At 40.5% G+C, this 72089-nt stretch overlaps 1 long non-coding RNA gene and 2 pseudogenes across 1 annotated transcript; 1 reads left to right on the forward strand and 2 right to left on the reverse strand.

Moving 5' to 3' along the window:
• Positions 1 to 1657: 1657 nt before the first annotated feature.
• LOC128573123 (uncharacterized) lies at positions 1658 to 27874 on the reverse strand. Its single transcript, XR_008376318.1, has 4 exons — positions 27760 to 27874; positions 3537 to 3619; positions 3171 to 3285; positions 1658 to 1744 (listed from the first exon to the last, which is right to left on the reverse strand). It is a non-coding gene; the product is annotated as an uncharacterized LOC128573123 (long non-coding RNA).
• Positions 6645 to 6743, reverse strand: LOC128573186 (uncharacterized; annotated as a pseudogene).
• On the forward strand, positions 20893 to 22474 carry LOC128573109 (actin-related protein 2/3 complex subunit 1A-like; annotated as a pseudogene).
• Positions 27875 to 72089: the final 44215 nt, after the last annotated feature.

A 72089-nucleotide genomic window follows, 5' to 3' on the forward strand; every position in this document is an offset into this window, starting at 1 on the left:
AATCTAAAAATAGATCTGCCATTCAATCTATTATTCCTCTACTAGGTATATTCTCAGAAAAATCACATTATATCAAAGATATTTGTATCAGAATGTTTATTGCAGCCAATTCATAATTGCTAAGTCATGGAAAAAGCCCAAGTGCCCATCGATCCACGAATGGATTAATAAATTGTGGTATATGTACACCATGGAATACTATGCAGCCTTAAAGAAAAATGGAGACTTTACCTCTTTCATGTTTACATGGATGGAGCTGGCACATATTTTTCTTAGTAAAGTATCTCAAGAATGGAAGAAAAATTACCCAATGTACTCAGCCCTACTATGAAACTAGCTCATTATGAGCTAGGGCTCAATACAAAAATTCCCACGCTGGGGAGACTCTGTCTCAAAAAAACGTTCTACTTGACATGTTGTATTATAATTTTATAAGAGACATGTTGCACAAGACAAAAAAAAAAAAAAAACAGAAAGTAGTTCTATTTTCAGAAATGCATCCAAACCTCAAAGTAGTTTGAAAATGCAAAAATAATCTGCATAATTATTTCCTCCTAATGATTTAACTTTATTTAAATACATTTTTGTAAATTTTTCTGGAGTGGCTCTCATTTATACATGTACACAAACGTGTGTAATCTGTAATGGTCACACCGGTACAGACTTCATTTCATTTTATATTATAAGTAATAAAGATGGAGATTGGGACATAGTTCTAAATTTTCATTCATATTAATATTTTCCTTTCATTACAGCAACACACCTATTCCTGGCATCACAGGGATTTAAGTGGTGATTCAATGTTCTAATGATCATTCTTTCATTCCAATATTTATGGAACACTTATGAAGTGACAGTGCTGTACTAAGTGATGAAGACCCAGTAGTAACAAAAAAATTGGATCTCACCCTCATACAATTTACAATCTTGTAGAATAGCTGAACAAGTACAGGGTGGTATAGGGCTATCTATCAAAGAGTGTAACCATAGAGAAAAATGTATTCCCAGATCTAAGAAAGGACTCTTTCAGGAACTGTTGCTTCAAACTAAAACCTGACTAGAAAGACATTTTATAAGAAAAGGAAGAAGATGCAAGAGAAACAGGAATGAGTGAGACATAACTAAGATCTATAATAAGATATGTTTACTGAGTGGCGGTTCCATGAAACAGAATTTTTTTTTAAGGTCATCAGCTGCCTTTATGTTCCAGGAATTGTTTAGATTTCATGATCTACACAGAGGGAACCCAGCAGGCTGTGGCAGGAGCTGCTTCCCAGGATCAAGGACTCACCACTGCCCACTGCCAGATGGAGCCTTCTTAATAGTGGTCCCCCTGGTGACCTCCATAGCCTGAACCCCACACAGGTCAGAAGCATCCAACTCTTAAGGGAGACAAGCAGGAGGGCAGGGGCAAGCAGGGACATAGAGAGAAGGGACCAGAATCAGGACAAAAAAGTAGCTGAGTGCAATATTCCCACCGACCCTTGGGATCTGCTGCCCTGGGTTCCCCCAGCCCCATCTCCCTGGCTGGTTTCTTACAGATTTTTGCCAGGTCTCCTAAGAGGTCTCCGTCTTCTCACCACCAGTCCTTATTTGTAACTGTGCCCCATACACCCCAAGATGTCCTTCATCTGTATGTGCACATCTCTCAGCTCCTCCAAAACCAGAAGCCCCAGCTCTCTGATCAGGCTTCCAACAAAGTATAAATCTGTGGAGTTTGTGGGAACTATTAGGTTGCTGTTATCTAGAGTAAATAAAATTTGATGAATAAAATTACAAAAAAGTGATTTTAAGAAAAATCACAAAAAAAGATCACAAAAAGATCAATTAAAACACCTGTACCATATTCTACCTGCAGTACTAACTTGTTGACAATCATATAAAATCACCAAACAATTTTCAAATATTTTTGTAATGAAAATTAGCAAATTCTTATTATGGTTTCCATGGAAATGGTCCTTCAGACTAAAAAACTCTACTATCCTAAGAAGGCAGTGCTGGATAATAGCAAAGTTTTCTGAGTAGATATGTTATTCATAAGTAACAGTATCCCACATGCATAGTTGTTCTTTACAGAGTTGTTGCAAATTCAGTCCCTGACACAATGACAAATAATTCCTATAACTTCCTATAAAATGTGTATTTCAAGACCTTTACAAAATTTAACTCAGTTTTTTTAATATTACATAATTTAGAATTCTTTCTTCTTTTTTTTTTTTTTTTTTTTTGTAGAGACAGAGTCTCACTTTACCGCCCTCGGTAGAGTGCTGTGGCATCTCACAGCTCACAGCAACCTCCAGCTCTTGGGCTTATGTGATTCTCTTGCCTCAGCCTCCCGAGCAGCTGGGACTACAGGTGCCCGCCACAACGCCCGGCTATTTTTTGTTGCACTTTGGCCGGGGCTGGGTTTGAACCCACCACCCTCGGCATATGGGGATGGCACCCCACTCGCTGAGCCACAGGCGCCACCAAGAATTCTTTCTATAAAGTTAGGATAATTTAAATTTCAGCTTAAGTTAAGTATTTTTTGTTAGACCTAGGCTATAATGGAAAAATACCAGCCAGTTAACTCCTGGAAAGTTTTAGGACTGCAAACTTTCAAAAAAGTAATGAAGTCTAGTTCACCCCCACGATAAATGAGAAAGTAATAATTGATTTCTTGCTTGTAGTTCATTCCCAGTTTCTTCCTTGGCTAACTCCCTGAGAAACAGACCAAGAAGTACCAACTGTCCCCAGACTGATTTTTAAACAATACCAGGCAGAGAAATTACTGAAACGAAGATACATGGAAGGAAAAGTACTGAAAACAAAAATGTATGATGTACGACTAACTACCGCAAAATTCTGCTACTGTACAATGCTTGCTCGCTACTGAACCCAAATGCACCTGGACAGCCTCTGTGCAAACCGGGATGCAGACCTGGCCTTAAAAACTGGACCCCTTAAGTACTCCGGGCTGCTCTCAGAAACCCCATGTTCAGGCACTGAGGCAGTAGCCAGCCGGTTCTTCAGTAAAAGGACTCCGCTATAAATTTGACTTGTTTGGCAGTGTGGTCTTTGTGGAACTCCTGGGCACAATTATTTCATCAGGGCTTGTCTGGGTATACTTCAGTATACTTTAGGATCACCCCATTTGCACAGGCACCACAGCTGGAGAAACAGAGACTCACCAGACACAGACTATTTCTTGCCTCTTTTCCTCATTAAGGCATCAGTTCATCAGTCAACCCAGTCACGTGAGAGTTTTTGGTAATTTTTGAGATCAGACCCAGGACAGATGTGTTCCTGAATATTTAAAAATTCATCAGCAAGGTAGTATGATGTAAGGGACACAACACTCAAATAAAATATTTTAGGAACTCTTGATGATGGATAGAAAAAATAGAAGGGGAATAAAAAGAAGCAGCACCAGGCATGGACGCTCACACCTGTAATCCCAAAACATGGGAGACCAAAGTGGGTAGTCTGAGCCCAGAGCAAGACCCCATCTCTAAAAATAGCCTGGTGTTGTGGCAGGTGTCTGTAGTTCCAGCTACCTGGGAGGCCTGTGGCTCAAAGGAGTACGGTGCCAGCCCTATATGCAGGAGGTGGAGGGTTGAAACCCAGGCCCGGTCAAAAACTGCAAAAAAAAAAAAAAAGAGAGAGAACGTCTCAGTATTCATTCACTTCTGTATATTATAAGCAGCAGTGTGAACACATGCTATCAACCTTGTTCTTTAACTCAGAAAATAATGGAGATATTCACTCTTCTGGTCTCAGTGCATGGAGGACCATTATCCACTAACCTTTGATAGTACTTTCTAGGGAAAAATGTTTACATTTTTTTTTCTATCTTACGAAGCCATGGTGAAATCATGTTGTTATTGTCATTTACTTTACATTTTCTTTACATAAAACCTCAGTTCGGGGCTCTGCACCTGTGGCTCAAGCAGCTACGCGCCAGCAACATACTCCTGAGCTGGTGGGTTTGAATCCAGCCTAAGCCCTCCAAACAACAATGACGGCTGCAAACAAAAAAATAACTGAGCGTTGTGGCGTGCTCCTGTATTTCCAGCTACTTGGGAGGTGGAGGCAGGAGACTCGCTCGAGATCAGGAGTTGGAGGTTGCTGTGAGCTGTGATGCTGGAACACTCTACGCAGGGCAACAGCTTGAGGCTCTGTCTCAAAAAAAATAAATAAAATAAAAAAATGAAATAAATTTGAAAACCATCAAATCAGGCTCAGCACCCATAGCCTAGTGGGTAGGGCACAGGCCACATGCACCAGGGCTCGAGGGTTCAAACCCAGCCCAGGCCCGCTAAAACAAAAAATGGCCAAGCATTGTGGTGGGTGGCTGTAGTCCCAGCTACAGAGAAGCAAGAGAATTGCTTAAGCCCAGGAGCTGGATGTTCCTGTGCTCTACCAACGGCGACATAGTGATACTCCGTTTCGGAAAAAAAAAAAAAAAAAAAAATGGTAGTTACCATTTATAACTTTCATCTGTATTTGTAGCATTCATTATTTCACAGCACAAACTTTTGAAACCCAGTAGAAAAATTTAACACAAAAAAATCACTGCTGCAAAACGTGAGATGATTATAGGTTAAGTAACATTCTTGGTGAAAACTAGTCAGAACCCACCACTGCTCAACTTCACTTGGGACACCAGAAGACAGAGAAAGCCAACTATTACTTTTCTCCTCCACCACCCTCTTATGGGGCCAAGTTTCCAATCATCTATTAGAAAATGGACTTAAGGGCGGCGCCTGTGGCTCAGTGAGTAGGGCGCCAGCCCCATATGCCGAGGGTGGCGGGTTCGAACCCAGCCCCGGCCAAACTGCAACAAAAAATAGCCGGGCATTGTGGTGGGCGCCTGTAGTCCCAGCTGCTCGGGAGGCTGAGGCAAGAGAATCGCATAAGCCCAAGAGTTAGAGGTTGCTGTGAGCCGTGTGACGCCACGGCTCTCTACCTGAGGGCGGTACAGTGAGACTCTGTCTCTACAAAAAAAAAAAAAAAAAGAAAAGAAAATGGACTTAAAATGGAACATGTACCCCTGGGGATACAGGCAGAGAGACACAGAGGAAAACACAAATTAATTGCCCATTAATGGTACAATAATCAATGGTACAGAACTTGTTGGCCTGTATCTCATAAAATTGTCAATCAAAGGGGCTATGTCTATTAAGGCCTCATGTTTAAAAGTATACATGTGTTGGTTGACCTGATTCTAAGTGGACCTCCATATGGGTTGGTCCTGAGGGCTTTCCTAGAAGTATGCTCTTCCCAGATAGAGTTCACCTGGACGTCGATTTTTTTTTGCCATTTGACGTCACCCTCCAGATGCTGGAGTGACACCTATTAGTCATGTTCTTCCTGTACCTTCATTGGAAGGCTATTGTTTTCTGGAGAAAAGGTAATATGAGTATATAATTTAGACAAGTGTCTCACCAGCAAGAGAATGAGGAAATCAGGCATCTAAAGAAGCCAATGAGCCATCTCTTTTTCTCTAATCCAGCATGTAAGAGGTTTAAGAAAGTGTGCTCCAGCTGTCCTGGCACTCCTACTACAGAGTCGGATTGTTTAGTCAGAGGGGAGAGTGGAGTATTAAGCACTGAATATGTAGCCCTAGCATTTGTTAGAAAGTCTTAGCCCACAGCTTACCATAGGTAGAGAAGAAAAGACACACTACCCATTGGACAGGGCATTCTACAGACATTGGACCAAATTATTGCTGTCCGGAAAGGCAATATTGTCATGGACCAAGTAATACCTGTGGACAATGCTGTGCCCATCTCAGGTGGCCAGAGTTCTCTGGGCCTTGCACTTTTCTACCAAGAATCACATCATCAGATTCCAGTGGAAAAAGGCATCCCTTACAAAGCATTCCCCTTTCTACGTTCAATTCCCGGGTTTCATACTTAACTGTGTTTGGGTACCTCTTTTTAGCCTTTGCCTCATCAAGTCCTCTTGCTCAGATGACCTCCCTGTCTGCCCTGATTTTTTCCAGTGACCAGAGTGAAAGAGCTGCACATTGATCCAGCCTGACAGGAGTCTGGATCAGCCTGAGTCTTCCTGGATCTTTTTCAGGGAGTCTGTGAAGCATTTTAAGACAGATCATTTGCCTCCAGTTCAGTGGTGGCTAATGAGAGCTTTCTTTTTTTCTTTTCTTTTCTTTCTTTCTTTTTTTTTTTTTTTGAGACAGGAGTGTCACTATGTCACCCTTGGTAGAGTGCTGTGGCATCAAAGCTAACAGCAACCTTGAACTCTTGTGCTGGGAGTACAGGTGCCACAAAGCCCGGCTATTTTCTTTGTTATAATTGCCATTATTGTTAGCAAGCCCAGGCCCGGTTCAAACTCGCCAGCCCCAGTGTATGTGACCTGCACCTTAACCACTGAGCTAGGGAAGCTGAGCCTTTTTTGTGATACAAAATCTCACTATGTTACCCTCGGTAGAGTGCTGTAGCATCACAGCTCACAGCAGCTTCAAACTCTTCAGCTTAAGTGATTCTCTTGCCTCGGTATCCCAAGTAGCTAAGACAATAGGAGCCCGCCACAATGCCCAGCTATATATATATATATATATTTTTTATATATATATAAATATATATATTTTTTATAAATATAAATAAATATATGTATATATTTTTTTTTGACAAGACATGCAAAAATTTATGGAAGGTTTCACGAATTTGTGTGTCATCCTTGAGCAGGGTCCATGCTAATCTTCTCTGTATTGTTTATTTTTAAATATTTTTTGGTTGTAATTGGCACTGTTGTTTAGAAGGCCCGAGCTGGGTTCGAAACCAGCTCCTGGCACTCTGCCCGGCTGAGGTGAGTGAGCTCAGGAGTTCCAGACCAGCCTGAGAAACAGTGAGACCTTGTCTCTTAAAAAAATAGCTGGGTTGGGCGGCGCCTGTGGCTCAGTCGGTAAGGCGCCGGCCCCATATACCGAGGGTGGCGGGTTCAAACCCGGCCCCGGCCAAACTGCAACCAAAAAATAGCCGGGCGTTGTGGCGAGCGCCTGTAGTCCCAGCTACTCGGGAGGCTGAGGCAAGAGAATCGCTTAAGCCCAGGAGTTGGAGGTTGCTGTGAGCTGTGTGAGGCCACGGCACTCTACCGAGGGCCATAAAGTGAGACTCTGTCTCTACAAAAAAAAAAATAGCTGGGTGCTGTGGTGGGCACCTGTAGTCCTACCTACTTGAGAGGCTGAAGCAAAAGGACCACTGAGCCCAATACTTTGAGGTTGCTGTGGCTATGACACAACAACATACTACCAAGGGTGACAAAGTGACATTTCTATCTCAAAAAAAAAGGAGGGACCACAAGAAGGGCATGGAGTACCCAGTTTGTTTCACAACCAGAAATGGTCCCGTGTGGCCAGAGTCCACACTTGTGAAAGAAAATACAAGTTGTTCAAGTGTAACAGTAGTTACACATACAAGTTCTGTTATCTAATCTTAGGAGCAGAAAGCCAAGAGGTGTGAAGAGTGAATTAAAGACACAGAGCAAGGGGTGAAAATGTCAGGCAATTGAGAAAAAGAGTCTGGTGTTTTAAAGGATAAAGATGGTTCCTTCTCATATGCCAGAGGTGGCAGGTTCAAACCTAGCCCCGGCCAAAATAAAAAAAAAAAAAAAAAAATGGTTCCTTCTCTTCTTTACTTTGGGTTCAAAGGAGTAATGATGACCTTGAGTAGTGATATCAGTTTCATAATCTTGATCTCAATACTTACAACTAATCAAATACAGCTTAAGACAGCAGAGGAAAATATAGATAGGCAGATTTATTTTAACTCCATAGTGGCAGACTGAGGATGAATAAATGACTTAATTGTTTTTATCAGTTTCAACATATACACAAGCAATCCGAAGAGGTTTTAAACAAAGTCTGATAACAAAAAGAACACTTTGTTGTTTTAATTAGCGATTCCTTTCAGGTAGGTTAACTTGTTCACAAACAAAATAAATTCACCTTTCCAAATATTATGCCTTACATAGACCATTTTTCACATGCCTAAGTTCTATCTTTGGCACAAAGTTTTCTTCTTAAACCGTGACTTATTTTAGGACAAACATTGGCATATTAGTTTTTTTTTTCTACATGAAATGATTCCCTTTCCTTTTAATTTTCTTTACCATCTACATTTCTTGATATTCATGACTTTCTTCACATCTCTCTCATGGAGAGAATACATACTGAATCCTTCTGGGGTTTTTTGTTTTACTGAGATAGAGTATCAAGCTTTAGCCCTGGGTAAAATCCGTGGCATCACCACTTAAAGCAACCTAAAACTCTTGGGCTTAAGCAATTCTCTTGCCTCAACCTCCCAAGTAACAGAGACTACAAGCAACCACCATAATGCCAGCTACTTGTTGCTGTTTTTTAGCTGGCCAGGGCCAGGTTAGAACCTGCCAGCCTTAGTGTCATGTGGCCGGCGCCCTACCCACTGAGCTATGGGCGCCACCCTACTGGATCCTTCTTGCTTTAATGATTTTTCTATTGTGAAAGAAAATTGCATCCCAGTTAAGTCTTTTCTTTATAAAGGCCTGAGAAAGGAGGCCTGTGGATGCAAAGGATTTAGGTCTCTAACCTAAAGTTAGGACTTCATCCAAACAAGAGAGTAGGGCAGTTGGAAAGTGCTAAAAGGGATAAACCAAAACATCATCAACCAGGGAGCACAGGGACTTTAATTTTACCTTCCATTTTTAAGAGAGATATAGGAGAGGAAAACAGAGGTCCTGAATTTCCAGGGAGAGCAGAGGAGTGTCTCTAGTTATATGAATATCAGTTTTTTTACCATGACAGAAAAAGACAACTTCCCAGTTGAGCTTATTCTGAAGCTGGAATTTGTCCATCAGACTGAGAGAGTTCCAGAGGGTCAGGGCTAGTTCAGGGATTTCACAGGGCCTAGAAGGTGAATGTGATCCTGTCTCCAGGAGAGGGCAATGTCACTTCCAGTGCATCTCTCTACTAGTGAGGGCATGGTCCCAGCAGAGGCCCCTTCCCAAGCCATTTCTTACTCCAGGAACCCACGTCATAGTAGGGAAGAGCTCAGGCTGGGTGTCTTCTTGTTAAGCCTAGAGAGAACTCAGTGTCTGACAACCTTCTTCCCCTAGTGTAACAAACATTTCAAAAGCTTCCTTCTGCTCTTAAGACCTGCTGCTGGCCTGCCTGGCTTTTTCTGTTTCCTCACCCCCATTCTGGTTAAGACCTGAAAAATTTGGTTCAACGTTCTGCTTGTAGAGCCTGAAGCCCCCTTTTAAGCTTTTGAACATTAGTGCTAACTGGGAGATGAAGTGGATTGTCCAGGTGAAGAAGAAAAAAGCAGATGAAGCAAGTGTTGGTTATGAGCTACATTACCTACAAGTGAAGACAGTGAAAGAGATGTAGGAGTAGTAAGTAATATGCAGCAGGCAGAATGAACTCACAATGTCTATTGTTCCATTAGTTTATCTCAATGAAAGTATGTATTTTCCTCCGAGATTTTGGCACTAAAATGTCACATATGGGGATGAGATGTCAGGTATATACTCCCTGTTTCTTTTGTTCCAGGTGCCAAAGAATGGTTACTTCTGGTGAAACAAATGAGCAGAACAGTAGATACAAGTTTGCAAAAGGGCAAAGTTTATTAAAATGATGGTCACTCCAGAAAAGGAACACATCTACCTTTTCAAGTGGAGAAGACCCTGGGATTAGTAAACTGTTTCCCCTTACATGGATTTTCCAATTCTATGTTAAGTGATGTGGGGGTAAAATACTCATGATTTTTCTTGGAAACAGGGAAATCTTCCAGAATGGAAAGTCCTGCCATTTCTATCCCTGCAATCAATGAATACCATTTGTCATTGTAATTGTAGAGTATGATAGAACTGGTATACATGTATTATGTTAATGAAAATAGGTCACTTGAGCCTACTGCCATCTTACTTGTATGCCCGCTCCAAAGACCACTTTTTGTGGCCACGGCCATATCTCCACATTCTGGCCTCTCTACCTCTGAGATTCATTTTTGTAGAGCAAACATCAGTTCAGTTTGGGGAACCCTTTTTGAAATACCAGCTTTTGTTTCTTGGAAGCCCCCTCTGCTGAATTTGTTCCTCATCTTATGGAAAAAGATCTCCTATCATATCATCATCATCTACCCATCTCTCCTTAGCCCTATTAACAGGATAAACACAACTTTAAGTCTTTGAGACATGACTGACATTTGTAGAGTAGTTCTTCCACATGAATTATGATCACAATAGTGTGAGATATCTAAAGATACTGTCACTCTACACATATATAGAACTTATCTATGAATTCTGTTATGTACTAAAAAGTGTGAGTACAGGTTGTAGGATTCTACACTTTGTTCACATTTGTAAAGAATTTCTGTGTTATAAACTTTTCATTTATAGAATGGTTTGAGCACAAGTTAAACACTTGCCAAGTTCTTCACATTTGTTAGTTCAACCCTTAGTAAACATCAAGAGTTTCTCTTCAACATGAATTCTATTGTGTACAGAAAACAGTGACTACTGGCATAATGATTTGACACATCTTTAGATTGTTACCATTTTTGTCTGCTATGATTTCTCTTATGTTTACTAAGGATAAGGACCAGTGAAAACCTTTGCCACATCATTCACATTTGTAAGATTTTTCTCCAATATGACTTTTCTTACGTTTAGTAAGAGCTCTGGTTAAAGTCATTACCACATTGTTAACATTTGTAGGATTTGTCTTCAGTATGAATTATTTTATGCTTAGCATGTTATAAAACACGTAAAGGTACTGCTACATTCTTCATATTTGGAGGGTTTCTGTCCTGTATGATTTATTCTATGTACAGTAAGGATTGAATGTGAGTTGAAGAGTTTGCCACACTGTACATATTTACAATGTTTCTCTCCAGAATGAAATGTTTTATGTCTAGAAATGTCTACATACTAATTAAAGGCTTTGCCACATTTTTCGAACTTGGTAGAGTTTTCCTCCACAATGAATTATTTGATGGACAGAAAGGATTGAGTGCAGGATAAAGGCTTTCCCACATTCTTCACACGTGTAGGGTTTCTCTCCAGAATAAATTCTTTGATGTTTACTAAGAATTGAACTAAGTGTAAAGGCTTTGCCATATTCTTCACATTTGTAGGGTTTCTCTCCAGAATTAATTCTTTGAAGTTTATAAGGATTTAACTAACATTAAAGGCTTTACCACATTCTTCACATTTCTAGGGTTTCTTTCCACAATGAATTTTTTGATGTATAGAAAGATTTGATTATCAATTAAGGGCTTTGCCATATTCTTTATATTTGTATGGTTTCTCTCTAGAATGAATTCTTTGATGTCTACAAAGGGTTGAGTACTGGTTAAAGGCATTGCCATACTCTTCAAATTCATAGGGTTTATCTCCAGAACAAATTCTTTGATCTCTAGAAAGGTTTGAGTACTATTAAAGTCTTTGCCACATTCTTCACATTTGTACAGTTTATCTCCACAATGAATTAGTTGATGGTTACTAAGCCTTGAACTAAAGTTAAAGGCTTTAACACATTCTTGACATTTGTAGGTTTGTCTCCAGAATGGATTCTTTTATGTTCACTATGGTATGAGTACTGGTTGGTAAGTTTGTCACATTCCTGATCATTGTAAGATTTTCCTTCAGTATCAATACTTTCATGGTTACAATATTTTAATCTGTGGGTTAACATTTGCCATAATTTTCACACTTGCTAATATTCTCTTTCTATGAAGTCTCTTAGGCTTAGATAGGCTTGAGCAAGACTGGAAACCTTGACTACCTTCTTTGCATTTGTACTGTTTTTCTCGAATATGAGTTATCTTATGTTCTGTAATGTGTGAGCAAAAGTTAGAGGATTTCCCATATTTTTTACTCTTAAAAGGTTTTTCTACAGTATATATCATCTTATGTCTATTTATATTTGACAATTGTCTGAAGACATTCAAACATTTACTACATTGGAAGACTTTGCCATGGGTAGCTGTTATATGTTGGTCAAGTCCACTGTTAACATACATTCCGTGGCTTACCCTCATACAAACTTTAACAGTCTTTTGTTAAATTTAAATTCTAGGGGCCACAGCTTTGATATCTTCTCAGGATCAACTCTGGGAATAAAATATTTGTGCCCAGCTCTTGCAAACAGTCTAGGATAGAATGATTAGACATAACTGAAAGAAATTTAAACAATAAGAATTTTAGCCACTGCCTTTTAATGAGAATTAAGTACATTTTATCTGCAAAATCATGTCAAGAACATTAGGAAGATGCCATAATACAGTACACAGGCAGTAATTATTTTAAAGATGAATAAATGTTGCATGTATACACTGCATTTGGGGGAATTCTCAAAATCAGGTAAGAATTTACAGTACAGGCCAGGCACGGTGGCTCATGCCTGTAATCTTGGCACTGTGGGAAGCTGAGGTGGGTGGACTGCCTGAGCTCACAGGTTTGAGACCAGCTGAGCCATAGCAAGACCTCTAAAAATAGCCAGGTGTTGGGGGAGGCCCCTGTAATCCCAGCTACTTGGAAGGGTAAGGGAAGAGAATATCTTGAGCCCAGAATATTGAGGTTGCTGTGAGCTATGATGCAACCGCACTCTACCAAGGTGCGATAAAGTGACACTCTCTCAAAAAAAAAAAAAGTATTCGCAGCACAGCAGATAAACAGAAGTTGTAGAGTCAAAGTAGAGGCTGGCATTGTCTCACGTTTTTAATCCTTAAACTCTGGGAGACTGAGGTGAATGGGTCACTTGGGCACAGGTGGTTGAGATGAACCTTAGCAAGAGTGAGACCCCATCTCTATCACAAATAGAAGAATTAGTCAGACATGGTGGCACATGCCTCCAGTCTCAGCAATTCATATGGCTGAGGCAAGAAGATCTTTTGAGCCCAGAAGACTGAGGATGCTGTGAGCTAGGACAACACAAAATTCTACCCAGGATAACAGAAACTCAAGTTTCAATTAATTACATAAATAAATTTGTGTGTGCATATATATATATATATATATATGTGTGCGTGTGTGTAAAATTCAAAAAAAAAGTAGTCTATAGTAATAATAAAGGCTCAGCGCTTGTAGCTTACCAGCTAGGGTGCCGGCCACATACACCAGAGCTGGCAGGTTCGAACCTGGCCTGAGCATTCCAAGCAACAATGACAACTACAGTAAAAAGTAGCTGGGCATCATGGTAGGTGCCTGTAGTCTCAGCTACTTGGGTGCCTAAGGTCAGAGAATCACTTAAGCTCCAGAGTTTGAGGTTGCTGTGAGCTGTGATATCACAGCACTCAACTGAGGGTGACATAGTGAGACTCTGTCTCAAAAAAATATAATAAAATAGTAACAAGAAGAACCAAATAGAACAGAAAAGTTTGTCATATTTACCCTCCACAGACTTTATGCCATCCTACTACTGAATGGTTAAATGAAAGTAAACTTCAAAATCCCACCTTTGTCCTGGGGGGGTGGGGGGGAAGAGTACCACCTGTGTTAATACTTCTTGCTTTGGAGGGCATTTCCAAAGAATGTTTGCTGACTCCCATGAGTGAGAGGGCTAAAATCAATGATGGTATAGTTTATAAGACAGCCGGGGGTGCTGAATCCAAATGGAAAATATTGTTACAGCAGCAGAGAGATTCCAATAAAACAGATTCAGGTCTAGCAAGTGATGACAACCTCTTAGGAGGAAATGTGGAAAAGTGTTTCAACTAAAAAGTAACCCACACACTTCCATAGATAAAACACTGTCCAAATGTCATGGTCCTCACTTTTCCAGTACAATGTGGGTCAGAGTGCTGGAGGTTATAGTCACATGTCAAAGTTTAAGAATGAAATCAATGAAAGATTATAATATGTACAAAATATTAGAAGGATATAACCCAAACAAACAAAATAAATAATCTGGAATCAATCATAAAAAAAATAGAGATGTTGGGCGGCGCCTGTGGCTCAGTTGGTATGGCACCAGCCCCATATGCCGAGGATGGCAGGATCAAACCCAGCCCCGGCCAAACCGCAACAAAAAAATAGCTGGGCGTTGTGGCGGGCGGCTGTAGTCCCAGCTGCTCAGGAGGCTGAGGCAAGAGAATCGCCTAAGTCCAAGAGTTAGAGGTTGCTGTGAGCCGTGTCACACCATGGCACTCTACCTGAGGGCGGTACAGTGAGACTCTGTCTCTACAAAAAAAAAAAAAAAAAAAAAAAATAGAGATGTCTAAATTACCTTAAAACTTTACCTAAATAATCCTAAATGGGTCGATTGGGAATGATACAGACAACTAAGTAAAATCAGACAAATGAAGGTATCCAAAAAAAGCATAAATAAACAGAACTTCTGTGGTTGAATACAGTAAGAATGACCGAGCAGTCTCAAATGTAAGAAAAAAAGACATAAATTATTGAAAAGCTCACCATAATTTAGCTAGGAGAAACAGAGTCTCACAAGAACACAAATGAAGATCAAGCACTTGAAAGTCACACACAAGAGAATCTTGAAATCAGCCAGAGAAAAAAGATGTGTTATCTCTAAGCATGCTCCTGTGAGATTACTAGTGGTTTAATCAACACAAACCGTCCACATCAAAAAGGGGTTGGTGATATAGTCAAAGTGCTGGAAGAACAAAAACTTCAAAGCACATATATAATATCCACCAAAGCTGCCCTTCCAAATGAAGAAAAAAGAAATGTTCATCAAAGATAAATAGATGCTGAAAGCTGCCACACAAGAAATGTCAAAGGGGGCGGCGCCCGTGGCTCAGTGAGTAGGACGCCGGCCCCATACGCCGAGGGTGGTGGGTTCAAACCCAGCCCCGGCCAAACTGAAACAAAAAAATAGCCGGGCATTGTGGCGGGCGCATGTAGTCCCAGCTGCTCGGGAGGCTGAGGCAAGAGAATCGTGTAAGCCCAAGAGTTAGAGGTTGCTGTGAGCCATGTGACGCTATGGCACTCTACCCGAGGACGGTACAGTGAGACTCTGTCTCTACAAAAATAAAAAAATTAAAAAAAAAAGAAATGTCAAAGGAAGCCCCTTTCTTTGACAATGAAATGATGCTAGATAACAATACTATATTACGTACAAATAAATAACTCTCGGAGAAATAACTAAGTACACGTACATGAAATTCTGTATTATTATAATGACAGGGCACAAAACGCTTTTAATCATGCTTGAGAGTTCAAAGACAAAAAGAGAAAGTCAGCACTAAACCTTTAATAATGGGTCTCCATGTACAATATAACAAGCTGTAATTACTGGCGTCAATAACAAAATCAAGTACAGATTTAAAAAATTTGTCAAGAATAAGTCCTTCTCTTTCAAAAGTTATATAAATATAGACAGTAAGTTCTTCTCTTTCAAAAATTACGAACACAAGGCCAGGCAGGGTGGCTCACACATGTAATGCTAGCACTCTGGGAGGCTGAGGTGGGTGGACTGCTTGAGCTCGTAAGTTGAAACCAGCTTGAGCAAGGGTGAGACCCTGTCTCTACTAAAAATAAAAAACTGAGCCAAGAGGATCGCTTGAACCAAAGAGTTGAAGGTTGCTATGAACTATGATGATACCATAGCACTCTACCCAGGGTGACAGGTTGAGACTTAGTCTCAAAAAAAAACAATATTATGTACACATTCGGGGACTAAACTTCATAATGAAATGATAGACACAAAATAAAGATAGAGATTTAAAAAATAAAAACATCAGGTTTGGCGCCTGTAGCTCAGTCGGTAGGGCGCCAGCAACACAAACCAGAGCTAACAGCTTCGACCCAGCCAGGATCTGCCAAACAACAATGTCAACTGCAACCAAAAAATAGCCAGTGTTGTGGTGGGGGCCTGTACTTTCAAATAGTTGGGTGGATGAGGCAAGAGAAAAGCTTAAGCCCAAGCGTTTGAGGTTGCTGTGAGCTATGAAGCCACAGCACTCTATCAAGGACAACATAGTAAGACTCTACCTCAAAACATAAAAAAAAAAAAATAATTAATTAAAAATCAAGATCCAACTCTATGTTATTTAAATGATACTCATCTTACAAGTATTGACAAAAAATGTAATAAAAAACTGCAGGACTGGAAAATATTTAATTCAAATATTAATCAAATGACAGCAAGGGAGATTATCATAAGAAGATTGGTATAGGTCGGTGCCTGTGGCTCAGTTGGGAGGGCGCTGGCCCCATATACCGAGGGTGGCGGGTTCAAGCCCGGCCCCAGCCAAAACTGCAACCAAAAAATAGCCGGGCATTGTGGCGGTCGCCTGTAGTCCCAGCTACTCGGGAGGCTGAGGCAAGAGAATCACTTGGGCCCAGGAATTGGAGGTTGCTGTGAGCTGGGTGAGGCCATGGCACTCTACTGAGGGCCATAAGGTGAGACTCTGTCTCTACAAAAAAAAAAAAAAAAAAAAAGGAGATGGGTATATGTGTGTGTGTGCGTGTGTCTGTACACACATACAGACACACACACACACACACACACACAGGTTGAAACAGAGTCTCAAACTATTGCCTAGGCTAGAGTGCCATGGCATCACCCTAGCTCACAGCAACCTGAAACTTCTGGTTTCAAGCAATCCTCCTGAATCAGCCTTCTGGTAGTTGGGACTATAGGCGCCTGCAAAGACATTCAAGTAATTTTATTTTCTATTTGTACTAGAGATGAGGTGTTGTTCTTGCTTGAGCAGGTCTCCAACTCCTGAGCTCAAGACATCCTCTCATCTCAACCTCCCAGATTGGTAGCATTATAGATATGTGCCAGGGCTGAGTAATACTCAGCACATATCTTTTGAGACAAAACATGTCTTATTTCATAAAATGTACTTTAAGTCAAAATGGCCACAAAAGCCATAAAGAATACAAAATAACAGGATAAGGACTTATTTCTTAGAAAGCTGTAATTCGGACGGCACCTGTGGCTCAGTCGGTAAGGCGCTGGCCCCATATACTGAGGGAGGCGGGTTTAAAACCGGCCCTGCCAAACTGCAACAAAAAAATAGCCAGGTGTTGTGGCGGGCGCCTGTAGTCCCAGCTACTCAGGAGACTGAGGCAAGAGAATCACTTAAGCCCAGGAGTTGGAGGTTGCTGTGAGTTGTGTGATGCCATCGCACTCTACCGAGGGCCATAAAGTGAAACTCTGTCTCTACAAAAAAAAAAAAAGAAAGCTGTAATTCATTTTTATTATTTTGCATATATATAAAATATGAACCGAAACAAACTGTCGGACAGATACACAGCCCTCACATACATGGTCAAATTAAGAGCTATTTGCACACATATTTATTGCAGCTTTATTTACATAAGGCAATAGGTGAAAGAAATCAACACCTGCCTCAAAAAATAAATGGTGAAATATAATTTAAGATATAAAAATAATAGGGCGGCGCCTGTGGCTCAGTGAGTATGGCGCCAGCCCCATATGCCGAGGGTGGCGGGTTCGGACCCAGCCCCGGCCAAACTGCAACAGAAAAATAGCCGGGCGTTGTGGCAGCCGCCTGTAGTCTCAGCTGCTCGGGAGGCTGAGGCAAGAGAATCGCGTAAGCCCAAGAGTTAAGAGGTTGCTGTGAGCCGTGTGACGCCACGGCACTCTACCCGAGGGCGGTACAGTGAGACTCTGTCTCTACAAAAAAAAAAAAAAAAAAAAATTAAAAAGAGAGTGGCGCCTGTGTCTCAGTCGGTAAGGTACCGGACCTATATACCAAGGGTGGCGGGTTCAAACCCGGTCCCAGCCAAACTGCAAGCAAAAAAATAGTTGGGCGTTGTGGCGGGCGCCTGTAGTCCCAGCTACTCCGGAGGCTGAGGCAGGAGAATTGCTTAAGCCCAGCAGTTGCCGGTTGCTGTGAGCTGTGTGAGGCCACGGCACTCTACCGAAGGCCATAAAGCGAGACTCTGTCTCTACAAAAAAAATAAATAAATAAAAAATTAAAAACTAAAAAGAGGTTGGAAGCAGAACCAGGTGGATGGCAGGAGCTCACTGACATTTTTCAAAGAAATATAAATGGCCAGTAAGCATTTCAAAGGATACCTACAGCACTAATTATTAGAGACATGCAAAGCAAAATCACAATAAAATATTACATCATACTCGCAATCAACATGGAAAAAAAGTGTGTCGAAGCTATAGAGAAATTAGAAACCTTTTGAAATGTTGGTGAGGAGAAACATTGCAGACACTATTAAAATGTATGAAGGAGTGCGGTGCTCCTACCTCAGTGGGTAGGGTGCCAACCACAGACACCAAGGCTGCTGGGGGTCAGCTAAAACTATAATGAAAACTGCAACAACAACAAAAATAGGCGGGTGTTGTGGTGGGCGCCTGTATTCCCAGCTGCTTTGGAAGCTGAGGCAAGAGAATCGCTTGAGCCCAGGAATTTGAGTTTGCTATGAGCTGTGATGCAACGGTGCTCTAACCAGGCAATAGCTTGAGACTCTGTCTCAAAAAATAAATTAATAAAAAATAAAAAATAAATGTATGAAGGTTTCTCAGAAAACTAAAATTAAAAGTTATTATTTGATCCAGGGATCTCACATCTGGGCATATATCCAAAATAAACACTGCAGAACGGGGAAGACACATGTAGTCACTCACAGTCATCACAGCATTATTTATAAAAGCCAGAATGTGGCTACATGTGGTGGCTCACACTTACAATCCTAGTATTTTGGGAGGATGAGGCAGGAGGACAGCTGAACCACAGGAGTTCGAGACCAGGCTAAGGAACAGTGAGACCCCATCTCTACTAAAAGAAGAAAAGTATAGGCAGGAGATGTGGTGGCCTCCTGTACTTCCTACTATTTGGAAGGTTAAGGCAGGAGAATCACTTGAACCCAGGTGTTGGAAGTTGTTCTAAGCTGGGAAGATGCTACAGTATTCTAGCAACACAGTGAGCCTCTATCTCAAACAAAAATTCTCTTTTTTGACAACAACAGTGCTCCACTGTGACTATGGACCTATCCCAAGCAGGTATTTTTTTCTTAATATTAGTTAACAGCTTCTCAAATGAGCAGATATACTGAATATTTTATGCAGCACATGACAATAAAATTTCATGGAAATGTACAATTCATTAACATGAGATACTTATCAGAAAATGTTAATAAAGATTTAAAAACAGTAAAGATAAATTTTATTATGTTATTAATATATTGCTATTTTTACAAAACCTGAAAAGGTTTAATTCACCCTTTAGAAGCAATCAAAAAGTTTATAAATAAAATAAAAACATTAACCTTGTAAAATATGATAAATCATACTATTTAAAATAAGCATTTGGGAAAAATTAAAATATCATTTCAATATAGGTTGAGGAAAGTGATGACAATCCTGCTGATTTCTTTTTGCCCAGAGTAAACTAGAACTTTCAAGTGAGCCTTTTCATAAATATGGAATGCCTACTCATTATCTAAATTACTTGTTACATAAGTTGAAATTCTAACACATAGTTTGAATATTTAAATCTAAAATTATAGAAAATTGAATACAGAATGAAATAGAATGTACAAACATATATAGAAACAGTAAAATCAGCAAGATGGTAGAACAAAAGTCCCACGTTCATGTATTCCTCCCATGGTAACAAAAATCTGGGAGCCATCTATGGGAAAAAATGCTTCCATGTCAGCCCAGGACAGTGACTCAAACCTGTCATCTCACCTACTTAGAGGCTGAGGTGAGAGGATCACTTTGACACCAGCCTAGGCAATAAAATCAGAAGCCATCTCACAAAAAAGTGGTTATATGAGAGCTTTAGAATCCACAAAGGAAGTTGTGAAATTTTCCTAATGCTCTTAAGGAGGGTCACTTAGAGAAGGCAGACCCTCATTTACTTGGCAACTAGAGGACCCCTGATCTTGGTTACTGATTGGAGAATTCCCACTGAGAATTCTCAAGTGACTGTGGGCCTCCCCAACTTCTCCCAGCCATAATCTGAGAGTGGTGCTACCCATCCAGAGACCTGGAGGAAGATGCACACTCATGACCATGGAGAAAGGCCTGCAGATCTTGGCACTCTGTGTATGTATATGTGTTTATATAACTCTTTGTGCATGTGTATGCATACACACACACACACACACACCTGCACAAACAGCATATACATATGTGGATAGATAGATAGATACAAAAATACACATGCAAACACACACTGGAATGTCCATAATGGGCCATCTCCCAACACTGACCATCTCCCAAAGCTGACCTGATTTGCATAGAGTAGACATGCACCAGATGTGTACAAGGTACAGCCGGCCTGGTTCCTTATGCTAATCACCTCTGTATGTTGACAAGTTTGTTACAGTCCCTGAAGTGGTCAACTTTCAGAGGTTCTGCTACATGCGTAGGTGTCTGTGTCTGTGTGTGTTTGAATAAGCATATCCTAAGCCAGAGATAATTATAAGAGTTATTTTGTAGCAACAGAGACACTAATGTATCCTCAGGAATACTATAAACTCCTGAATGACATAATATATTTAAGAAATGTAGGCCGGTGACAGTGGCTCATTCCTGTAATCCTAGAACCTAGCAAAGGCGGGTGGATTGTCCTGAGCTCAGGAGTTTGAGACCAGCCTGTGCCAGAGTTAGACCTTGTCTCTAAAAAAAAAAAAGAAAAGCCATGTATTGTGGCAGGTGCCTATAGTCCCAGCTGAGGCAGGAGAATCTCTTAAGCCCAAGAGTTTGAGCTTGCTGTGAGCTGTGATGCCACAACACTCTACCAGGGGGTGACAAAGTGAGACTTTGTCTCTAGAATAAAATAAATATGAAATGTAGCCTTCTGAGCCTCGGTCCTTCACCCCCTCCCACTGAGCCTGTTCCCATCTACTGACCAGAGTCTGTGAATTCTTCCCCCACCCCAGCTATCCCTTGTTTGAAAACTCTAAGAATAATCTCACTGCATCAGTTTTTACTAGAGCTAATCATCTGTCATGCCTGGAACAAGGATCGTACCCAAATTGCCCTTAGCCCCAATAATCACGAAGTGCATATCTTTAAGAAAAATGGGAGCCAGTGGATAAAAGCTCATGAACTCAAGGAGCACAACAGACATATCACAGGTATTGACTGGGCTCCCAAAAGCGACCGCATCGTCCCTTGTGGGGCGGACTGCAATCCCTATGTCTGGAGTCAGAAAGATGGTGTCTGGAAGCCAACTCTGGTGATCCTGAGAACTAATCACGGAGCCACTTTTGTGAATTGGTCCCCCTAAGAGAACAAATTTGCTTTGAGAAGTGGACCATGACTCATTTCTGTTTGTTACTTCGAGTCTGAAAATGGCTGATGAGTAAACAAACACATTAAAAAGCTGATTCGCTCCACAGTCAATCCTCAGCTTGGATTGGCATCCCAACAATGTTTCCTGACAGTAGATCATGTTGTCATAACTGACCCAGCAAAAGGATCCCTAAAGGCCCCTAACTGTCTTAGCCTGAGTCCCCGCATGTCTCAACCCCCCGCTCCGTGGGTTAATTCCTCAAACAAGTTTCAGAACAGAACAAGGAAGTTCCGTGAGTTCCCAAGAACTCCTAGCAACAGGTAACAATGGGAAAACTTACCCCAACTCCCTAGAAATGGGTAAACAATGATGAAAAAAATTATCTACACAAAGTTCCCAGGCTACTTTATCTCCCAAGCTATCTTCATGCCAACTGCCACGCTATAGCCCCCCTGACTATAACCCCATCCCTGAGCTAACCGACCACTTTCTGCTTCTATTTTTACTTAACTTGCCATGTAGCACAAAAAGGGTATAAAAGACAGCCTGCTTTTCTCTTCAGGGCCATTTTCCCTTTGGGGCAGCAGCCCACCTGTGCAGGTATAATACATCACCATCTGATTCATACCTGAAGTGGGGTCCAGGTTTTTCTTCCAGGTGGCAAATGAGTTATAACAATGTGACTTCAAATGCAGAGTGTTTTCTGCCTATATTAAAGAAGTGGATGAAAAGCCAGCGAGGTACACCCTGGGGCAGCAAGTTGCCTTTTGATCAGCTGTTGTCAGAGTTAGGGGGCAGTTGCACAGGTGGCTGGGTCCATGGGGTCAGCTTCTCCACCAGTGGGAGCCGCCTGGCCTGTCATGACAGCACCGTGTCTGTTGCTGATGCTTCAAAAAGTGTACAGGTCTCAACTATGAAAACAGAGTTCCTATCACTCCTGAGTGTGTCATTTGTCTCAGAGAATAGCGTCGTGGCTACTGGCCAATGCTCTTTAACTATGATGATCGCAGCTGCTTGACCTTTGTGTCCAAGTTAGACATTCCAAAACAGAGCATCCAGCGCAACATGTCTGCCATGGAACGTTTCCGCAACACGGACAAGAGGGCCATGACCGAGGACTGTAATACAGCCCTGGAGACGCTGCACCCAAATAGAATCACTCAAGTGTCTACTTATGAGGTGAACAAGCAAGACTGTCGCAAATTTTGCACTACTGGCATTGATGCAGCCATGACAATTTGGGATTTCAAATTGTCACCTAAGAATCTTCTATCCTGGGCCTCCGGATAATGTGAAGCTGAGTGAACCGCTGCCATCAAGAATGACAGTCTCTGACCGCAGCTCTGCCATTGGATGGAGAGGAAAGCCAGCCACAAGGAAACACTGAAAACACATAAGATGCAAATATTGTGTGGTTTTGTTTGAGTATAAAATTGGTGAAAGTATTGGTTTTTTTAAATCAGCAGTGATTTTTTTTTTTTTTTTGCTATTTCATTCCATTCTTGACCAAAGCTTCTCTTTAAGTAGTTTATTATGGAGAATTGTCACACTAACTTAAAGGAAAGAGTGAGGGAGACATGTAAATTTGTCCAGTAGAAAATTAAATTAAAATACTACAAAAAAAAAAAAAAGAAAAGAAATGTAGCTACTGGATGTAGGGGATCATACCTCTAATTCTAACACTCGGGGAGGTCAAGGCAAATAGACTGCTTGAGCTCATTAGTTCAAGACCAGCCTCAAGCAAGAGGCAGACACCAACTCTACTAAAAATTCCAAACTATCCAAATGCAGTGGACAGAGCCTGTAGTCCCAGCAATCAAAAGGCTGAGGCAAGGGGATCCTTTGAGCCCAAGAATTTAAAGTTGCTGTGATGTATAATGCCATGGCACATGAATCTGTGGCAAAAAAAAAAAAGAGCGATAATTGTAAGGAGTAGATACATCTAACTATATACAGGGTGGCAAAGTAGAACACATAGAAATTAAATTATTTATCACAGCCATATAAAAACAAAATTTTGAAATTTGGGGACATCCTTAGTTGTTCTGATAAAATTATTGACTATAATTTCTGCAGAATCTTATTTGAAACATTTATAGAATAATAAAATGTAAAACAGGGTGGCACCTGTGGCTCAAAGGGATAGGGCACCGGGTGGCGCCTGTGGCTCAGCGGGTAGGGTGCCGGTCCCACATGCCAGAGGTGGCGGGTTCAAACCCAGCCCTGACCAAATTAAAAAAAAAAAAAAAAAAAGGGATAGGGCACCAGTCCCATATGCTGGAGATGGTGGGTTCAAATCCAACCTCGGCCAAAAATCACACACACAAAAAAAAAAAAAAAAATCTAAAACAGAAAACATACAACTATTTGTGGTGTTTCTGGGATTTCTGAACCAAACACTAACATCACCACTTCATTCACATATTTTGGATATGATAGTAAAGAAAAATAAACTTTTTTTTTTTTGAGACAGAGCCTCAAGCTGTTGCCCTTGGTGCAGTGCCATGGCATCACAGCTCACAGCAAACTCCAGCTCCTGGGCTTAAGTGACTCTCTTGCCTTTGCCTCCCAAGAAGCTGGGAGTACAGGCACCAGCTTTAATGCCAGGCTATTTTTGGTTGTAGTCGTCATTGTTGTTCAGCAGGCCTGGGCTACATTTGAATCCACGAGCCCTGACATAGGTGGCTGGCACCTTAGCCATCTGAGCTACAGGCACCAAGCCAAGAAAAAAAACTTTTTTCAGACATAGCGCCATTCCGTTGCCATGGCTAGAGTGTCATAGGACCAGTCTAACTCACAGCAAACTCAAACTCCTGGGTTCAAGCAATTCTCCAGCCTCATCCCTACCACTTGCCCCCAGTAGGTGACACAATAGGTAACCATTACAATGCTTAGCTAATTTTTATATTTTTAGTAGAGACAGGGTCTCCCCCTTATTTAGGCTGGTCTAACACTCCTGAGCTCAAGCAATAGTCCCACCTTGGGTCCCAGAGTATTAGGATTATAGTTGTGAGTTACCACACCCAGCCTAACGAATATTAAAAAAGGCTCGGCACCTGTAGCTCAAGCAGCTAAGGTGCCAGCCACATAAACCAGAGCTGATGGGTTTCAATCCAGCCCAAGCCTGCCAAAAAACAATGACAATTACAACCAAAAAATAGCCAGGCATTGTGGCAGGTGCCTGTGGTCCTACCTACCTTAGAGGCTAAGGGAAGAGAATCGCTTAAGACCAGAATTTAGAATTTGCTGTGAGCTGAGATGCTATGGCACTCTATCCAGGGTGATAGCTTGAGGTTCTGTCTCAAAAGAAAAAAGAAAACAAAAAAAACTATTAAAGAGATATAATCCCCAGTCAACTTCCCCTTGAGACTATACAGGGCTGTGTGCTCATCCCAAAACCATGTCCCCTTTTTATTTCATTTTATTTTGAGAGACAGAGAGTCTCACTTACCACCCACACCTCCCAGAGTGTCATGGCTTCATAGCTCACACCAACCTCAGACTCTTGGGCTCAAGTGATTGTCTTACTTCAGCTTCCCAAGTAGCTAGGACTACAATCACCCATCAAAAGGCCCAACTACTTTAAAGACAGGGGTCTGGCTCTAGCTCAGGCTGGTTTCATATTCATGAGCTCAGATGATCCACCCACCTCAGCCTCCCAGAGTGTTGGGATTACAAGTGTGAGCCACCACACCTGGCATCCTTGTCCCATTTTCAGAAATAAAAATGTATAGACTTCTTTAGCCCATAAATATTTATCATTTCTGTCTAAACTAGAAGGTATTTACAGGTATTTACTTCATGTTCAATGGAGATGTGTACCCACTAGAACTTATCAGAAATTACTTTTCCCATTTATCTGCAAGATTATCACATACTCAGATTCTTTTTTCTTTCTTTCTTTTCTTTCTTTTTTTTTTTCTTGAGACAACAGTCTCAAGCTTTGCTCCGGGTAGAGTGGTGTCACAGCTCAAAGCAACCTCCAACTATTGGCCTTAAGCGATTCTCTGGGCTCAGCCTCCCAAGCAGCTGGAACTACAGGCTACTATTGTGCTTGTTGCAGTTGTCATTGTTATTTTAGCTGGCCTGGGCGGGTTTGAACCCACCAGCCCCAGGGTATGTGGCTACCCACTGAGCTATGGGCCCGCCCAAATACTCAAGATTTCCTTTTTTTTTTCTTTTTTCTTTTTGAGATGAAGTCTCATTAAGTTGCACTCAGTAGAGTGCTGTGGCGTCACACCTCACAGCAACCTCAGACTCTTGGGCTTAAGCAATTCTCCTGCCTCAGCCTCCCAAGTAGCTGGGCCCATAGGTGCCCGCCACAACACCCTGCTATGTTTTTGTTGCAGTTGTCCTTGTTTAGCTGCCCTGGGTGGGTCCCAACCCACCAGCCTCGGAATGTGTGGCCAGCGCCCTACCCACTGAAGAACGGGCACCGCCCCTCTGATTCTTATAGTTAAAAAAAAAAAAACCCACTACTGTTAAGAAAAAAAGATATAGCTGCTCGGGAGGCTGAGGCAAGAGAATCACGTAAGCCCAAGAGTTAGAGGTTGCTGTGAGCCGTGTGACGCCACGGCACTCTACCCGAGGGCCGTACAGTGAGACTCTGTCTCTACAAAAAAAAAAAAAAAAAGAAAAAAAGATATACAACTGAAAACTGAAACTACTAGTCATAAATATATTCAATTTAAAAGGTGCCCATTACAATACACTAACCAGAATAATTCCTTACGTAAAGTAACTTAACTACTTTTGTAATTTATATCAATAGACACACCAAGCTACCTCAAAGATAGTTCTTATTATGTGGCACCCAGGGTTTTTCATATATCCCATCTACAACACAGGGGCGCCTTGTTCCCTAAAATTAAGAGCTTTTCTACCCGGGGTACAAAGTTTAAGTCCAACCGTAATAAAGTAACTTACGGTATTAACCTCCCTGAAAACTGTAATAGCCGATTACACCTTTTTAGCACTGCTAAATACACGACTTTAGCCATTTTTGTCATACCAACAATAACTACTGGACTCAATCAGAAAATTACTCCATTGCCCTGTGCCATCATTAAGGCCCTTAATACAATTTCTCCAGCCATTAACGCTCTGAAAAGTCAATTAAAACAAGTAACGGGAAGCTATACTTAAAAAATCAAGCAGCCATTATTGATTAAAACACAATCACAGATGTAAAAACTTTAAAATCTATATATTCTTTCAATTTATCTAACAGTTCCTAACTCATTAAAAACAAGTTAAAATGCCTAAAGGACATAGTCGAAACAATACAAGATTTTTCAGAATATCCAATACCTACTAACTAAAGTATTGTCATAATTACCCAACATTACCTACGTCTGAACCTTTATACTCATTCTTGCGTTATATTAAGTTCCTTAATGCTACAAAATACGATGTATACCATCCATATGTACCCGCTGTTTCACAGATTTCAAAGAACAAAATTAATCAGCACAGCCCGTGTGTCAAATTAACTAACCATAACAATTACTTTCTTTTTAAATCAATTTCATAGATATAAAAATAAAATAAATGAAAGTAGGGCAGCGCCTGTGGCTCAAAAGGGTAGGGCGCTGGTCCCATATGCTGGAGATGGTGGTTTCAAACCCAGCCCTGGCCAAAAACTGCAAAAAAAAAAAAAAAAAAAAAATGAAAGTAGAGAATGTGATAGACACAGACATCCCCACAAACCCCTCTTAGCTTTCTTTCTGAACTGAGAATGCACGTTAAAGCATAGGAACAGTAAGTCAGTCAAACAGGCCAAACCAGAAATAGGGAACAAAGATAATAATCTTGAAAAAAAAAACCAAGGAAGTAATGAGGAATTATAGAACAAGTTAATCGCAAGTTTAATGGCGTTTTATTGATGACGTTTTGTTTATTGGTTTTTTAATTGTTATATGTATTTAACTTGCCTACATGTTGTTAATCACATGAGTATATTTTTAGTATACTTTGAAATTCTTCTCTATATAAATTATTAAAATTTGTTACATAGACAAAACAACATTTAAAAACTTACTCTCGCCGTCCTCCGGAATTACTAGCCTTTCCAATAAAAAAGCATTTTTACACATCAACTCCCCTTCGGTGTTAAACTACAACAGCAGGCAGGCGAGCCACTTCCGGTTCCCCAACAGGGAGAGCCAGGGACGCCCGGCCCTAAGTTTAACAAAAGAATGAAGGGGTTGAGGGCCCCATGGACTACCCCCTCCCCCATGAACAAGCCCCCACACACACACTCTTGGGATTCTTCCCTGAGGACCCTTCCATTGTCACCACCAGGGAGGGACACGCCGCGCTGCAGCCACACAGCTGCTCAGGGAGAGCTCTGGGCTGTGGGGCAAGTAACAGGTTCAGGAAGGCTACAAGCAACAGCGTCCCAACTCCCTGCCCCACTCCACCTTTTGCCAAGAGGGGTCAGAGAGCCGAGGGGTGCCAGTGGCAAACTTCGGCCTGAAGAATCTAAAACTGAAGTGAAATTGCCGGGTCCTGCCACAGCCACTTCTGGCTCCAACCACGCCCCTCCCCGCTCTCAGTATGCCCAGTGTCCTGTATTTACCATTTCACAGCTTCAGAGATGTCCCGGTGTCCTCTCTACAGATCTCCCAGAACCTGCAGGTCACAGGGAAACAAAGACGGCTACTGCGACTAGGATCTCAAGGAGATGGAACTGCTGAAGGTGGGACAACCGCTCAGTTCCCAGGTCAGGAAAACAGCGCTGCTAAGGAACCCCAAGCCGCTTTCTACTTTCTGTCTGTGCATCTGATTGGACAGTTCATATAGGCGCATCCCTGATTGGATAGGACCTCAGGCCCCACCTCTCTGACCTTGAGTGATAGGAATGTCGTCGGACAAGAGGCTGAAAGAGACCAGAAATGCTAACAATTTTTTCTTTTTTTTGTAGAGACAGAGTCTCACTTTATGGACCTCGGTAGAGTGCCGTGGCTTCACACAGCTCACAGCAACCTCCAACAGCTGTGGTAAGCGATTCTCTTGCCTCAGCCTCCCGAGCAGCTGGGACTACAGGCGCCCGCCACAACGCCCAGCTATTTTTTGGTTGCAGTTTGGCCGGGGCCGGGTTTGAACCCGCGACCCTCGGTATATTGGGCCGGCGCCTTACCGACTGAGCCACAGGCGCCGCCCAGTTTTTTTCATTAACACTTTTTTTTTTCATTAACGACAGGGACCATGACCGTTTTGTTAGACAGAGTCTCACTCTGTCACCCTCAATAGAGTACCCTGGCCTCACAGCTCACACCAACCTCCAACTCTTGGGTTCAAGCTATCCTCTTGCCTCAGCCTCCAGAGTAGCTGGGACTACAGGAGCCTGCAACAATGCCCGGCTATTTTTTTTTTCTTTTTAAGAGAGGAGGTCTCCCTCTGGCTCAGGGTGGTCTTGAACCTGTGACCTCAGGCAGTCCACCGAATTCACCCTCCCAGAGTGCTAGGATTACAGGCATGAGCCACCGCCTCTGTCTCAGGGACAATGACTTTATTCATCTCCATATTCCAGGGCCACCATGCTTTCCATACCGTAACTGTTTAACAAATTTCTATTAAAGCAATAAAACTCTATTTACTGAGTGTGTAGTCTGTGCTAGACTTGGGCACCTATTATTTAAATAGGAGGTAGACTGCTTTGAAGGCATTTTCAATATACATCATGATGTCTAGGTAAAAACATGCACATAACGAACTCAGTGAACTTATAGACACATGAAGGGTATTGGGAGTTAAAACAAAGTCTGGCTATGGCGGTTCAAACGGTGAAATTACTTCTAGTCTCCAGTCAGTGGGGTGGCATTGCAGGAGGTTTCGTGCAGGAGGTAGTATTTAAGATCCCAACTAACAGGCATAACTAGGAGTATGTGGTACACCTCCTGGGGGAAGGGCTCAGCTACCATGTGGATTTTACCTTAGAAACTCTCTTTACTCTTTTTACACAGGGCTTTGTGCCTTCTCTGGCATGCAGCTCTGGTGAGGGATATTTGTATTTAGCTCTAAATAAAAATTATATATATATTTTTTTTCTTGAGACAGTCTCACTTTTTCACTCTTGGCAGAGTGCCATAGCATCATAGCTTACAGCATCCTCAAACTCTTGGGCTACAGTGATTCTCTTGCCTCAGCCTTCTAAGCAGCTGGGACTACAGGTGCCCAGCAAAATGCCCAGCTCTTTTTTAGAAACAAGTCTCAATCTGGCTCAGGCTGGTCTTGAATCTGTGAGCTCAGGCTATCCACCTGCCTCAGCCTCCCAAGTGCTGGGATTACAGGTGTCAGCCACTGAGCCCCACCTAAATTATATCCTTTTATTAATTTCAATTATATATACATAAGTATCTGTTTATAATATAGGCACAAAGTAAATACATGTTTTCCACTCATGGAAACAATATATTGACAATTTTATATATATAAATGTATATATATAAATATTTTATGGTGAAAAGTTATATACGGGGTGGACATAAAGTTCGTGTGCAATTTACAATAGTTTACTGTTTAAACTTAAAACTTCACTATGTCAATTTAAATGAAAATACTTTGCCTTTTAAATTGCACACAAACTTTATGTCCACCTTATATTTAGAATTGGCTAGCTGGACTTGCTTTAGAAGATCCAGCTGGAATTCCTTTAGAAGATCTCAAATAGGTGGACAATTTTCTTTTTCTTTCTTTCTTTCTTTCTTTTTTTTTTGAGCCAGAGTTTCATTGTGTCACCTTGGTAGAGTGCAGTGGTGCCACAGCTCACAGCAACCTCAAACTCTTGGGCTTAAGCGATTCTCTTACCTCAGCCTTGCAAGTACCTGGGACCATAGGTACCTGCCACAACGCCCAGCTATTTTTTTCTTGTTGTTGCAGTTGTCATTGTTGTTTAGCTGGCCTCGTCCAGGCTCTAACCTGCCAGCCTCAATTCATGTGTCTGATGCTATTACCACTGTACTATGGGTGCCAAGCCTGGTGGGAAACTTTCAAAGCATCATAATCAGGAGCCAGTGGAACATATGCCTTCTTCTCTCCATCAGGCCTGATCCAGGTGTTGACCTTGGCCACATCAATGTCATAGAGCTTTTTCATAGAGCCTGTTGATCTAGTGCTTGTTGGTTTGACATCGAAATGAACACAAGTGTGTTGTCCTCTTCTCGCTTCTTTATGGTAGACTCAGTGATCAGGGAGAACTTGATGATGGTACAGTGGTCAAGCTTGTTTCTCCTAAGGAAGCCTTTCCTGGGATATGAAGGGCTGACTCCAGAGGAGGCACGGAGCCTTCAGCCGTCAAAATGTGGGTGATGGGGCGGCGCCTGTGTCTCAGTGAGTAGGGCGCCGGCCCCATATGCTGAGGGTGGCCGGTTCAAACCCAGGCCCGGCCAAACTGCAACAAAAAAATAGCCAGGCGTTCTGGCAGGCGTCTGTAGTCCCAGCTACTCGGGGGGCTGAGGCAGGAGAATCGCCTAAGCCCAGGAGTTGGAGGTTGCTGTGAGCCGTGTGACGTCATGGCACTCTACCGAGGGCAAAAATGTGAAACTCTGTCTCTACAAAAAAAAAAAAAAATGTGGGTGATGTCTGAATATCCTTTTTTGTGTGGCTGTGGTTGCCTTTTAGCACTGCCTTCTTGGCCTTCAATGCCTTTACCTTTGCTTTGACTTTGGGAGGGGCTGGAGCTTCCTTCTTTACCTTTGGCACCATCTTGTGAAAAGCAACAATTTTTTTTTTTTTTTTTTTTTTGGGCCGGAGCTGGGTTTGAACCCACCACCTCTGGCATATGGGACCGGCACCCTACTCCTTGAGCCACAGGCGCCGCCCAGCAACAATTATTTTAAAGTTTGAATTTTTTTTGTTTATTTTTTTTTGCCTGAACTCTATGTCTTTTGAGGAGGTAGCCCAAGTTTTGAAATAGGAGGCAGTCTTCTAAGTCACCCTATCCAATAGAAATAAAATGAGAATTTTAGAAATAAAATAGAAATAAAATGAGAATTTATTGTGGTGAGCGCCTATAGTCCCAGCTACTTGGGATGCTGAGGCAAGAAAATTTCTTTTTTTTTTTTTTTTTTGTAGAGACAGAGTCTCACTTTATGGCCCTCGGTAGAGTGCCGTGGCCTCACACAGCTCACAGCAACCTCCAACTCCTGGGCTTAAGCGATTCTCTTGCCTCAGCCTCCCGAGCAGCTGGGACCACAGGTACTCGCCACAATTCCCGGCTATTTTTTGGTTGCAGTTTGGCCGGGGCCGGGTTTGAACCCGCCACCCTCGGTATATGGGGCCGGCGCCCTACCGACTGAGCCACAGGCGCCGCCCGGCAAGAAAATTTCTTAAGCCCAAAAGCCTGAGGTTGCTGTGAGCTGTGATGACACGGCATTCTACCCAGGGTGACAACTTGAGACTCTGTCTCAAAAAAAGAAAGAAAAGAAGAAGAAATGAAATGAGAACTGTGTGTGTCATTTCAAATTTTCTAGTAGCCTCATCAAAGAAAAGATAGTGAAATAGGTCATTGATTTTTACTGTTTATTTCACCTAATATATTCCAAAATATTATTGTTTTCATAACTGACAACTTTGGTTATGGATCTTTAAAATTCATTCCATGGTCTCAGTGCCCATAGCTCAGTGGTTACAGCACCAGCCACATGCACTGAGGGTGGCAGGTTCGAACCTAGGAGGGCCTGCTAAAACAACAGTGACAACTGTAACAAAAAAATAGCCGGGCCTGGTGGTGGGTGCCTTTAGTCCCTCCTACTTGGGAAGCTGAGGCAAGAGAATCAGTTAGCCCACGAGTTGGAGGTTGCTGTGAGCTGTGACGCCAGGGCACTCTACCAAGGGCGACATAGTGAGACTCTGTCTCAATAAAAAAAAAAAAAAATTCATTCTACGTATTTTTTTTTTCATTTTGAGACAGAGTTTTACTTTGTCACCATTTAGAGTGTCGTGGCATCATAGCTTACAGCAACCTCAAACTCATGGGCTCAGGAGATCAATTTGCCTCTGTCTCTCCGTAGCTGGGAATTCAGGCATCTGCCACAATGCCCCGCTATTTTTTAGAAACAGTGTCTTGCTCTTGTTCAAACTGGTCTTGAACCTGTGAGCTCAGGTACTCCACCCATCTCAGCCTCCCAAGTGGTGAAATTATAGGCGTGAGCCACCTTCCCAGACCTTTTTCTTTTTTTGAGATAGTCTGGAACTGTCACTCTGGGTAGAGTGCACGGCATCATACATAGCACACAGCAGCCTCCAACCTGAGCTTAAGCAATCCTCTTGCCTCAGTTTTTCTAAATTTAGTAGAGATAGGGGTTCTCGCTTTTGCATAGGCTAGACTGGAGCCCGTGAGCTCAAGCTATCCACCCGCCTCAGCCTGCCAGAGTGCTAGGATTACAGGCATGAGCCTTGTTCTATGTATTAACTGTAGAGTACAGCTCTCACTTTGTCACCCCCTATAGGGTGCAATTCCGTCATGGCTCACAGCAACCTCAAACTCTTGGGCTCATGTGATTCTCTTGCCTCAGCCTCCAAAGTAGCTGGACTACAGGTGCCCACCACAATGCCTGGCTACTTTGTTTGTTTGTTTTGTTTTGTTCAGCACTCCCAAGTCCGGTTCAAACCCACCAGCTATGGTGCATGTGGCCAGCACCTCAACCATTGAGAGGGGTGTCTCTCTCAATGCTAAGTTTATTTGGGAGGTCTATGAGCTAATGGAGAACTGTGCAAAGAACAGCCTGTGTGCTATTTGCGTCATGCATTAGCAATTATATGAATACATGGCTTTTTTCCATTATCTTCTGCTCCTGAATTGATAGTTAAGTATAATTAGTCCTTGCCTTCTAGAGAAACAAGGAACATAACCTTAAGGCAAACATGATGTGCCACTTCTCCTTGGTTGGCCTCCCTCTTAAGGAGTCCAAAGGGAAGGTTAAACCCCTTGTTCACCTGTGGGGCCACACAGCCTTTGGAAGCTGGGATGAGAAAAAGTCCTTCCTCCTACCTCCGCCTAAGGGTTCCTTCCTGTGTTTGTGTAGGTATTGGTTGTGCACACTGTCTCCAGTGACTTTTGCAACACCCACCTGTCTCCCAGGGTTTCTGTGTTCCAGCCACCTTAAAAACTGAAGCCTTATTCTTTTATACTAAGAGCTGTGGCCCCCAGGCTTGATGGATTACCTGTCAGGCCTTGCCAAGCTGCAATGTGCACTCCAATGTGCCTGGGCCAATTAATCTTTAAACAGGCAAGTTGCAATCACTGTTTTCTTCCTCAACATTGTTTTCTACAAGAACTGCACAGACTGGTTGTTCATCAGTAAAGCTATATTTTATATTATTTTTTTGCAGAATTTGGCCAGGACGAGGCTTGAACCCACCAGTGCCCTACTCCTTGAGCCACAGGTGCCACCCAGTAAAGCTATTTTTATTAAAAACCAATTCAGAGGCTCAGTGCCTGTGGCTCAGGCAGCTAAAGTGCCAGCCACATACACCTGAGCTGGCGGGTTTGAATCCAGCCCAGGACCACCAAAACAACAATGATGGCTGCAACCAAAAAATAGCTGGGCCTTGTGGCAGGTGGCTGTAGTCCCAGCTACTTGGGAAGCAGAGGCAGGAGGACTGCTTGAGCCCAGGACTTCGAGGTTGCTGTGAGCTGTGATGCCAGAGCACTCTATTCAGGGTGACAGCTTGAGGTCTGTCTCAAAAAAAAAAATTGAAATACTAAAGCTAGGCTGCCGTTTCTTTGCTCAGTTAATCTTCTAAGTTCTATCTTGCTCTTGGAGGGCTTGGGATCTTTAATCTCTAATTTCCCCACACAGAATATGATATTTTGGGAATTGTTGGCCATGTTTTCTGACTGTATAACAAAGAACACTTAGGTTGATGACAAAGAGAACAAAAAATCCTAATGGAGGACATAAAAGTAAACAAAGATTTTGAAAAAAGTTGTCTTTTCATTTATATCAAACTCATTTAAAAATATGCAAATAATATTTATTTCTTTTTCTTTTCTTTTTTTGAGTCTCACTATGTCTCCCTCAGTAGAGTGTCATGGTGTCACAACTCACGGCAATCTCAAACTCTTGGGCTTAAGTAATTCTCTTGCTTCAGCATCCCAGGTAGCTGGGATGAAAGGCACCTTCCACATAACCTGGCTATTATTTTTTTGCAGTTGTCCTTGTTGTTTAATTGGCCTTGGATGGGTTTGAACCCCCTCAGCCTGGGTGTATGTGGCCAGCATTGTAACCATTGTGCTACAGGTGCCAGACCTTTTTTTTTTTTCTTTTTCTTTCCTTTTTCTTTCTTTTCCTTTTTTCTTTCTTTCTTTTTTTTTTTTGAGATAGTTGTGCCCAAGAATGTGAGTGGAATTACAGAAAATATGCCACACTGAGTTCGAATTGGGTATAGGGTCTTTTATTGCCCTTAGCAGCAAGAGGGCTTCCAGCCCCAGACTCAGCAACTGTAGCTCAGCCCCAAAGGTGCTGGCTACATACACTGGGGCTGCAGGGATTAAATCCAGCCCTGGCATGTCAAACAATAATGACAACAACAACAACAAAAAAATAGCCAGGCATTGTGACAGGCACCTGTAGTCCCAGCTACTTGGGAGGCTGAGGCAAGAGAATCACTTAAGCCCGAGAGTTTGAGGTTGCTGTGAGCTGTGATGCTACAGCACCCTACTGAGGGTGACATAATAAGACTCTATCTCAAGAAAAAAAAAAAGAAGAAAGAAAGAAGGAACTTCCAGCCCCCAGGGTTGGGCAGGGGTATTCTAGCACAAAGCAGAATTTTACAGAAACAGAAATATTTTCAGCATTATATTTTCAGAGGGTGTGAAACAGCTTGCACCTGTAGATAAGTTGTTAAAAAGGATATCTAACAGAAGTTAGACCATTTCTCGTCAAAGGGTTTGTACTTAACCGCAGAGCAACTGGCAAAGAAATGGGGGGATGGACCAGGTACAGGGACCTTAAGATGCACGAGGGGAAGTGCGGCAGGTTATGAAGCAAAGTGGAGTCAGTCTGGCTTTTTAGCGCAAAATGGAGTCTGTCTGCCCTTTTAGTGTAATGGTGTTGTCCAGGGGTTGAGCACCTGGCATTAAAGATCAATTCACAATTATAGCACATTAATAAAAGAAAGGTTTATTTCCAAATACCATGCCCATAGGCGGAACCACAAGAATCATTACCCAATGTCTCAATGATGGTGTGAGAGTTTATTAGATGCCTTTTAGAAGGGAGGGGGAGAATGAGGAAAGTATAGGTGCACCAAGTGGTTGCTAAGGGGCAAGTGTAGATGGAGGGAGACAGATTGACTTGCAAATTAACAGGAGAGACAGGTATTGTGTTTTAAATGATTTGGGGCCAAGTCCTCTTGAGTTCCAAAGAAGAAGTCAGCAGCCTCCTTTGATTCCCAGTCTGGTTAGTCCAGTAGATGGAGGGAAGGACTCTTCCAATGCTTCTTTTTTTTTTTTTTTTTGGAGATAAGAGTCTCACCTTGTCACCCTCACTAGAGTGTTACGGCATCATAACTCACAGCAACCTCAAACTCTTGGGTGCAAGCAGTTCTGTTGCCTTAGCCTCCCTTGGAGCTAGGACTGACAGGCGCCTGCCACAATGCCTGACTATCATTTCTGTTTGTTTAGCAGGCCCAGGCTGGGTTCAAAACCACCAGCCTCAGAGCATGTGGCTTGCACACTCACAACAGAGTTTGGGTGCCACATTCCACAGCTTTTTTTTTGAGACAGAGTCTCAAGCTGTCACCCGGGGTATGGTGCTTGGCATCACAGCAACCTCAAATGCTGGGCTTAAGTGATTCCCCTGCCTCAGCCTCCCAAGTAGCTGGGACTACGGGCTGCTACCACAATGCCCAGCTATTTTTTTGCTGTTGTTGTAGTTGTCATTGCTGTTTTAGCTGGCCCGGACTGGTTTCGAACCCACCAGCCTCAGTGTATGTGACCAGCTCCCTACCCACTGAGCTACAGGTGCCATACTTCCAATGCTTTTTCATCATAAATGGCCTTTAATTCAAAATATTCTTTATCAAGGAGTCACATTTTCGGATGAAATTTCCTTAGGTTCTTCAGCATCATCATGGCTCACAGCAACAACAAATTCTTGTGCTCTAGTGATCCTCATTTGTCAACTTTTTCAGTACCTGATAATACAGGTGCCCATCAAAATGCCTGGGTAATGTCTTTTGTTTTACTAGAAATAATGTCTCCCTTTGGTTCAGGATGGTTTCAAACTCCTGAGCTTAAAAAAGTACACCCATTTGGGCTGCGCCTGTGGCTCAAAAATGTAGGGCACTGGCCTCATATACCGGAGGTGGCAAGTTCAAACCCAGCCCCGGACAAAAACTACAAAAAAGCAAAAACAAAAAAAAAGGTACACCCATCTTCACCTCTCAGAGTGCTAGTGGTATGCCCAGGAGTTCTCCAAAGACCACACAGCCAGACAAGCCAAATTCATAGAAGAGTCCTTTATTGAAGAGCTGGCCAGCAAATGCCTCAGTGTCCAAACGTGGGGTTTTTGAGAGCAGCCCTGAGTTGTTTGTGGCTCTGGGTTTTATAGGATAAAACCAAAGGGCGTGCAAACAGTTAAGCAAGCGTTATTACAGAAGCGAAGTTAGCCCTTAGCACAATTCTTCCCTTAAAAGGGTAGCTGTGGGGTCTGACGGAAACTGAGGAGGAAGAGAATTGTAGGGGGTAGGGGTATGATCACTAGGGCTGTAATCTGGAGGATAGTAATGGGCTTTTACACAATAAGGGCAGTTAGTAATTTTTCCACACAATACTACAATTCTAACCACTAGGAACTGTGCAGGCAAGTGGAACCAGTTTTCAAGGCAATAAAATGTAACAAGGTGGGGTAAACAACAGAATGGAGGATAATGGGTCCTGCTGTGGCTGTAGTAAGGTTGTGAGCCATGGGAACCAGGAAAAGAGATTTCCACCAGTTTTTTTGTTCTTCTTGGTGATAATAATTTTCGCTTAGACTTTTACGGACTAAAGAGTTTCTGTAATGAGTCCAGACTGGTTAGCGGAGAAACATCAATTTTCTCCCAAAGCTGCACATAGTCCTCCTTCTTTCATGAAGAGGAGATCTAGTCCTCTTCCGTTTTACAAAACTACTTCAGCTAGGGAATCAAATCGTTTTTCTTTCTTCTTCTTTTTTTTTTTTTTTTGTGGAGACAGAGTCTCACTTTATGGCCCTCGGTAGAGTGCCGTGGCCTCACACAGCTCACAGCAACCTCCAACTCCTGGGCTTAAGCGATTCTCTTGCCTCAGCCTCCCGAGTAGCTGGGACTACAGGCGCCCGCCACAGTGCCCAGCAATTTCTTGGTTGCAGTTTGTTCGGGGCCGGGTTTGAACCCTCCACCCTCTGTATATCGGGCCAGCGCCTTACCAACTGAGCCACAGGTGCCGCCCTCAAATTGTTTTTCTGATTGGGAGATGGAACTTTCTTTCTTTTTTTGAGACAGAGTTTCACTATGTAGCCATTGGTTGAATGCCCTGGCAGCAGAGCTCACAGTAACCTGAAACTCTTGGGCTTAAGGGATTGATTCTCTTGCCTCAGCTTCCCAAGTAGCTAGGACTACAGGCACCCGCCACAATACCCAGTTATTTTTGCTTGCAACTGTCATTGTTTAGCTGGTTCTGCCCAGGAACCAGAGCCCGCCACACTCCATGTATGTGGCTGTCACCGTTACCACTGTGCTAGGGGCGCCGAGCCTGGAAGACGGAATTTTATAACAGTCCTAAATCTCGAGCAACTTGTTGGCTGAGGAATTTCAAATTACTGTCTTGTGAGGCTAGAGAGCTAGCACCGAGTGCTGCAGATCCTGCTATGCCTGCTGATATTAAGAGGGGAATGAGAATGGGGGCTCTTTTTATTCTGGTACGGTAGGGATTAAGGTATAAATTTAGGTGTTCTCTTCCTCCTTTTCTATCATATATGTACACTTGGGGTATAATGCGAACTAGTATACATAAGATGGGGGGTCTATAGGAGAACAGGCTAACAGAGATACATCGGGTTAAGCCATTAATGCGAGCAAACCAGGTTTCAAGGGGGGCTTTGTAGTGTAGGATTTCAGGGGTTGGCTCGGTGCCTGTGGCTCAAGCTGCTAAGGCGCCAGCCACATACACCTGAGCTGGCGGGTTTGAATCCAGCTCAGGACCGCCAAAACAACAACGATGGCTGCAACCAAAAAATAGCTGGTCATTATAGCAGGCGCCTGTAGTCCCAGCTACTTGGGAGGCGGAGGCAGGAGAATTGCTTGAGCCCAGGACTTGGAGGTTGCTGTGAGTTGTGATGCCACCTCACTCTACCCAGGGTAACAGCTTGAGGCTCTTTCTCAAAAAAAAAAAAAAGAAAAAGAAATTCAGGGGTTTCTGTTGTGTTTCCCCGTACTACTTGGCTGCAAGATTTTTCATAGGGTGACCTTGTTCTTGTAAATCTCCTAAAGTGAGTTTTGGCTGAAGCAATTACATTCTGTGGTATGGGTACACAGATTACATCCCTCCTCCCCTTTTCCCAAAGTTTGAAGTTCAATTAAGACAAGTCCTGAGAGGAGTTTCCTCAGGCTTCAGCCATGTGTAAGTCCACCATCCACATCCCAGTACGTGGCTGGAGCAGGGCATGTTGACTGTCTTAAAAGTTACCTTTGTTGGGCGGCGCCTGTGGCTCAGTGAATAGGGCGCCGGCCCCATATACCGAGGGTGGTGGGTTCAAACCCAGCCCCTGCCAAACAGCAACAAAAAAATAGACTGGCCCTGTGGCGGGTGCCTGTAGTCCCAGCTGCTCAGGAGGCTAAGGGAAGAGAATCACATAAGCCCAAGAGCTGGAAGTTGCTGTGAGCCGTGTGAGGCCACGGCACTCTACCGAGGGCAGTAAAGTGAGACTCTGTCTCTACAAAAAAAAAAAAAAGTTACCTTTTTTAGATCAGGGCCTGTAGCTCAGTAGGGCGCTATTGCTGGTGTTCTTTAGAACTCTTGGAGGCTGAACTCAGGAGTTTGAGAGCAGCCTGGGTGAGAGCAAGGTCTTGACTCTACTAAAAATAGAGAAACTAGCTGGGCACTGTGGCTTGCTCCTGTAGTCTTGGTAGTTGGCTGGAGCAAGAGAATCACTAGAGCCTAAGAGTTTGGGGTTGCTGTGAGCTATGATGCCATTGCACTTTACACTGGGTGAAAAAGTAAGATTGTCTCAACAAAAAAGTTTCTCATATTTTCTTTGGATTTTTCCAATTAAAATTTGTCCTGGGCAATTGTTATTGGGTTTTCTTCAGATACTTTGATTTTAACAAAACTATGTTCATATAGTTTTGAGGGGATGATGTTCTTTTTAAAAAAAAATTTTATCTGTTTATTTCTCATTTGAAAATCAAAAATGCATATATTTCTTCACTTAATGATGCAGTCTCAGACATATATCTTTCCTTTACTCTTTCTTTTTTTCTCTGCATTTGGGTAACTTCAAATGGCCTGCCTTTGAATTTGTTGACTTGTTATTCTGAATAACTGAATCTCCTATGATGTCATTACATTTTCAGTTTGACAACATAGACTTCAGCTGAAGCTCTTGTATTGTTCTTTTTTTCCTATTTCTCTATTAAAATTCTTATTTTGTTTATGCGTTGTTTTATGATTTTTTTAGTTATATGGGTTCTTTTGTGTCTCACTGAGATAAATTCATTTTCAGCCTTTCTTTGGGGAGCAGGGGACAAGATTCTCACTATGTCACTGTGGGTAGAATGCTGTAGTTCCACAGTTCACAGCAACCTCAGACTCTGGTGCTTAAGCAATTCTTCTGCCTCAGCCTCCCAAGTAGCTGGACTATAGGCACCGGTCACAATCCCGGCTATTTTGTTGTGTGGCTATTTTACAGTTGTCATCGTTGTTTTAGCAACTCGGGGGCGGGTATGAACCCTCCAGCCCCGGTGTATGTGGCCAGTGCCCTATCCATTGAGCTATGGGCGCCACCTTCAGCCAGTTATTAGATCTTCGTTGCTTCAAAATTCATTACTGGAGCTTTATTTGTATGCTTTCTGCCTAAAAAGATACCTTTACAGTGATTCTTAGCTGCTTGATGATTTATGGTCTGAATACCTGGATGCTTTATTGTCCCAATACCCAGGGTTTTGAACTCTGAATCTGAAGGAACAAATACCTCATCCAGTCATTATAGAGACTTTTCTTTTATTGGGTGCCTGGGCTGATGGGATTTTTTTCTGAGATTGCAGCTGAGTAAGGTTGAAGCCAATATTATGGCTGTTATACAGAATAGAGTGTGTTTCGTGGTTGGTAGACTTGTTATCAGGGATAATACAGTTGTGTATCCTGGCTATTCCCTGGGAAGTGGAATATTTTTTTAAGGTATTGATCTGTAGGACTGATGCTCAGGTTAAGAACTGCAGTGTTTCTGCAATTGCAGCATTGATACACTGAATGTGGGTAGGTGTTCACTCATTGGACAGGTTGTTGAATGGGCCAGACTGACCCTTGTTTATAGCTGAGAGGGTCTGCAACTGATGTATAGGGCTGCTGCCAGATACACATCTGTGAAAAATGTCTTTTTTTTTTAATAGTCTTGACTGCTGCCCATGTTTAATGCAATAGCATCAGCCTACCTCACAGAACCCTCAAGTGATCTTCCTGTGTCAAGCTTCTGTGAGGCTGCGATTACAAGTGCCTACCACAATGGTTGGCTAATTTTCCCTATTTTTGGTAGAGATGGGGGTCTCACTCTTGCTCAGGCTAGTCTCAAACTCTTGAGCTCAAGAGATCCTCCCAGTTTGGCCTCTCAGAGTTCCAGAATTACAAATGTGAGCCACCGCATTCAGCCTATGAGAAATGTTTTTAGGCCTATCATGGGTCCATATAATGTTCCCCTTCCAAGTTTTGGAGTAGCAGGGCTGCTTCTAGAGCCTGGCTGATAGCAACTGGAGGTTGTTACCAAGGCAATTTTAAGATTCACAGTAAAATTATTGTTAGCAGGCTTGCCTCCGTGGAAACAGAAATGTGTGCTTCCAGACATAACTCCAATGGAGCAAAATTGGTTCTGGACTGTGACCAAGGCCAGGTTACATTGCCAATGAAGAACACATTTCAGATAAGTTTTGGTGGTTCTGCATTCAGGAGCATAGATGGATGTTTCTCCCTATGTGGGCAGGATTTTTTCATAACATGGCTGAGAGGTGAACAAAGTGAGTTTTAAGTTGATTCAGCAGCCAAAGATTGGACCAAGTCTGCAGGCCTGTTTAACAGAGACTCAAAAGTCTGTAGGCCTGTTTACCTGAGGCTCACAGGGTATGAATCATCCTGTGGATCTTGGCAGATGGTGGTAGTGGCATAACCTAGGTCAAGAAAGCTATAGCTGAGTCTATGGTACAGTATGATCATTTTTTATTCTGTTGCTAGGACTATTATTGGAAAGTCTGCTAGTGTGTCATGTTCCAGCTCTCACAAAATCATCCTCTTTAATCTTCCTCTCTACTAGGGTTTCCAAAACACTGACCTAAAAATTCCCAAAGCTCCCATAAAGGCTCTTCATTTGGTTGTCGCAGTATGCTGTGGGGGATATGAGTAGGAGACCTCCTTTTCTTTCATCTTCCTTCTGTTACTGTCCTGTATTTTTCACTTTCTGAAATGTTGCACGAAAAATTTGTAAATGGTTCTTAGATTAAAAATTTCTGAAATAAAGTGCTAAATTTACATGCTATATAAGAAGCAAATTACATTATTAGCGAGCCCCCACATAGGTATTAAAATGGTTGTAATTTCAAGTTTATTTCGGGAAACAAGGAATCACTCAAATTTATATCAATCATTCTCAGCCTGTATTTAAATGATGAAATAATTTAATTCCAAAAGTTTTCTTTTTTTGGGTAATTCACAACACACTTTAGGCATTTCTGTTATTCCTTCATTTGGAAACACAAGCTTTTCTTAGTTTCCAAGGGCTGTATTATTGCGATATATTTTGTGTAAAAATTGCACCAATCTTCATGGGTGCACAGAATTCAAAATAGTAGCTATCAAATGTAGTAACTCTTCTGCCAAACAATATTACCTTGTTTCTTTTTCAAATGTATGTTTTGCCAGGTGAATTAATTTTTTTTTTAAAAATTTAAACCTGAATATTAACAATTTGATGGGAATTTTCAACTCTGTACACTTTAGCATCATGTAGGGGATGAGTTATATATGCATTGGGCATGTGCATTGACTATGAAAGTATCTGTGATGTTTTTCTTTTATAAATATTGCCCATGCATGTTTAGGACCTGCATTGTCCATCAATATTTATTACTTAAATTTGTGTGTGTGTGTGTGTGTGTTCAATGATTTTTTTTATCCTCTCTTGTTGAGCGATGAAGAAAATATTCTTAAATTAACAATGTATTTATTGTTTGAATCTATATTATTTTGAAAGAGAAACAAATTTTTTATTTGAAGGTAATTTTTTTTTTTTTGAGACAGATTCTTACTATTTCACCCTTGGTAGAGTGCCGTGACATCACAGCTCACAGCAACCTCAAACTCTTGAGCTTAATAGATTTTCTTCCCTCAGCCTCCCATGTAGCTGGGACTACATGTTCCTGCCACAATGCCCGGCTATTTCATTATTATTTTCTTTTTTGTAGAGACAGAGTCTCACTGTACCGCCCTCGGGTAGAGTGCTGTGGCCTCACACAGCTCACAGCAACCTCTAACTCTTGGGCTTAAGCGATTCTCTTGCCTCAGCCTCCCGAGCAGCTGGGACTACAGGCGCCCGCCACAACGCCCGGCTATTTTTTTATTGCAGTTTGGCCGGGGCTGGGTTTGAACCCACCACCCTCGGTATATGGGGCCAGCGCCCTACTCACTGAGCCACAGGCGCCGCCCAATGCCCAGCTATTTCTTTGTTGTGGTTGTCATAGTTGTTTAGAAGGCCTGGGCCAGTCTTCAAACAGCCAGCCTGGGTTTATGTGGCTGGCACCCTTACCACTGTGCTACAGGCACCAAGCCTTGAAGGTAATTTTTAAAACATGTTTTAATTATATCTTTCAGGTAAGCAAATTTAGCACATTGTTAATTGTGATTAAAAATATAAAACTGTCATCAAATATTTTTGAGTGCACGGTTTGGTCTTATCAAGCATATTTACCTAGTTGTCAGCAAATTTCTAGATCTATTTTATTTTACAAATATGAACGTTAATACTGACTATAAAACACATATTGTTTTCCACCTCTCTCCTGAAGTATATTTTTCTTCTTTTTTTTTTTTTTTGATAGAGACAGAGTCTCACTGTATCGCCCTTGGTAGAATGCTATGGTGTCACAGCTCACAGCAACCTCCAACTCCTGGGCTTAGGCAATTCTCTTGCCTCAGCCTCCTGAATAGCTGGGACTGCTGGCACCCACCAAAATGCCCGTCTATTTTTTTTTGTTGTTGCAGTTTTGCCAGGATTGGGTTTGAATCTGCCACTCTCAGTATATGGGGCCAGCGTCCTACTAACTGAGCCACAGGTGCCACCCTTTTTTTTTGAGACAGAGTCTCAAGCTGTCGCCCTGGGTACAGTATCATGGCGTCACAACTCACAGTAGCCTCAAACTTTTTGGGCTTAAGCAATTCTCATGCCTCAGCCTCCCAGGTAGCTGGGGCTAGAGGCACCCACCACAATGTCCGGCTATTTTTTGGTTGCAGTTGTCATTATTGTTTAGCTGGCCCAGACTGAGTTCCAACCCCCCCAGCCTCAGTGCATGTGGCCAGTGCTGAGCCTGAAGAATATTATTCTACTTTCTCTTTCTTTGAGTTGGACAATTTTATATGTTGTATGATTATAATAATACTGTATCTGTTTCCATTTGACGGTATTATTTTACTTTACATAATATTTTCAAGGTTTGTCCTTAGGTTAATGTGTCAAGATGTCTTTTTTAAGGCTACATAATATTCCATTTTGTGTATATGCCACATTTTATTTATCTACTCATTGATAAAGGGATATTGAGTTTGCTTCCAGGTATTGTCTTTAGGGAATAATGCTGCAGTGTACATAAATGTGCAAAGATCTATTCTATGTGTTTCTTTGTATATGTTTGACATATTGTGGATATACTCATAAGTAACATGTGCATGTTTTTGCTTTTGTTGCCTAATCCTTTGATGTTGTGTATGAGAAATAATTACAAAGGCCATTTGTCATGAAGCTTCCCCTTGTATATGCTTTTAGGAGTTGAATAGTTATGGGTCTTACACTTAAGGTTTTGTCTATGTTTTTAGTTGACACATTGTAATTGTCCATATATATGGGGTACAATTTATTGTTTTATACAATATTGCATAATAATAAAATGATGGTATTTATAGTACACATTGTGTCATGCATTCATTAGTTCTTTGTGGTGAGAACATCCATAAGCTAGTATTCTATATAGTTTGTAATATATAGTACTTTACTTTTAACCGTTTTCACCTTACTGTGCAATAGAAAAGCAACATTTTCCCTCCTTTTGTACGTGTCAATGACCCTTGTCTCCCCCTCCACTTCCCTCAATCTCTCGTAACCCTTGTTCTACTCCCTGCTCCTGTGATATTAGTTTTTAAAGATTTCATACATGAGTATAATCATACAGTATTTGTCTTTCTGCATCTGGCTTATTTCACTTAATATGATGTCCTTCAGATGCATTCATGTTTGTAGGTGAGTACCATAATACTTCACTAAATTTCGAATTCAGGTATTGTGATGCCTACATGTACATAGTTTTTGCTCAGGATTACTTTGGCTATTTGGGGTATTTTCTCACTTCACGTACATTTTAGGGTTTTAAAGGTAATTTCTGTGAATAATATCAGTGTATATTCATCGAAATTGAATTACATTGGTAGATCACATTGGGTAGTATTGTTCAATAAAATATTTTTAATTCATTAACACAATGGAAAAATAATTTTCCATTCATTCATGTGTTTTTCAATTTGTTCATCCATGTTTTATGGTTTTAAGTGTAGACCAAAATTTACCTTTTAAATTAAGCTTATAGCTAGAAACGTTCATTTTTTACACATTTTGTACAAGCAGAAAAGCATAGGTCACCTTTTTAAAAATTTGTTTGTATTTATTTATTGTTGGGGATTCATTGAGGGTCCAAGAAACCAGGTTACACTGACTGCCTTTCCTAGGTGATGTCCCTCTTATACTTGTGTCTTGCCCCCAAAAGTTGTGTCACACCCCGAGACCACCACTCCATCCTTCGTTCCCTCTCTCTGCTCTTCCTTCTCCCATCCTCCTCTCTCCTTCCCTCTCATTGGTCTCCCTTTCACCCATCCCTCATTCTCCCTCTCTCTGATCTCCCCTTCTCCCACCTTGACCACGTACTAGGTCATTAATTGTCCTCATATCAAAATTGATTACATAGGATTCATGCTTCTTCATTCTTGTGATTCTTCGCTAAGAATAATGTATTCCACTTCTCTCCAAGTTAATACAAAGGATGTAAAGTATTCATCATTTTAATGGCTGAATTTTATTCCATAATGTACATATACCACAGCTTGTTAATCCATTCCTAGGTTGGGGGGCATTTAGGCAATTTCCACCTTTTGACAATTGTAAATTGAGCTGCGATAAACAGTCTAGTCCAAATGTCCTTATGGTAAAATGATTTTTGCCCTTCTTGGTAGATGCCCAGTAGTGGGATTGCAGGATCAAATGGGAGATCTAGCTACAGTTCTTTGAGGGTTCTTCATACTCACTTCCAAAAAGGTTGTAATCCCACCAGCAGTATAAAAGTGTCAATTTATCTCCACATCCATGCTAGCATTTGCAGTTTTGAGATTCTGTGATGTGGGCCATTCTCACTGGGTTAGATGGTATCTCAGGGTGGTTTTGATTTGCATTTCTCTAATAATTAGGTATAATGAGCATTTTTTATGTGTTCCTAGTCATTCGTTTGTCTACTTCTTTTTTTTTTTTTCTTTTTTGTGAGACAGAATCTCACTTTGTCTCCCTAGGTAGAGTGTCGTGGCTTCCCAGCTCATAGCAACCTCATACTCTTGGGTTTAAGCAATTCTCTTGCCTCAGCTTCCCAAACAGTTGGAACTATAGGTGCCCACCACAACACCCAAATATTTTTTAGTTGCAGTTGTCATTTTTGTTTAGCTGGCTTGGGCCACGTTCAGAACCGCCAGCCTCTGTATATATGGCCGGTGCCCTAATCAGCCAGTCTATGCCTCTTCTGTGGGTAATTCAATCCATTAACATTTATTGAGATAATTCATAAGTGTAGTAGAATTCTATTCATCTGATTTTGTCAAAGTCCATTGCTTAGGTTTATCTTTTGCATCATTATGGAAGGTAGGTTCTGTTCCTTAATTTCTGGGTGCTTACTTTGCTGGTGATCCATTGTGATGGTCAGTGTGTAGAACAAGTTGAAGTATTTCCTGTAGAGCTGGTTTTGTTGTGGCAAATTTCCTCAATGTTCACATATCAGTAAAAGATTTGATTTCTCTATCAATTTTAAAGCTTAGTTTAGAAGGATATAGAAGTCTGGCCTAGAAATTGTTTTGATTAAGTAGATTAAAAATAGATAAGCATTGCCTTCTGACATGAAAAGTTTTATTAGAGAAGTCTGCAGTCACCCTGGTCGATTTGCCCCGTAGGTCAACTAGCGCTTACTCCTGGCAGCTTGTAAAATCTTTCCTTTTGTCTTGACTTTGGACAAGTTCATCACAATGTGTCTTGGAGAATCTTTATTTGAGTTGAGGCAACCCGGGGTCCAATATCCCTCTGAAAGGAGTGTGTCAGAATGTTTGGTGGTATTTGGGAAATTTTCATTTATAATATTCTTTAGTATGGCTTCCATTCGTGGAGTATTCTTCTCTCCCTTCTGGGATACCTATTAACTCATATGTTTGAATGCTTCATAAAGTCCCATAATTCTGTCATTGAATGTTCAGCTTTCTCTCTCTTATTTTCTGCCTCTTTAACTATCTGATTTATCTCAATAGCTTTGTCCTCTACATCAGTGATTCTTTCTTCTACATGGTTTAATCTGTTGTTTATACTTTCTATTGCATCTCTAAGTTCTGTAATTGATTTCTTGAATTCCTACAGCTCTACTATATCCTTTCTTTAGTCTTAATGGCATTCATCTCTTATTTGATTCTGGTTTTGGATTTCCTTTTGGTTATTTTCCATTTTCTCAGCAATTTCCTTTAATTGTTTTCATCATCTGTATTTTAAATTCCCCTTCTGTCATTTCTAACATTTCTTTATAGTTGGAATCTTCTGCAGTAGCTACCTCATGGTCCCTTGGGGAGTAGGTTTGCTCTGAATAGGTTTTTCTTGTTGCCAGGATTTTCCTACTGTTCTTCATCATGAGTGTTATCTTTTATCTTGTGTTTTTTTTTTATACCCTAATTTTCCATTCACTTCCTCTTGCTCTTGAAGTGACTGTGCTTCTTGTCTGAGGTTTTGATGAGTCCTTTTGGTACAGCATTAAAAGGATGAGAAGATTGAAGAACAAGAAGATAAAAAATATTTAAAAGCAGAAAAAGGAACAGAGGTGAGTAAAAATGAATATTAACAAAAAGAAGTGAGGTACTGAAAGAGGGAGACAGGAGTAACAAAGGAGTAGAGTAGAGTACTTTAACCCACACATTAAAGATCACCAACTTCTGGGGGTGCTGACTTGGATGGTTCCCTTGAGGTCATCACCTTTTTTCCAGTTTGAGCAGATATGGTACCTCACCTCTACCAAATAGAGAGGAAAGACACAAGTACTATACATCAAACCAAAAGAAACATACTGAAATCCTTACATGATAAAATTGAGGGAACAACCAAATAATAGGGTTAGAAACACTAGCAAATACGAAGTTCTTGTTATTAAAAAATGCCACCATGGAGGGCGGCACCTGTGGCTCAGTGAGTAGCGTGGCGACCCCATATGCCGAGGGTGGCGGGTTCAAACCCATCCACAGCCAAACTGCAACAACAACAACAAAAAATAGCCGGGCATTGTGGCAGGCGCCTGTAGTCCCAGCTACTTGGGAGGCTGAGGCAAGAGAATCGCGTAAGCCCAAGAGTTAGAGGTTGCTGTGAGCCGTGTGATGCCACGGCACTCTACCTGAGGGCGGTACAGTGAGACTCTGTCTCTACAAAAAAAAAAAAAATGCCACCATGGAAAATTAAATTTAAACTAGAAAAAGGAAGAAGAAGAAGTGAACAACAACAACAATAACAAAAAGCAATCTAGGTTGAAAATGTTGAAGTATAAAAGAGAAAAGAAAAAAAAAACAAAGCATTATATGTAGTTTGCTGGTTATGGTCTGGCTAACAAGTGATCTTCTGGGGTATGACATACTAATCACTGCATATGAGATAGAGATTGGAGGCCTCTGCTGACTTCTTTACTCTCAATCCTTGCAGGGTTAAGAGCATGAATCTCTCCTCAGCCCACTTAAGACACTTTAAACCATTAACCTTGGCTAAGCAGAGGTTTTCTCAAGAAAGTACTTGTCTCCGGGATCCCTCTGGAAATGGCTACTTGCTTATCCAGGCACCAAAACTGGCCTGTGTGGGCCCAGGATGCAAGATAGCTCTCCCACTGCCAAACACTGATACCTCCATTCTTCCCCAGCATCTCAGTTGTGGCGTTTGGAAATGCTCACAGTCAAGAGATCACTCTCCCAGGGTCGCTGAGATCCTTGTTCTGTGACCCTGCAGGGCAGTTATCCCACAATGGCTGCATTTACAGCCCACAGCCAAACAATGTTAGCTCCTTTCAGCCCAGTGTCCCAGACCTGTGCCCTGGAAAACAGTTAAAGTCACCCTCGTTCTAACCCAAGTTCTGCCAAGTTAATTCAACCGAGTGCCCAAGTCCAAACACCCACAGAGAAGGCCTTCCTTGCCTACAATCTCACTGATGTTGTAGTTACCACTGCAGGTGCCCGGTGGCAACCACTGGTCACATCTCCACTGCTTTTGTCCTCCTCCTGAAACTTTAAGCACCCTCCACAATACCAGGCTTTTTTTAGAGACAAGATCTCACTCTGGCTCAAGCTCATCTTGAACCTGTGAGCTCAAGCAATCCAGCTACCTGGGCCTCCCAAATGCTAGGATTACAGGTGTGAGCCACCACTCCCATCCCTTATTGTGGTTTTTATTCCTAGTTTTATTCTGCTGTAGCCAGAAATAATGCTTTGTGTGTATGGTGGGTGTATATGTATGGAATACTTGTAAAGGCTCTGATCAGTGGTTCAAAATTATATAAAGTTCTTTGTCTTTTCTGGTGGCAATTTTATTTTTTTTTAGATCAAGCCTATTGCTGTCACCTGTGCTAGAGTGTCGTAGCTTCAGACTAGCTCACAGCAACCTCAAATTTTGAGCTCAAGGGAACCATCAACCTCCCAAGTAGCTGACATTACAGGTGCAACCATGACGGCTAAGGTTTCTTTGTAGAATAGCTGGGGTCTTGCTCTTGCTCAGCCTGGTCTCAAAGTCCTGAACTCCAGCTATTCTCTCAACTCAGCCTGCTAGGGTGCCCTTTGTGAAAATTTTTGGTGTAAGACATTTTTTACCAATGTGCAAGTATTTAACTTCTCTTCAATAACATTCCTTTTTTTTTTAACTTTCATTGCATTTGTGTCTTTATCTCTGAAGTGCTTTTGAAGAAAGCAATGTTGGATGTTATTACTTGAATTTATTCAGACAAAAGATGTCTTTTATTTCACTTATTTAGATCAAAGGAAATACTGAAACAAAGATGACTGTTGCATTTTATTTATTTTTTTAGTGTTGCCTGATGATGAAGGTCAGGCTATCTGTCACTGTCAGTTAATATGTAGAGATAGAGATAGGTGCACTAAACTTTATTTGTTATAAGTCTGGGTTCTGGAGAACAGTGAGTGTAGTCTCTCTGAGACTGTTCTGTTCGTCCATTTTTAACATTATAGTTTGATACATTAAGTTTAAAATGAAAATGATGTCAACTCTTAGTTCAAACAATAATTGGCAGAACCTATGACTCATAAATAATAAACATTTAAATTTAAAGTTAATTTCCTAAATCAATTCACCTAAACTACTTAAGATAGCATTTTTGAGGTGGGAGATAAATTTATAAAGCAGTAAGAATAGGAAATGGCAGTGAAGTCAGGATGGACTTAAACTGACCAGACCAGCTGTGTCATATGTCTCCTAGCTTGACATAATGTATCTTATTTTCACCATATATGCTTTTATTTCCCATTTCTTTCTTTTTTTTTTTTTTTTTTTGGTAGAGACAGAGTCTCACTTTATGGCCCTCGGTAGAGTACTATGGCTTCACACAGCTCACAGCAACCTCCAACTCCTGGGCTTAAGTGATTCTTTTGCCTCAGCCCCCCAAGTACCTGGGAATACAGGCCCCCGCCACAAAGCCCGGCTATTTTTTTTTTTTTTGGTTGCAGTTTGGCGGGGGCTGGGTTTGAACCCGCCACCCTGAGTATATGGGAGCTGGCGCCTTACTGACTGAGCCACAGGCGCCACCCCCCAGTTCTTTCTTTTTCATTTTTATTTTTTTTGTAGAGACCGAGTCTCAATTTTATTTCCTTCAGTACAGTGCTGTGGCATCACACAGCTCACAGCTTCCTCCAACTGCTAAGCTTAGGCAATTCTCTTGCCACAGCCTCCTGAGTAGCTAGGACTACAGGCACCCACCACAATGCCCGGCTATTTTTTGTTGCAGTTTTGGCCGGGGCTGGGTTCGAACCCGTCACCCTTGGTATATGGGGCTGGCACCCTACCCACTGAGCCGCAAGTGCCTCCCTATTTCCCATTTCTATTATAGTATTTCATATCTATGAAACAGTATCGCATAGAAATAATGACTATGATTAATTGTATTTGTTCTGAGATTGAACATATTTTGGTAAGGGATAGGTTTAATGTTATACTGGGAATAACATGTAGTAACATTAATAAAAGATAAAATTAAGTTAATAACAAATAAAGATGTCTGATAATAATACACTTCCCATACACACAATTGAAATTTTTAACTCTTGTCTTCAGATTGTTTTGTAGTTCACTGGTTCAGTTTGACTTTGTAGGATTTATATTCAGGGGATAAGCCTAGAAGTGGAAATGATGCAATTTAGACAACTCGATTATCGTAGGGGTTGTAAGTAGGATGTCTCAGAGGTTAGTACACTTTCTTTTGAGATTGTCAGGTCTTTTGAAGTCTTCAGGATAACTTTGTTAATGACTACAATGTCTATAGATTTCAGGAAGCAGGGCAAGAAACCTCTTCTTAAGCAATTGAGAGTGTGGCACAGTGTAGCTCAGGAGGTAGCAGGGCTTGTCATAGTAGAGATTAAAGGTTATGTGCTGGAGGCCATGAAAAAGGTAGGAAGATATTCTGTGTAGAGACTTTAAGGCCAGCTGAGTAAGTTTTTTGGTCTGAGTGGCTCTATTACTGGAATGTAAGATCTGAAAGATAGATCTCAAAAACTAGTCCAATACAATGAAACAGAACATTAATCTGGCTTACACTGACAGGGATGAAGTTAAGGATGTGTTCAGGGTAAAAGAATGAAATCATTTAGTAGTCACCTACAAATATTTACAAGTTCTGCATTTTGAGTGTAGGATTTGTATGAGAGAACACTAGTTTTTTTTTTATTTATAGCTGTAGCAAAGTTTTTAAGATTATATTTAGTTTTAAAAATTTTTATAGAACTGATGTGATATTGTGGGCAATTGAAGTAAATATTTCTGAAAATTAGTTGGTTGTGGAGTCACTTGTGAGGGCGTGTTTTAGCCACATCACTTACTGGGAAATTTTTATTCAGGTTTTAATTTTTCTTGAGGTATTTATATAGACACAGAAGACAGTGTTGACTATTGTACAGATTTCTTCTAGGGTAGCCAGCAGGTAATCTTTGTTGAGCCTTCAAGCTTTTGTAGTTGTTTTCTTATCAATTTCAGAATCAGAAACAAATTTGCTTGGATTTTTGTTTTTTCTTTTTGAGATCAAGTCTCACTCAGTCTCCCTGGGGTTGAGTGCCCTGGCATCATAGCTCACATTGTTACTGGAAATTGTTTCTTCAGTCGGTTCTTGGTCTCAGAGATTCAAAGAGTGAATCCAAGGAACACAGATAAGTCATAAGATAAAATTTATTACACAGAAAAGAATACAGAAAAAGTAAAAAAAGCAGCAGAGCTCTTGGAAGAGACAAAGACCCCCGTTTTTGTCTAGGGGTATCTATAGTTGCTTGTCCTTTGTAGTTAAATTTGGCCAGGATTTTGGGGATGAATGATTAAAGGGCAAGGCGAATGAGCCATTCAATTTCTCAGGCCTAGGAAAAAGCAGAGGGGGGGGGGTAGTGTTCATCCCTGAATCGTAGAACACTGTACCACCCATAGGCATGTGAAATGCTCACTGGGGAGTTGTGCAGCCAGAAGAGGTCTCCCTTTGTCCAAGGATGGTTCTGAGATTGGCATGTGCAGCATCACAGGTCATGCCATGGTCACTCTCAACTCACTAGCGATCCCCAGGCTTGGGCCATGCTTACCCCTCTCTCCTTCATTTGACTCTCCAGCCCTGACCTCCATGAGACCCATGTACCTACAGAGGGGGATGTAGGCCCTTTCTGGCCAAAGCTGAGGACCTACTACCCTGTATGAACAGCCACCTCAAATTCTTGGGCTCACCCAGTCCTCTTGCCTCAGTCTCTGTAGCTGGGACTACAGGTACCCACCACAAAGCCTGCCTGTTTTTGGAGACAGCATCTTGCTCTTGCTCAGGCTGGCCTCCAACTCCTGAGCTCAGACCATCTACCTGACTGGGCCTCCCAGAGTGCTAGGATTACAGACATGAGCCACAACACCTGGCCCATAGACAAATTTCAAATTACATTTCTTTTGGTATTTAGTTTGGAGATTGAGACAAGTATTTTCAGTCAGGTTTTGTAATGTTGTTTCTGGGACACTCATCTCAAAGTATGTCAGAGATGGACTTTGGGGTAACATATGTCACTTTGTTTCTTTTTTCAGTGTCCACTTTGAAATGAAAAAAAATTATAAATTAAAACCTAATGTGTTATCTTATGGTTAAGAAACAGGAAGAAAAATAAATCACAGCAAAGTTGATTCATGTATGTAATTTTAAACTTTTAGGCTAGTCTTTTCCTCCTGTTAAAAGATCACTTTAGTCAAACAGTTATATCTCATTTTATGAAGTGGTCCTGTAGACAAGGCTTGGATTTAATATAGGTGGGCCACAGTTTCTTATTTCTTTAATTATATTTCCCTCTCTTTAATTTCTCATTTTACTAAATACACACTAGAATTAATTTAATTATCAAATAAACTGTACTTTTAGTATACTGGGTCTGATTATTTGCATGAAGTATAGTAATAATAATATGTATCCAGGCTTTTTCTCTTTTAGAATTGGTTTTCTTGGAACATTGTATAAGGAATTTCAGGTTATTGAAAGTTTCCCAGGTTTTATCTGTGTTATTAGGTACTGGTATGTATGTATTGTGTAAATTCTTTTTCTCTTAAATTTCTAAAGTAAAGTGGGATTTCTGGACCTGTCAGAAAGTCAACCTCAAACTCTTGGGGTCAAGTGATACTCTTGACTCACCCTGACAAGTAACTGGGAGTGCAGGTGCCCAGCACCACACCTAGCTATTTGTAGACATGGGGGTCTGTCCCTTGCTCTGGTTGGTATTGAAATCCTGATCTCAGGCAATTCATAGGCCTCAGCCACCCAGAGTGTAAGGATCAACTTTATTTTTTTAACATAGTCTAGACACTTCTGAAAGTGTTATTCTATTTAAAACTTTGATAAAATGACCAGACTGAATTTAGAGTTTTGATTTTGAAAGGTTTGTTAAATATCAAAGGCTTAAAACATTTTTTCAAACTAGATCACAAGTCAAAAGGCAATATATAGTCAGCTGGATTGTGCATAAATTTCATTACAAATTTCCTTTTGTGAGTTCTATTTAACCTGTTGACACAATTTACAAACATTTTAAAACTCTGTTTTGTCCTGTCTTTCACTTTTTTAGATAACTAGTCATTCTTTCTCAACACATAATTTATCACGTAGGACTCTTTCTTCTACAATGTTATTTTTCTTTCTCTTTAATGTTTCTTACTCCCAGAAAACCACTTTTCCCAAAACAGAATTAGAGTTTACTCTAAAGTTAATTATTTACTTTGCTAAACTGATCATTAGAAGATTCAAAAGGCAAAAATCTTATTACTATTATTATTATCATTATTTTGTGTGTGTGAAATAGTCTCTTTATGTTGCCCTTGGTAGAGTGCTGTGGTGCCTGGCTATTTTTTTGTTGCAATTGGTTAGCTGACCCATGCTGGGTTCAAACCCACCACCCTCAGTGTATGTGGCTGTTGCCATGTCCACTGTCCTATGGGAGCTGAGCCTGCAGTTGTCGTTGTTGTTTAGCAGGCCCTGGGCTGGTCTCAAATCTGCCGGTCAGCGTATGTGGCTAGCTCTCTACTTACTGAAGCATGGACTACAAGCCGCAAACATCTCATTTTTGACAAAGTCTCAGTTTTGCAAACAATTTTAGCAGCTGCAGTATTATATTTTACACATGATTCAGGAACTTTTTAAAATGTAACATCACTTTAAGGTTTTAAGTGATTATAAAGTTTTATAGCTGCTGTATGAGGCAACGAGAACATGTCCTTATGCCTCACAACAGCCACCTACTTATCTGAGCTCAGACTTTAGAGGCTTAAAATTAAGAACAGAAGTTCACAGTCAAATCCACAAGAATTTAGAAACATTAAAGAGGTCACAGTTCTATAATTCTTAAACAGCTGAATTTTAATATGTTTTAAAATATTTTATTTATCAAAGGGTACAAGAGTCATCTGAACTACTTATTTTTTAACTTATTTTCTTTCTTTTTTTTTTTTTTTTTTTGTAGAGACAGAGTCTCACACTACCGCCCTCTGGTAGAGTTCCGTGGCGTCACACGGCTCACAGCAACCTCTAACTCTTGGGCTTACGCGATTCTCTTGCCTCAGTCTCCCGAGCAGCTGGGACTACAGACGCCCGCCACAATGCCCGGCTATTTTTTTGTTGCAGTTTGGCTGGGGCTGGGTTTGAACCCACCACCCTCGGCATATGGGGCTGGCGCCCTACTCACTGAGCCACAGGCGCCGCCCTTTAACTTATTTTCTGCTTTTCTGAAAAAATGCTTGATCTAAGCATTTACTTTTTTTAAAAGTCAATTAATTAGAGTTCTTTTTTACATTTTGATTGTGAAATATCACAAGTGCATGATGTATACAGAGTCATAAACTGACATATAGAGAAAAGCGCATTTTTTTTTTATTGTTGGGGATTCCTTGAGGGTACAATAAACCAGGTTACACTGATTGCATTTGTTAGGCAAAGTCCCTCTTGCAATCATGTCTTGCCCCAAAAAGGTGTGACACAAACCAAGGCCCCAACCAAGAAGCAGAATTTTTATTTGCGAGCTTTTAAACATACATTTTTATTCAGACAATTAATTCTTTTATTTCCTAATTTATTTACCTTAGCAATTTATTTAGGTTTTAGTTATCATTTTAAGTTCCTTTTTTGTTAGCTATTTTATACTCTATAAATTTCATATAAGTATACTTTTAATTATTGTTTTAAACTCATTAATTTTGCCAAGAAGAAAACAACTTATTATTGTAAATCGTATAACATCAACATCATTATAATAATTCAAGGCCCTAGTCAAAGACCAAAGATAATAAATCGGCTAGGTGGTGTTACAGTAAACTTTTATTGATTTTTTACTTACAGTTAGGTACCCATACTGAGATCAGTCAGTTCTGTCATTTGGTATTGAGGTGTAGGCTCCCGTAATACATACCAGATAGAGAAAATCAAATTTGAAAACAAAATCAGAACTGATGAGAACAGAATTTCTCAGCATAAAACTGGATTAAGAAGGTGTCGGAAGCCATATAAGGTACAGATTGGCCTTACTTCCTTTTTAAGTAAAAAACAGTTTTACCTTTTCCCGGTAACTTTACCTGGCAACTAGCCAACCAATCACCTTATGCCCCATCTTACTTACTCTAGCCAATCCCCAGTTAACAACTCCTCTGAACCTCCCAACAAGACCCACCCACCTTCCCCGTAATGCTTATAAGGCACAAATTTTTTCAATAAAGTTGGAGACTTGATCAGAAAACTGTCTTGTCTCCCTTTCTCGCACCCCTTGTTTGTTTTTCTCCTTTAGGTGGTTCCTGCGGCCCCCCGTTGCTGTCCCGTGGGTCGGGACAGAAGGTGGACCTTCCTGATTAGTGATGATGTGTGTGAGGACAGAGCCCCAAGATTCTCCGGAGAACAGCAATACCAGGAGCACTGAAGGATTCTTCCCTGGGTATGCCTGTTCAAGCAACTGCTAGCGTTCCCCAGCAGCACTTCCTGGAGTAGCCTGGGGTCCCTTCTTGGACACCAGAAATGTTACTGGATTAAGAGGTTCCAATGTCCTGCCACTGTCAGCCAAAATGCAGAGATGGGGATAGGTCCATCAAACATTATTTGTCAGAAGCCTGGGATTCTGGAGAACAGTGAGAGTAGCCTTTCCAAGACTATTCTGTTCTTTCATTTCAAAATGACAGTTTTATAAATTTAACTTCAAAATGAAGACCATCAGCAGAACTAATGACTCAAACAATAAACAACATTTCAATTCAAAATTAATCTTCTGGGTCAACCCACCTAAACTATTCAAGATGCATCTTTAGGGTGGGAACAAAATTTACAAAACAGTAAGGATGGGAGAAAGTGGGTGAAGGTCAGGCAGGTCCTAACCCGACCAGACCAGATGTGTTGTGTCTGCCATAGCCTGACAGACTCTATGTTATTCTCACTAAATGTGCTTTCCATAGATCTTGCAGCTATTTTGTTCTTGTTTTATTTTACTGTTTTTCTTTGTATTTTGTTGATTTTCCCAGTGATATATTTTGATTCCTTTCTTATTTCCTTTTGTGTATCTACTATACTTTTTAGATTATTCTTCTTTTTAACTTTAAACCTCCCCAAACATTGTGATGTGTAAGTATTAGAGTTATTTTCTTAGTGGTTACCGTAGATGTTACATAAAACCTCTGAATGTTATAACGAACTATTTTAAACAGATAAAATCATTAATTGCATACAAACTCACTGCATTTTTACATCCTCAATTCCATTCTGTTAATGTTATGAAATATTTGTTTTTCTATTGTGTTTTCATCAACACAAATTTATGTTTGTTTAAGATTTAATCTTTTCAAATCTATTGCAGAATTCAAACTATTTTTGTTCACCATCATTATGATGTCACAGAATATATATGTATGCATATAATTGCATTAACTATAGAAGTCTATGTAATTCTATATATTCACATCACTGTGTGGCTAATATTTTACTTTTCAATATGAAGAATTTAGTCGGTAGAAATTCGTATAATTTCTGAATTCATAAAATTCTGATGTTTAAAAGCTATACAACTGAAACATCTATAATATTTCTAGACCATGCCAATTAGGTATAATTTTTTTTTTTTTTGAGGCAGAGTCTCACTATGTCACCCTTGGTAAAATGCCATGGTGTCCCAGCTCAGAGCAACCTCAAACACTTGGGCTTAAGCAATTCTCTTGCCTCAGCCTCCCAAGTAGCTAGGACTACAGATGACACAACACCCGGATATTTATTTTTTGTTGTTGTAGCTGTCATTTTTGTTTGTCAGGCCCAGGCCAGGTTCAAACCCTCCAGCCAAAGTGTATGTATGTGGGCCCTAGCCACTGAGCTACAGGAGATGGGACTAGGTATAAATTATTAAGCTTTATTTTGATCATTAAAATTTTTTATTTTTTAATTTTTATTGATTAAGTGATTGGTTAATTGAGACAGAGTCTCATTTTGTCACCATCACTAGAGTACCTTAATATCATAGCTCACAACTACCTCATACTCTCAGGTTCAAGCAATCCTCTTGCCTTAACCACCCAAGTAGCGGAAACCACCAGAACCCACCATAGTGCATGGCTAATTTTTACAGACAGGGTCTCACTCTTATCAGGCTGCTCTCAAATTCCTAAACTCCTGATCCACATGTGTAGGCATACCAAAGTGCTAGGATTACAGGTCTGAGCCACCATAACCATCTTGTTTTATTAGCCTATATTTATAGAACATTTTTTTAGGAAATAGATATTGTGCTTGATAGATTTTTTTTATCATTTTGAATATATTATCCTACAACTTTCTGGTCTGTAAGAATGTTTGCTAAAAATATTATTTATCATTTTATATGAGTGCCCTTGAACATGCCATGTCACATTTTTCTTGCTGATTTAAAGATCCTGTTTGTAACTTTAAAAGTTTTGATAGTATATGTTTCTTATTTAGGTTTATTTTTTTTTGATTCTGGTAAAAGCAGGTTGAGATTATTTAATATTTATGTGATTTTCTCCCTTAACTTTAGAAATTTCTCAGATAATTCTCCTGGTAATCTTCCTGCTTATTTTCCTCTCTTCTATCATTATAGAGTTTCCATGGTAAATATTTTAGCATGCTTGATGATAATAAGTCTCTAAATCTCTCTTCATTTTTCTTCATTGTTTTCATGCCTAATAATTTCTTTTTTTTTTTTTTATTCTCACTATAGTGCCCTCAGTAAAGTGTCATGGCATCATAGCTCACAGCAACCTCCAACTCTTAAAGTGATTTTCTTTCTCATCCTCACAAGTAGCTTGGATTACAAGTGTCCTCCACAATGCCCAGATGTTTCTTTTTTCTTTTTTTTTTTTTTTGTAGTTCTCAATGTTTTAGCAGGCCAAGGCTGTGTTTGAACCCAGCACCTCTGGTGTATGTGGCTGGTGCCCTGACCACAGAGAGATGGGCACCAAGCCTTGCCTAATAATTTCAAATGAACTATTAGCAAGTTTTCAGAATTGTTTTTCCTGCCACATCAAGTCTGCTATAGACCCTTTCTAGTGAATTTTTAAAAATCATTATTTAATTTTTCAGCTCCACCTTTTGTGCAGTTTTTGTTAATTTTAATCTACTTGTAATAACTTTATTTTCTTTGTACGTTGTTTTTCTCCTTTTATTTAGTTGTCAGGTGTTCTAGTTGAGATAATAGAACGCCCATAAGACAGATATTTAATTTTTTTACATGTTTATTTATTTATGTATATTTATTTATTTATTTCATTGAGATAGGGCCTCACTATATTGCCCTCCATAAAGTGCTGTGGCGTCACAACTTACAGCAACCTCAAACTATTTGGCTTAATCAATTCTCTTGCCTCAGCCTCCCAAGCATCTGAGACTATAGGCAACCATCACAATCCCTAGCTCTGGACAGACATTAAAATTATTTCATACATTTTCACTTTAGGTCACTTGAACACTTTTGACATTCATTGTACTATCTTGCTTGGTTTCTTTGATTTATTTTCATTTATAATAAGATTCTGATATTGACAAATATCTTCCTGGCTAGGCTTCTGTAGCTCAGCGTCTAGGATGCCAACCACATACCCCAGAGCTAGTGTGTTTAAACCCAGCCAGGGCCTGCCAGACAACAATGACAATTACAACAAAAAAAAAAGGCTGGGCATGGTGGTTTGCAACTGTAGTCTCAGCTTCTTGGGAGGCTGAGGCAGGAGAATCACTTAAGCCTAAGAATATGAGGTTGCTGTCAGCTATAAAGCCATGACACTCTACTGAGCCAACATAGTTAGACTCTGTCTCAAAATAAAAAGAAAGAAAAATAAAAACAGCCTCCCATTTCATCCTTCAGAGAAGGCTTTGTTCACAGAAAATTTAGCACCATTCAGTCCTCCCCTTTCCCTCCCAGGCACTGTGGGATCTTCTCCAAACTGCTGGCAAGATAAGCCTTTTCTGGATTCCTCTGTATTTTCCTACTAAAAAGATTTTGTGTACTTCTTGTTAAAATACCTTTATGTTTCACTTCCATGATAAATGCCATATGTTCTGCAGTGTGTGGTACTGCCATAATAATTCTACTTTATTTTCACTTGATTCAGGATGACATTTAAACTATGTCTGCATTTTTTCAGCACCACCTGTTGATGGAAGGAAGAACTAGTCCTTTGAAAGCCCCAGAGAAATCCTGGAATTTGGGTACATGTTTGGATTATGTTTTCAGCCAGATGTTCCTGGAGAGAAGAGATTTAAAATTGAAGAGCATATATATGAATGTCATCAATTTGATGACTCCTTCATTAAAACTTTGTTATTCTTCCACCAAACAGCCTTAACTTCACATGTCAAAATCCACAACTGAAATCAGTATAGTAAGATATTTATCCAATAATCATCCCTTGATCAATATCAGGGATTAAATAATTGGGGAAAATCTTATATATTCAGGAACATTTGATAATTCTTTTTACAAAATTTTACACTAAATAATTATCTAGGTGATTATACTGATGAGAGAAATTATCAATGCAATGAATGTGAAAAGACCTTGAATCCTAAATAGACTCATACTCTATAATATGCATAAAAGCTCAATATCCAGAGATACTGTACAAATGCAAGAAATGTGAGAAAGTCTTTCATCAATGTTTGAAGCTCATGCATTAAATACATGGAAGTTTTCCATAGTCAGGAAATTCATACTGTAAAAAAAGTCATACAGATAGAATACATGCAAAAATGCCTCAGTCTTCCAATCTAAGAAATTACATAATTCATGGTGGAGAAAACCCCTAAAAGTGTAAAAAATATGGCAAAGATTTTAAATTTTTAACTTTAGAGAAAGAATATCAGAGGACTAACAATGGATAGAAACCCTACAAATGTGAAGATTATGGTAAAGCCTTTAAGTGGGGCTCAATACCTACAAAACATCAGAGAACTCATGCTGGATAGAAACCCTACAAATGTGAGAAATGTGGCTAATCCTCGAACAATTTTTCAGCTTTTATAACACAGTAAGAGAATTCATACTGGAGAGAAATCTTACCAATGTGAGAAATGTGGCAAAGCTTTTAACTGCTGCTCAGGTTTTACAGTACATAAGAGAATTCATGCTGGAGAGAAACCATACAAATGTGAGGAATGTGGGAAAGTCTTTAAATGGTGCTCATATCTCACAGCACACAAGAGAATTCATACTGGAGAGAAAGCTTACAAATGTGAGGAAGGTGGCAAAGCCTTTCACTTTTGCTCAGATCTTACAACAAATAAGAGAATTAATACTGGAGAGAAACCTTACAACTGTAAGGAATATGGCAAAGCCTTTAAGCAGTGCTCAAAAAGTAAACTCCATCAGAGAATTCACACTTGAGAGAAACCCTACAAATGTGAGGAAAGTGGCAATTCTTTAAATGGTGCTCATATCTTACAGCACACAAGATAATTCATGCTAGAGAGAAACCCTACAGATGTGAATAATTTGACAAAGCTTTTAACCAGTCCTCACATCTTACAGCATGTAGGAGAATTCACACTGGAGAGAAACCTTACAAATGTGAGGAATATGGCAAAGGCATTAACTGGTGCTCAGTTTTTGGAGCACATAAGAGAATTCATACTGAAGGAAAACCTTTCTAATGTGAGGAATGTGGCAAAGCCTTTAACTGGTGCTCAGTTTTTACAGCACATACAAGAATTCATACTGGAGAGAATCGTTACAAATGTAAGGAATGTGTCAAAGCCTTTAAATCATGCTCAGATCTTATAACACATAGGAGAATTCATACTGGAGAGAAAACCCTACAAATGCAAAGAAGGTAACAAAGTTTTTAACCACTGCTTACATCTTACAGCTCACAAGAGAAGTCATACTGAAGAGAAAACCGACAAATGTGAAGAGTGTGGTAAAGCCTTTAAGCAGTGCTTGAAAACTTAAATGACATCAGAGAATTCACACTGGAGAGAAACCTTACAAATGTGAAGATTGTGGTAAAGCCTTTAAATGGGGCTCAGTACTTACAATACATAAGAGAATTCATACTGGAGAGAAATCCTACAAATGTGAAGAATGTGGCAAAGCCTTTAACCAGTACCCAATCCTTTCTAGGCACCAAATAATTCACTTTGGAATGAAACCCTACAAATGTCAAGAATGTGGCAAGGTCTTTAACCAGTACTCATACCTTTCTGGACATAAAAGAATTCATTATGGAGAAAAACCCTACAATTGTAAAGAATGTGGCAAAGACTTTAACAAATACTAAAACCTTACACAACACCAGAGAATTTACACTGGAGAGAATCTCTCCAAATGTGATGTACGTGAGGAGGCCTTTAACTCTCACTTTAGTTTTATAGACATCAGAAGTTTCATACTAAAGGGAAATAATACTAATGTGAAGAATTTGGCAATACATTTTTATATCTTACTTCACATCAAAGAATCCCGAATATTGAAGAGAGACCCTAAAAATTTGAGAAATGTAGCCAAATGATTAACAGTCTTTCAAGGCTTATTGAACATCAGAAAATATGTATCACAAAGAAACCAGAAGTATGTAAAGACCAGCAGCATATTCTTAAAGTTCAAGCTTTACACAATATCAGGAAATTTATATCGAAGAGAAAACCTACTAATATAAAAATACCTGAACATTTATACTACATAAACCCTACAGATATAATACAAGTGAAAAGAGTTTTATCCCAAATACACAACTTGGACATCATTAGGGACTTCATTCAAAGACAAACATTTAAAAGGTACAATAAATGTGCACAAGTAATTAATTAAAACTTAACTCTAAGAGCCTCTGAGAATTCACACAAGTAATAACTAAAGGACATTTTCAGACTTTACATTAACTTCAAGTAGTACTCTAGAGAAAAATCTGAAGGCCAGATAATTTTATGTTATTTTTCAATAGAGCAATAACTTTTATGTTTGACATGTATGATTATTAGTATATTCATGGATGTTTTGCACTGAAAATATTTAAAATTATTCAAAAGTGGGCAGGACAGTAGGTCACACCTGTAATCTTAGCAATGTGGGAGGTGGAGGTGGGTGGATAGCTTGAGCTTATGTATTCTAGACGGGCCTGAGCAAAAGAATGAGACACCACTGATTACTAAATGAGACCCCATTTTAATCTACTAAATTAAAAAATTCTGAACATTCTGACAGGTGCCTTTAGTCCCAGCTACTTGGAAGGCTTAGGCAAAAGGATTGCTTGAGCTCAGGATTTTGAGGTTGCTGTCAGTCAAAACACCAGGACACTGTACCCAAGTGACAGAGTGAGATTCTTTCTCACACCCACAGAAAATATTCAGAAGCAAATGTTGTTGTAGTTCAATCCTCATATTAGTTGATGCTATAAGTTCATTCTTAACATGCATATGAAAATATGTGGGGAGGTGCCTGTGGCTCAAAGGGTTAGGGTGCTGGCCCCATATGCCAGAGGTGGTGGGTTCAAACCCAGCCCTGGCCAATAACTGCACAAAAAAAAAAAAAAAAAAGAAAGAAAGAAAATATGTGATCTGTTTTTTCTGCCTTGGGGCTATGCGTGGCCATTTAGTGTTATGTGAACATGATTAGTATCAAATTTTCCATGGAATTTTGATGGTAAATGTAAATTGCACTAAGAAAATCTAAAGAAAAATTGGGGGGGGAGTTTTGAGTCATTAAAGTATGATGCATATAAGCATATAATGGGTAATTTGGACTTTTTTCCTCTGGATTTAAGAGTAAATCTTTCTAAATTTTGAAAATGCATGGTTTTACCACTTATGTCTGAAGTAAAAAACAAACTGGCCCATTACTTTAAACACTGACATATTTTGATAGTAAAAGGAAATACAAGTCTTTTTTTTTTTTTTTTTTTTTTTTGTAGAGACAGTCTCACTTTACAGCCCTTGGTAGAGTGCCGTGGCCTCACATAGCTCACAGCAACCTCCAACTCCTGGGCTTAAGCGATTCTCTTGCCTCAGCCTCCCAAGTAGCTGGGACTACAGGTTCCCGCCACAATGCCCGGCTATTTTTTGGTTTCAGTTTGGTAGGGGCCGGGTTTGAGCCCGCCACCCTCGGTATATGGGGCCGGCACCTTACCGACTGAGCCACAGGCGCCGCCCGAAATACAAGTCTTGACTATTATTTGATTTGATAGAACACATAGAAATCTTTTTTTTTTTTTTGTAGAGACAGAGTCTCACTGTACTGCCCTGGGGTAGAGTGCCGTGGCGTCAAACAGCTCACAGCAAACTCCAACTCTTGGGCCTACGCGATTCTCTTGCCTCAGCCTCCCGAGCAGCTGGGACTACAGGCGCCCGCCACAATGCCCGGCTACACATAGAAATCTTGAATATTAATTGATGTAATGTAATTAGAAATAAAAACAACTTTACTGACTCGATGCCTGTAGCTCAGTGATAGAGCACTGGCCACATCCACCATGGCTGGCATGTTCCAACCCAGCCTGGGCCTGCTACAAACAATAATGACAACTATAACAAAATAAAATAGGCAAGCATTGTGGCAGGTGCCTGTTGTCCCAGCTACTTGGGAGGCTGAGTGGAGGGACACGTTTGAGCCCAAGAGTTTGATGTTTCAGTGAGCTGTGATGGTAGAGCACTCTACAGAGAGTGACACAATGAGACTCTGTCTCAAAAAGAAATTCTTTACAGATATCAGGAAAATAAAAATAATCCCTACTTCTCTACAGATATAAAAGGATAGTAAAGATAACTCCTACCTAAAGGTGACATTATGTGCTCTAAACAGCATCCATTTTTTTTTTAAGAGACAGAGACTTCACTTTGTTGCCCTCAGTAGAGTGTCATGGCGTCACATCTCACTGCAAGCTCCAGCTTTTGGGCTTAGGTGATTCTCCTGCCTCAACCTCTCAATTAGCTGTGAGTACAGGTGCCAACCACAAAGCCCGGCTATTTTTTTGTTGCAGTTTGGTGGAGGCCGGTTGGAACCCACAACCCTCAATATATGGGGCTGTCACCGTACTCACTGAGCCACAGGTGTCTCCCTAGCCTCCATTTTAAAGAAAGCTTTAGCAGTACTATCTTAGATAAAAGTAATGCCTCTTGAGTGCTTGTGACCAAGGAGTACATAGTGAATTTCCAAATGGTTTATTCAGACTATGAGATAATAAACTTGCCTGAATTAATGAAACAAATTGTTTTTTAATGTTTTAACATTGATGTACAATGAATGAAATGTGATTCTTCCACTAATGCTAAACTTTCTTATCTTGTACAAGATTGTAGTGACAGGTGAAAATAACGTATTCTTTCGGTAATACACTGGAATAACCTCTTTAACAATCTCTTTCCTGTGGCTCTAAAATTGAAATATTTTAGAGAATACTGTCCTCAAAGTTATTATTTTGTGTTCATTTCGTTTCCCATAACAATGGAGATGTTGTTATAATAAAGATTATTTGGGACTATTATTTAAAGTGTTTCCTTTAATTTCTGTATGGCCACTCATAAAATTTTAACCCATTTTTTTTTTTTTTTTGCACATGGCCATTTTCTACGCCAATTGAAAAGATAGAAATATTTTGTCTTGGTTTAAATTTAATACAACAAAAAAATACCACAACAAAAATAAACTGTGTTAGAGGACTGTAGGGGCAGAAATATGTGTGAGTGTACCAACCTTCAGAAGAAAATGGAAATGGTGGATCAAAACAGAAAATTTCAAAAACGTTCATGATTTCCAAGCAAACTCAACCTTCCACATTCTCAAACCCAACTTAGTTTCTCTACATTAAATTTATTTCTTAACATATCTCATGTCTGCAGGGTGCAGAATCACTCCCATAGAAATCCTCAATTTTACTTGCCACCTATTCAGTTAAGGTAATTATGCGAACTTTTTCTCCCTCAAATTGTTGAACATAGATGGACTATCACATAGTCACACTTTAGGATGTTTCAGCTTCAACTCTCCAAGTTGCACCAAATGGCAGGATAAAGTTTCCTGTTGTGACTTCTCAGTTGCTCACTTCTCCACAAAGCTAAATGCTAACATAGATGTTGGTATTTTCATATGCTATTATAACAGTAATAACAGTAATTTTCATCTAGCTTTTTAACCTTCATGTCAGAAGTTAACTTGTGTCTGTGGACACATCAAAGCTCTTAGGAAGGGCCAATGCACTGTTAATGTCACATGGTGACCGTAATTTCCCTACAGTACAATGCAGTCTTCTATTTTCACATTCTCTAGTCCCTCTGCCTTTTAGGGGCATCCCTGTAGTCCCTTAATAGTCCACCTGCATCTCACTCCCTATTGGCCAACCCTACCCCAAATTGAAGAGGAGTAAACACTCCAGATTTTCCGCTCTAATACTTACTTACCCTTGCCCATATTTTGGTGACTTGACTTTTGCTGGCTAGCTCATCATTGTTTTATAAAACGTCCGTACGTTCAACGTGATGCCCAAACACACACAGAGTCAAGAACCCACAGGAAAAGGCAGAGAAATTCATTTCATCAGTAGAGGTCATGACTTATTAGAGAATTTATGGACAGCTGCATGAACATGGGTAGCAACAACACAGGTAGATGTCCACGCTGTTACAACCCAGAGTGCTTATATATTATAAGAAATGGGTATACATGTTAATGTGTAGGAGAAATAAGTTGGCCTTCCTGGAACATAGGAAAATGCCAATTCCATTTGCATCATTATCTCCAACTCGTGTGATAACACCAAGAGCTTTTTGACCTAAGAGGAGAATGTATGGTAATATGTGCTCTTACACAAGGAACAGTTGATAAATTAAAATCTGAGAAGTATTCCCCAAACAGGGGTTAATCAGAAGTCAGTATAGCATATTAGCATCCAAGATGGGGGTACTTTAGCCTCCACAAAGCTTCCTATCCAGCAGCATGGGTTCAGGTAGCCCTTAGGAATTCAGGGTAGCTCAGTGGAAGCTCTCAACCACACAGTTTGGAATCACTAGGTTCTCAAATATAGGCAATTGAACTTGTTCAAGTCTCCATTATTCCCAACTTTATTCTTTGTCTTCCCCTCTACAGAAAACGTTCCAGAAAATTTGAATACCACATGCCAAAAAAATCATACTAACTACATTCCGCTCATCAAGTAAAAGTGGGGGACAGGAGATGGAAATGAGTGTTAGAGGGGGCAAAGAAAATTGAAGGTTGGAAGAAGGACTGGGTCAGGAGTGCGTGTGTGTTTTACGCTCTCACTGGAATTTAAGATGCACATCACCATTCATGTCTACTCTAGGCTAACAGGAAGAGAGATGTGTTTGTCCATAGGTCAGAAGTGTGAAAATGGGAGCCCCCAGTAAGGAGATGGGATGATAGCAGGTGGGTTGTTCTGTAGGGGTAATGACCTGGTAGAATTAACTGGTCTCTGGCTCCAATGCAGAGCCATCCTATTGGAAGGTATCTGTCTCCAATGTGCTGGGTCTATGTATGGACCCTTAATTCCTCCCAAAAAATTATGCCAACAATTCCGCAGGAAGCCAGACTTCTGATCATGATTCTGACTGCACTGCTTGTGGACAGGCTGGTTGCCTATATTAGGGAGTAGGATGGCAGAGGAATCCCATGTGCTAGATGAACAGTTGTGTTGCCCAGTTTGGGGTTCCAATGGGTATACCTGGGGCAAACAGGTTTTTCTTATGTTACTGCCAATTACCACAAGATTCTTAGCCAGTTGCCCAGTTACTGACTTGTGTTCCAGGTAGCTTATGAGAAGGATCTGGAAAACTCATACATTTCTAATTGATTCTCCCTGACCAGATCTCAAAATATTACTTGTAAAGGAAGCAAAATTTTCCCAATTACCCTTTGAAGACCCTGTTTTATTAGGCACAGTTAGCACCTTGGTGACATTTCTGAGTGGTGGAAAAGGTAGCTTTGTGAAAAATGCCTTACATGGAACTTTGAAAATTTTACCATGGCCTCTGTGGCAGCAATCCAGGTTAGCTAGACAGAAGGAACTCAGTCAGGTCTTCCAGTATTTTTTGTCTCACTGTCAGCCTGGATGTACTTTGCTGGGGAACTAGACAAGCATAGAGATTCCAGGAGTTTACAGCTTGGTTAATGTCAGTTCTGAGATTCGGGATGAAGGCATCTTGAGGAATAATGGCAGGTTGTGGAAGGAGCATGACTCTCCAGGGGGCTCTGTGCAAGTGACTTATCTCTTAAGCTTTGTGTTATCTCATCTGGAATATGTGAGGATGATGAGCCTGCTTTATAGGCCTCACAGTTTTGTGATGGGGTTCAAGAAAGAAAAGAACTTTGAGAGTGTCTGTGCCTGCCTCTTCCTCTGGTACATAATGGTGAGAACAATGATGGCAGTGATTTGGAAAAAGAAGATTCCAGGCATCTCTGGCTTGTCAGCTGTGCCCAGAAACATTCCTTTGGGGACACAGGGAGATGGAGAGCAAGTTCTGGACCTCAGGATGAGGACAAGAGCAGTGGAGATGTGGCAGGTGGTTGTGATCGGGCACCTGCATCTGTAACTACAACATCAGCACGAAGGCAGGCAGGGAATGCCTTCTCAGTGGTTTGTTTTGTTTGTTTGGACTTGGGCACTCGGTTGAATTACCTTGGGAAAACTTGGGTAAGAGTGTGGGTGACTTTGAGCATTTTCCAGGGCACAGGACTGAGCCACCGGGAAGAAAGAAGCTAACATTGTTTGCCGTGGCTGCATGTGCAGCCATTGTTGGAGAACTGCCCCTGCAGTCTCCACCCTCAGGGTCACAAAGTGAGGCCAAATACAGAGACCATGAGTGAGTCTCTGAGTGACTTGAACTGCTCTAGTGACTTTGAGCAGTTCCAAAGTCCATGACTGAGATGTTGGGGAAGAGTGGAGCTATCAGTGTTTGGCAGGAGTAGGGATGCCTTGAAGCCTGGGCCCTCAGAGGTTAGGCAGCCACTTCTGGAGAGGTCCCAGTGACAAGCGATTTCCTGGGTAAGCTTCTGCTTAGCCATGGACAACAGTTTAATTGTCTTTTACGTGTGCTGAGGAGAAATTCATGCTCTCATCTCGGTCGGGATTGAGGGCAAAGATGTCATCAGAAACATCTAATCTCTATCTCATATGCTGTAAAAAGATTGTGATTAGCATCTTATACTCCAGAAGATCACCTGTTAAGCAGACAATATCTAGCAAAATACATATACTTCTTTAGTTTTTTATTTTTTATTTTTTACTTAAACATTTTCACCCTAGATTGCTTTTTCTTTTCTTTTCTTTTTTTCTTTTTTATTCTTTCTTTATTTTTCTATTTTAAATATAATTTTCCATTGTGGCATTTTTAGTAATAAGAATTTCATTTTTGCTAGTGTTTCTACCCCTGATATTTGGTTTTTCCCCTAATTTTATCCTGTAAGGTTTTCAGTTTGTACGTTTCAGTTTAATTTATAGTATTTGTGTCTTTCCTCTCTATTTGGTAGAGGTGGGGTACCATATCTGCTCAGACTGGACAAAAGGTTCTGACCTCAAGGGAATCACCCAAACCAGAAACTCCAGAAGTTTGAGGTATTTAAGGTGTGGTTCAAAGTACCCTACGCTACTCTTTTGTTACTCCTCTCTCACTCTTTCTGTACGTCTCTTCTTTTTGTCAATATTCCCTTTTACTCACCTCTGCTCCTTTCTCTTTTATCTTTTTAAAAGTCTTTTTTCCCTTCTTGCTCTTTAATCTCCTCATCCTTTTACTCCTGTATCAAAAGGAGTCATGAAAACCTCAGACCAGAAGCACAGTAACTTCCAGAGCAAGAGAAAGTGAAAGAAAAATTAGGGCAAGAAAACAAATAAAAAATAACACTCATGAGGAAGAAAAAACAGGAAAATCCTGGCAACATGGAAAACTTGTCCAGAGCAACCCCAGCCCCCAAGGAACCATGAGCCAACTACTGCACAGGATTGAACCTATAAAGAAATGTTAGAAATGATAGAAGGGGAATTTAAAACAGATGATGAAAACAATTGAAGGAAATAGCTGAGAAAGTAGAAAATAACCAAAAGGAAATCCAAAAATTGAATCAAATAAAAGATGAAGAACATGAAGAATAAAGAAAGGATATAACAGAGCTGCAGGAATTCAAGAACTCAATTGGGGAACTTAGAGATGCAATAGAAAGTATCAACAAGAGATTTAACCATGTAGAAGAAAGAATCACAGAGGTAGAAGACAAAGCTTTTGAGATAACTCACATAGTTAAAGTGGCAGAAAAGAAGAAAAAGAAAGCAGAACATTCACTGACAGAATTATGGGACTTTATGAAGCATTCCAACATATGAGTTATAAGGATCCCAGAAGGAGACGTCCCAGAGAAATAGAAGCCATACTAGAGAATATTATAAATAAATATTTCCAAATATCACCAAAGATTCTGATAAACTCCTTTCAGAGGGATATCAGACCCTAGGTCACCTCACTCTAATAGAGCTTCTCCAAGACACATTCTGATGAACCTGTCCGCAGACAAGACAAAAAAAAAAAAATTGGCAAGCTGTCAGGAGTAAGCACCAATTGGTCTACAGGGGCAATTTCATCATGGTGACTGTCAACTTCTCTAATGAAACTTTTCAATCTAGAAGACAATGGTCATCTACCTTTAATCTACTTAAACAGAAAAATTTCCAAACCAGAATTCTACATTCTGCTAAGCTAAGCTTTAAAATTGATAGAGAAATCAAAACTTTTACTGATATGAAAACGTTGAGGAAATTTGCCACAACAAAATCAGCTCCACAGGCAATACTTCAACATGTTCTATACACTGTCCTTCACAATGGACCACCAGCAAAGTAATCACCCAGAAATTAAAGGATAGAACCTATCTTCCACAATGATGCAAAAGATAAACCTAAGTAAGGTACTTTCACATAATCAGATGAATAGAATACTACTACACTTAACAATTATCTCAATAAATGTTAATGGCTTGAATTCCCCCAATAAAGTGGCATAGACTGGCTGATTGGGTTAAAAAATACAAGTCATTCATTTGCTGTCTGCAGGAAACACACCTAGCCTCTAAAGATAAATTGATACCTGGAGGTAAGTGTTGGAAGACAATTTTTCAGGCAAACGGAATTCAGAAGAAAAGAGGGGTTGCAATCTTATTTTCAAATACAAGCAGATTTAAAGCAACTAAATCAAAAAAAAAGGAAAAATGGACACTTTATATTGGTCAAGGAAAAACACAACAAGAAGACATTTCAATTCTAAATATTTATGCACCCAATTTAAACACTCCTAGTTTCTTAAAACAGACCTACTTAGTCTGATCAATATGATATCTTATAACACCATAATAACAGGGGACTTAAACACTCTTCTTATGGAGCTGGACAGATCCTCTAAACAGAAATTAAACAAAGATATAATGAACTTAAATGAGACCCTAGAACAACCGTGGTTGACAGACATATATAGAATATTCCATCCCAAATAAAGAATATACATTCTTCTCATCAGCCTGTGAAATGTTCTCCAAAATTGATAATGTCCTCAAATTTCTTGATCATTGAAATTTTACTTTGTATCTTCTCAGACCACAGTCATTAAATGTGAAACCCAACTCCAAGAAAGACTTTCAACCCCATAAAAATGCACGAACATTAAACAAACTTATGCTGATTGACATGTGCGTACAGGAAGAAATAAAAGAGGAAATCAGTAAATTTCTTGAACATAACAACAATGAAGATGCAAGCCACCAAAACCTGTGGGATACAGCAAAAGAAGTCCTGAGAGGAAAATTTATTGCTTTACATGCATACACCCAAAGAACAGAGAGAGCACATTAATGAAATCACAAGCCATCTTACGAAAATGGAAAAAGAACAATCTAAGTCCAAACCCAGCAGAAGAAATCAAATATTCAAAATTAAATCAGAGATTAATGCAATTGAAAACAAAACAATCATTTAGAAAATAAATGAA

Source organism: Nycticebus coucang, chromosome 20, assembly GCF_027406575.1.
Source record: "Nycticebus coucang isolate mNycCou1 chromosome 20, mNycCou1.pri, whole genome shotgun sequence".
Classification (NCBI taxonomy): domain Eukaryota; kingdom Metazoa; phylum Chordata; class Mammalia; order Primates; family Lorisidae; genus Nycticebus; species Nycticebus coucang.